Source organism: Papaver somniferum, chromosome 3 (genome assembly GCF_003573695.1).
Source record: "Papaver somniferum cultivar HN1 chromosome 3, ASM357369v1, whole genome shotgun sequence".
Lineage (NCBI taxonomy): Eukaryota > Viridiplantae > Streptophyta > Magnoliopsida > Ranunculales > Papaveraceae > Papaver > Papaver somniferum.
Genome location: NC_039360.1, coordinates 175562388 through 175628993, shown reverse-complemented (window position 1 = coordinate 175628993; position 66606 = coordinate 175562388). Strand labels below are relative to the sequence as shown.

Sequence of the window (66606 nt, the reverse complement as noted above, 5' to 3'; positions counted from 1 at the left end):
AAAAAAAACCAAAATCCCTTGTTAGTCCAACACCCATTCAAAACCAAATCTTCGTAACCCTTGTGGGCCAAATTGTTTCCGATTGCTCTGTCTGACCAACATGTTAGTTGAGGTACCTACAAGGACATGATTGTGACCTATAGAGACCAAACAAACAGACTTGTTAGAATTAATCAAGAAGAACCTATCGAAATTCTGAGTTCTGAGGTAGACAGCCCAGATCAAACCGAAACAATGGGAGAACCCCGTACCCTCAAGGATTATATGTACCCAACTAGAGACAGTCAACCTTCTTGTATTGTGCTACCTGAGGATAATGGCCATTATGAGCTGAAATCGAGCACAATACAGATGCTTCCTATTTTTAGAGGTGTTGAGAATGAAAACCCGTACCACCACGTGAGAGAATTCGAGGAAATTTGTGGAACTCTGCGTTTCACTCAAATGTCCGACGAAACCCTAAAGTTAAGGCTCTTTCCTTTCTCCATGAAAGATAAGGCAAAGGCCTGGCTTTATGCTTTACAACCTCAATCCATCATGACATGAGATGACCTCATAAAGGAGTTTTTCAAAAAGTTTTTCCCGAATCACAAGACTGCGACAATTCGTCAAAATCTGAATAGCTTTGTGCAATTAGAGGGTGAGACCTTAGCTAGATACTTGGAGAGATTCAATGAATTATTGCTCCAATGTCCCCATCATGGTTTTGAAAAATGGAGACTTGTGCAAATTTTGTATGAAGGTCTAGATGTGTCCACCCGAACAACGGTTGAGTCGATGTGTAATGGTCTATTCGTAGACAAAACTGCTGATGCGTCTTGGGACTTCTTGATTGAAGTATCTGAAAAGACGCAACAGTGGGAATCCATCCGTGAACCCAGAAAGACTACATCCGAAGCGAAGGCTTTTAGGATTGAAGCAGATTTCGAGGGAAAAGCAAACATGGCATCAATAGTTAGGAGATTAGAAGAGTTAGAACTACATAAAAATTCAAAACCTTCCACCACTACTCTCCGAGAATATGTCGCTTCGTCTGTATGTGCCGCTTGTAACGATCCCAACCATCAATTCCAAAATTGTCCCGATTTGCTTGCAGTCCAGGAATCTAGGCTTGAACAGGTACATGCCATGTTTCAAAAATCAGAGCATAACCCTTATTCACTGACCTACAATCCAGGATGGAGGAACCACCCCAAATTTTCATGGTCCAAAGGACCCACTCAGGGAGGACCATCTCAACCCAATCAGAGCTATCAAAACAATCAGGGATCTCAAAACAATCAAGGTTATCAGTATCCTAGGAACCCTCAACAACAATCAAACTCTCAACAACAATCATATCCTCAACACAATACCGACAAGAGATTATCCGCCCTAGAGGAGATGGTCCAGAATCTGGTGCAAGAGCAGAAAAGTCTTAATCAAAAGATGGGTCAACTCTGCGATTCCATGAGCGAGAGAGAAAAGGGTACACTTCCTAGCCAACCCCAACAAAATCCAAAGAGGATATTTCAAGCAGGCACATCATCTTGCAATGAAACCTCACCCGATCAAGTCCATTCCATCACCACTCTTCGAAGTGGTAAGATTGTTGAGAACAATGTAGGCATACCACAATCAAATGAATCTGAGCCAAACATATCATTGCCTACACCACCCCAGAAAACCAATGAGCCTGAGCAAGTTGGAAAATCTGACAATTCTACTGCTGTGAATGTCCCTTTACCAACTCATGCTCCTGTCGCCCCATTTCCTCAGAGGTTAGTTTATCAACAGAAAAGCACCTACTACAATGAGATGTTAGATCTGTTCAAAAGAGTCAATATCAACATTCCTTTTCTTGAGGCAATTAGGCAAATCCCTGCTTATGCCAAATTCCTCAAAGACTTGTGTACTCAAAAGCGCAAGCTCAATGTGCGCAAACGTGCTTTCTTAGCTGAACAGGTGAGTTCCATCATTCTGAACAAAACTCCACCCAAGTTTAGGGATCCAGGATGTCCAACAATTTCTTGCACTATAGGAGAACACACGGTCAATAAAGCGTTATTAGACCTAGGTGCAAGTGTTAACCTTCTGTCATATTCTGTTTATGAGCAGTTAGGTCTTGCGGAGTTGAAGCCAACATCTATCACTGTACAACTGGCAGACCGATCTGTCAAGATTCCTCGTGGAGTGGTCGAAGACGTTTTGATCAAGGTTGACAAATTCTATTTTCCCGTAGACTTCATTGTCTTAGACACTCAACCTGTACAAAACCCAGACTGTCACATTACTGTCATCTTAGGACGTCCTTTCTTGTCTACGTCCAACGCAATCATTAATTGTCGTAATGGAGTGTTGAAACTGTCTTTTGGCAACATGACGGTAGAATTGAATGTGTTCGATATTAGTCAACAACCTGTGAATCTTGATGATGATGATGTGCATGAAGTTAATATGATTGAAGGATTAATACAAGATTCGTTGACTAACATTCTATCCGTCGACCCCTTTCAAGCATGTATGGAGAACTTTAACTCAGATTCCTATGATGATGCATACTGTAGTGACGTCCTATCTCTGCTCGAATCTGTACCTCAAATGGACGTCACTGAAAGAAGATATGAAGTGGAACCACCCTTACTCTCTGATTCCAAGCTTGTTCCATCCATTGTTGAGCCACCCAAGATTGAATTGAAAACATTGCCTAGCACTTTGAAGTACGCATTCCTAGGTTCCTCTGATACTTTACCTGTCATTATTTCATCATGTTTAGACACGGAACAGGAAAGTAAGCTCTTAGAAGTACTTAAGGAACACAAAGAGGCCTTAGGATGGACCATCTCAGACCTCAAAGGAATAAGCCCCACCATTTGCATGCACCACATTAACCTCGAAGAGAATGCCAAACCATCTAGGGAAATGCAAAGGAGACTTAATCCTAACATGAGAGATGTAGTCAAAGGAGAAATCCTGAAACTACTTGATGCGGGTATCATATACCCAATACCTGATAGCAAATGGGTTAGTCCCATTCAAGTTGTGCCTAAGAAGTCAGACATTACTGTAGTTCAGAACGACAAGAATGAATTAGTCCCTACTCGTACAACCACAGGATGGCGAGTATGCATCGACTACAGGAAGTTGAACACAGTAACAAGGAAGGATCACTTCCCGCTCCCTTTCATTGACCAAATGCTAGAACGTGTGTCTGGACACAGTCACTACTGTTTTCTAGATGGCTTTTCCGGTTATAACCAAATTCACATTGCACCAGAAGATTAGGAAAAAACTACGTTCACGTGTCCCTTTGGGACATTTGCTTATAGACGCATGCCCTTTGGGTTGTGTAATGCACCTGCTACTTTTCAGCGATGCATGATGAGCATTTTTTCTGACATGATAGATAGTTTTCTCGAGATCTTCATGGATGATTTCTCCGTGTTCGGTTCTTCGTTTGATAAATGTTTAAGACATCTTACCCTTGTGCTGTCCAGATGTAAGAAAAGGAACCTTGTTCTAAATTGGGAAAAGTGCCATTTTATGGTGAATTCAGGAATAGTTCTAGGACACATCATCTCGGAAAAAGGCATTGAAGTAGATAAAGCTAAAGTAGACCTCATCCGACATTTACCAAAACCCCGCTCTGTGAGGGAAATTCGATCATTTTTAGGTCATGCTGGTTTTTACCGGCGATTCATCAAAGACTTTAGCAAAATCTCAAGACCTCTGTGTAGTCTACTCGCCAAAGATGTTACCTTCAATTTCGATGATGCTTGTGTGAAAGCTTGGGAGGAATTAAAAACTCTTCTCACCGCCGCTCCTATAGTCCGACCACCCAACTGGGAACTACCGTTTGAACTCATGTGTGATGCCTCTGATTATGCTGTTGGTGCTGTTTTAGGACAGCGTGTTGATAGACTACCATACGTGATATACTACGCTAGCAAAACCCTTAATGATACTCAACTCAATTACACAACTACCGATAAGGAATTGCTTGCTGTCGTTTTCGCATTAGATAAGTTTAGATCTTATCTCATAGGATCTAAGATCATCATATACACTGACCATGCGGCTTTGAAGTATCTTCTTTCCAAGAAGGATGCTAAAGCTCGCCTTATTCGATGGATACTCTTATTACAGGAATTCGATCTTGAAATCCGTGATAAGAAAGGTTGTGAGAATGTGGTTTCTGATCATTTGTCTAGATTAACCATTGAGTCTATTGATGAGTCCATGCTAATCAGAGAATCATTTCCTGATGAGCAATTGATGTCTGTATCAGACCTCCCTTGGTTTGCCGACATTGTTAACTACCTCGCTACAGGTAGAATGCCTTCACGTTGGTCGAGACAAGACCGCTATAAGTTCTTGGCTGAAGTTAAACATTTCCTTTGGGATGACCCATATTTGTTTAAGTACTGCCCGGACCAAATCATTAGGAGATGTGTCCCCAACACTGAACAGAAAGATGTGATATCTTTCTTTCATGACCAAGCATGTGGAGGCCATTTCAGTGCCAAGAAATCCGCTGCAAAGATCTTGCAGTGTGGATTCTATTGGCCATCATTGTTCAAGGATTGCCATGATTATTGTGTTGCTTGTGAACGCTATCAAAAGCTAGGAAGCATTTCGAGGAGAAACATGATGCCATTGAACCCCATTTTGATTGTGGAGATTTTTGATGTTTGGGGGATCGACTTCATGGGTCCATTCCCTATTTCTGACGGTAGATTGTACATCCTAGTCGCAGTTGATTACATTTCTAAGTGGGTAGAAGCCATAGCAACCAGAACAAATGACCACAAGGTGGTACTTTCATTTCTAAAAGAGAACATATTTTCACGTTTTGGTACCCCTAGAGCTATAATCAGTGACGGTGGTTCGCATTTCTGCAACAAGTACTTTGAGTCTTTAGTACGGAAGTATGGCATAACCCACAAAGTCGCTACTCCGTACCACCCTCAGACTAGTGGACAAGTGGAAGTTTCTAATAGGGAAATTAAGCACATTCTGGAGAAGACGGTTAACCCGTCTAGGAAAGATTGGTCAATAAGATTGAATGATGCTTTGTGGGCCTATAAAACAGCGTATAAGACACCAATTGGCATGTCCCCCTATCATCTAGTGTATGGAAAGCCGTGTCATCTTCCTGTGGAGTTAGAACATCGAGCTTACTGGGCTATCAAGAAACTTAACTTTTCTCTCGACAAGGCGGGTGCACAACGGAAACTTCAACTCAACGAGTTAGAAGAATTAAGGAATGAGGCTTATGATAGTGCCAAGCTGTACAAGCAGAAGATGAAGCTGTTTCACGACAAGCGTATCCTAAGAAAGTCTTTCACTCCTGGTCAGAAAGTCTTGCTGTATGACTCCCGATTACATCTTTTTCCAGGAAAACTGCGTTCCAGATGGAAGGGTCCGTACCTAGTACGCACAGTTTTTCCTCATGGAGCTGTAGAGCTGGAGGATGTTATGTAATTATTAGGAGTCTTAGTCTAGATATTTAGGCACCCTGATTCTAGCACAATTCACATAGTGATAAGAAATTTGCACGCGCACGATCTACCAATACATGTATAGCCTCGATCTTCAAGGTGTTTGATAGGAAGTCACGATTGCCAATCACTTTAGAATACTGAACGAAACTTGACTAGCTTGTTCTTCGGTTGGTTGGGATAGAAGGTGGAGGTTACATTAAGAAAGACAACCATCGAATTTAACTGGGTGCATCAAAAAGGGCTACCTCTTGCAAAGTGTCATGTAATTTTTTGTTTCTTTTTCCTTATGTATCAAAAGTGTTTCCTTGTCACCAAAAATGTTGACTCAAAAAAAAAAAAAAAAAAAAAAAAAAAACGATGTATATATTCAGAAAAAAATATCAAAAAAAAAAAAATCATCAAGTATTTTTCAATTCCATCCTCTCTTGTTCCAAAAATAAAAGAGAGTAGTCAATGTAAATAAGAGTCATGTAAAGAGTCATCTTTTGTGTTTTATTGTAATAAGCAAGGAAGGGTGCATGCCATTGATGTACAACGCGAGTGATTGTGAAATACCTCCTACTCATTCACAATTCTCGTAAAGTCCGGACAACTAGCTAGATTTCGACCTTGGTTCTTAGCCTGAGAAACTATCTCTTGGTGATTAGTAGTCATAACTTCAGATCTTTCTTTACACATGTGTAGATACACTTTACACTCTTATCACATGTCTTTTTTTGTTATCAGTGCTAGGATTGTGCCTTGATAGCTAGATTGACATCTCCATTTTGCTGTGAGCTTAAACTGACTTGCACATGTCACATTTGATGGAATCTGAGCTTATATTTTGACCTAGAACTTTGTAGGTACGTTCTAAGCGAACCTTCACGAGACTTCAACTCGTCCACTACGTTCTAATCTAAATAAAGTTTGGATGAATTGCGGAGCGAAAAGAGAAGAAAAGTAATGAAAAGTCGGGAGGAATTACACAAGGAAGCCGCGAAGAATGTCGTACACAAGACCAAAAGGCTAGAAGTGGGCTTGAAGAGGAAGAATTGTTCTTAAAGAAGATATGGGCTTGGCATACCCAAGGCCCAAAACCCTTACCCAAACCCATTTTCTATATCCAATCCCGTCTCGGATTTCAGCCGTCAGATCGAAGCATTTCAGCATCCTACGGTCGCTCCATCATCGCACATCAAACTCCGAAGCCCCCGCTTTACATCGAAACGCCCATCTCCATCTTGGGTCGTCCGTTTTGCTACATCCCTTCATCCGACGGTCGCTCCACGCTTACCTCCGTATCGCCGTTGGATCCACCTACCATCTTCCCATCCATCGCTCCATGTCGCAGATCATCAAACCTCGCTGAACCCGCCTAACACCCAAGTATCGAACACCCTATACCCAACCAAACGCACCTTTCTTCCCAAAACCATCGACTCCATCTTCTCCATTCCTCTACAGACGCCATACCACCACCATCTCCACCACCTGCTCCTCCACCTGCTCTCCCAACTGCTCCGCCATCACCACCATAATCACCACAGCGTCAAACAATGATAACCCATCATTGTTCCCCTCTCCCTAGTCCCTCTACTTTACTTATTTCACACATTTTCAACCGAAACCCTAAAGTGTGAAATAGGTAAATTAGGTCGATCTAGAGGCAAATTAACGGTATGGGAAGCAAGAGAAGACTAATTCTAAGCATGGGTCGAAGTTTGATTGGAGTCAGAGATTAGGTAAATTTCTAATTTTAATTTCTAAAACCCTAATTTTTCTGATTTGGGAACTTTTGGGGGGAAATCAATTGTACGTCTAATTGAAGCATGGGTTGGTTGATTGGGTTGTTATCAGTGTGTTAGGTGAGTGAATTTTGGATTTTTGGGTACACCCTAACTTCACTAATTTTTGGGGATTTTTCTTATATGTATAAATAGGGGATGTGTGTGTGTGTGTGTGTGTGTGTGTGGGGGGGGGGGGGGGGGGGGGGGGGGGGGGGAGGGGGTATCAGGGGATGATCTCTGGACTAGCCAGTAGACATTTGAAGAAATTTTAATTACAATTTCAAATTCAGTCCCTTTATCACAGTTGATTATTTTGAATGTTATGTGTGTGTTGTTTGAATTATCCTGTATGATGTTTATTGTTGTTCACAAGTTTAGCATGAGCTAAACTGCATTAGGCTGAGGCTCAGATGAAGCCTAGTGCACTGTCAAATGGTGAATTGCTAGGATAGTTATCCTGATGTATGTTTTGATTGAGCATTGGGAAGAGATTAATGCTCATAGTTCCTGTGATTGATTGTTCTGTCAAAAGACAGTCAATGCTAGGGGCAAACTAGTGAGAAAATTAGTTTTCCTCCCATTCTAGATGTATGCATAGGATTTTCAACTCAACCTAGGATCTCACTGCTTGGCTAGGACACAAAGGTGGATTCTAAGCCCTTAGATTAGCCACAATCCCTTTTACAGTCACTTAATTTCAGTTCTATTTTGTTCCCTGCTAAATTTACCTTCCTTCACTGTTTTTCTTGCATTTTGAAGTTGTTGTGCACTGAAATCAGTGCACAAACTCCCCCTGCCCTTGGCTTACAGCCTTGGTTCCCTGCTATTGTTATTTTATATCCTCTGCCATTTAATCTTTGCTGTGCTGCCATCTTGTGTTAATTGCTTTGCTTTGCTAACTGTTTTAGTGCTATTCACTGCCTTCATCCATCACTGCTCACTGCCATAGTGCCTTGTCTCCATTGCTAGCTTAGGAAAACTTCTTGTATGCTCCCACTCCCTGTGGACTAACCCCTACTCATCCCTATACTATAAAACTTGGCCTTGTATACTTGCAAGTTTTGTGTGCAACCCCATTTCCACACCAAACATCAAAAGGTAAGTGAAGTTTGAACTACCTATGTCTCAAGTTTTCACCTTTCTATATTTGAGACATTGCCACATGACTAAATTAGATAGTACACGCATAATAAAAATTTCGAGTTAAGTTTATCTTGAATATCTTTTCGAGATATGAATATATAAGCTTAAGAACATTTGTTCATACTTGATGAATTTGGCTTAGAACAACTTATTATTTATAACCTAATTATGATTCAAGATTTAACCTTTTGAAAATAGCCTGGAACAGTGATATGTGTCATTGATGTTATACGAGAATGTTTCATATTGATTATTAGAGAGATATAAAACTATATTTAATTTGGATGCAGGACAATATGCATACCAGTTCACATATTGGGAGAACTGTTATAATACCATAGCCGCAGTACATGTACCCAGTACACGTACCGGCATAGCTATAGAATATTTTGGTATGCATACCCGGTATCCATACCATAAAAAGTCTGTTGATCGTGAACCAGGAAAGGTATGCATACCTAGTATGCAAACCGGAAAAGATCTGTTGTTTTCAAAACCAAATTAAGTACGCATACCGTAAAAGATCCGTGAGTTCCTGAACTTGTATATTGTCTTGAGGGTATCCATACTCGGTACACGTACTATAATAAGAACATTCACGAACATGTATAGTACACGTACCCGGTACATGTACTTACACTATCAAATATTTTCATATGCATCAGAATTATTTCTATGAGACAATCGGCATTTAAACAACTCTCTAAAAACACTGTCTAGACACTTTTGATCATATGTGTGATTTAAGAAAAGTCTTAAAGTGTTATATGAAAATGGTTAAGCTTATCGTTCAATTTGGTAGTTTCGGATAACCTACATGAACATGTCATTATACACGGTTCAGTTATGGTTCATCCTAACCAGAGTGTATATTATACTATGTTAATCTCAAAGTCAAGTTTTACATCTAAAAGTGATTATTGATTGCTTGGTTCCAAAGATATCTTATCTTAAACCTAAAGCAACCTTGACCTTGAAAGTCTATAAAAGGAGAACCTCTAACAACTGGGATCTTTGAATCCCTAATACTATACTCGTGTGTCCTAGTTGTAAACTATAGTCGTCCTCTCCTTAAAACCCTTCCATGGTTTAACGACTAAAAAGACTTCACCCGGGGATTCGTGAAGCCAGGTCCAACTATCTTTATCTTGATGGTTCGAGTATCCTGATCTTGTTTTGATTGTTGAGATGCGCTCATTCAAACAAGATAGATAGAAATCACAAAGTATCTTCGTCTCAGTCTTTATGATTCCACAAGTTTCGACTTGTGAGGTGAATAATAATCTAAGCTGCTCTTCGAGAGTCATAAGACCGGATTTTGAGGTTTGTTAGACTTTGTCTATTGCAAATGATTTCCTACCTCACCTTGATCTTTGATCAGAACGGAAATCACATATAAGCTTATCTGTGGGAGGCAATTTGGTTGTCCTGGTAAATGGTACTCTTGGAAATTTCTTCAAACCTTCTAGAAGTCTCAGGAAAAGAGATCCTCTATCTCCCTATTTATTCCTTTTATGTATGGAAGCTCTATCCAGAAGTCTTCTTAATGCTAAAGATCAGGGTCTCATTTATGGTACTAAAATCAGTGCCAATGCTCCATCCATTAGCCACTTGTTATTTGCTGATGATTGTATGATCTTCTGCCAAGCCAACATGGAGGAATGTAAAAATTTATTCAAAATTTTTCAAGACTTCAGCCTCGCCTCTGGTCAGATGATTAACTTCTTTAAATCCGATATTTTCTTCAACAATAATATTGACCTAGATATTGCAGACAACATCAACAACTTTATGAAGGTTCAAAAGATTGATGTGAAGGATGAATATTTGGGTTCCCCTCTGTTCACAAAGAAAAGCAAAGTGCAAGCTTTTAAACCTTGCATTGATAAGTTAAATTTATGCTAGCTGGATGGAAATCAACAATGTCTACTGCTGGAAAAGTAACCATGATACACATTTTTACTTCTAGCATATACCAAATGATCTGCTTCAAGCTTATAAAAACTACCTGCAAGGAGATAAACTCTATCCAAAGTACAAGTTCAACCGTTCAAGGAAAAAGGAGCAATGATTGGTTCACTTGAGGGAGAAATTAGACTCAATGAAGGCCTCAGAGGTATGCTTTGATCCATACAAGGAAAACCGAGCTAGTGGACATATAACGGGTCGTTCCAAGTTGTGCCTTTATTTTGGACCGTTGTGGCACCCCACAGGTTATGTGATGTACAATGGCTCAAGGCTGATGCGACAACACGGTTATGTACAAGGAGTACCATGGCATCACATACACGACAAATTCAAGTTGGACGTGGAGCATTCCCAGTCTAATACTGACACCATCAAGGTAGTTTACTCTAGTTCACCATTTGATATTTACCATTGGGATGAGAGGATGAATTACTTGGTCAACCCTGGGAGACCTTTCACCCGAGGTGATGAAAATGTTTCAGGCTATATGGAGTGGTACCAGGAGCATTCACATCTTCGTGTAATCCGCGAACTTAAAGCAAAGACAACCTCGGCGGCAGTCATTTATAAATGTATCATCAAAGATAAACCAAGTGGTTATGATAGACCGGTGCGTATTGTTATGTATTTTCCCTTTTAATATTATGACTCAATTTTTTAGGTAAACTCCATTTGATGTTATGTCAATTAAAAAAGCAGATGAATAGGTTCAAGTCTTTGTCCAAATGGTGCGCTGATTGCATAACGACTGGACAACTTGTGCCAATTGAGAAGATAAAAAAGCACAGGGAGATGATTGATAATGTTGATAATGAATAGTATGCAGCTGAGTTTGGGGAGAAAGTCACGAAGAACCAACCCAAGAAAAGAACAACAAAGATGAAAAAAAGATCTCAGGCTTCATCAAGCTCTCTTGCTGAAGACAATGTTGAGGAAAATCCAGAGGAAGCTGAAGTTGATGATGGTGATAATGCTGGACGCGCTGGTCGTGTTAAGCGTTCTAAAATTTTAGCTAAGAATGCTCGGAAAAAAAGTAGATCTTAATGTGTTGTTCGATGTGTTGGATTATGTTGTTTTAAAAGTTTCTTTCGGATTATGTTGTTTTAAATACTTGTTTTGGATTATAAGCTCTTAAGTTTATGGGTTATGAATGTTTTCTGAGTTATGTTTATTACTTGATTATCAAACGACTAAATCTTCGCAAATGAATTGCTGAATTTTCCACAATAATCGGAGGATAAAATATTATGAATATCTACCGATTCTGTTTAATTGGGAGTCAAGTTACATACATATCTTACGATTAAGGTCATTGGGATTTTATAGTTTTCCTGTAACAACAAAACCCAATAATCGGAAACAAAATTATCTCGTTTATTACCGATTCATAATAATCGAAAGTTTGGTGAACTTCATAAACTGCCGATTACTCTGAGCCAAACTCCAAATTAATTTTGTCCAACTTGATAATCGTTAGTTTGGTTAACATAATAACCTACCGATTATTGTAGTGCCAAATTTCAAAAAATTAGAGATTTTAGCAAAATCAAAATTTGGGGCAACTTCATAATCGGAAGTTAGTTGAACATACTAACATACCGATTATTGTAGTTCCAAAATTCGAAAAATTAGAGATTTTGGCAAACTCAAAATTTGGGGCAACTTCATAACCGGAAGTTAGTTGAACATACTAACTTACCGATTATTGTAGTGCAAAAATTCGAAAAATTAGAGATTTTGGCAAACTCAAAATTTGGAGAAACTTCATAATCGGAAGTTAGTTGAACATACTAACCTACCGATTAATGTAGTGCAAAAATTCGAAAAATTAGAGATTTGGCAAAATCAAAATTTGGGGCAACTTCATAATCGGATGATAGGTTAATTCCAGTAACTACCGATTGCATAAAGTCGGAAGATGTCTACATCCGATTATAACCATTGCATAAAATTCAACAAACCTTAACATTGAAAACATGATTAAAAGCACCTAAATCCATACTATCACAATCACTTAAAAGTCTTAAAACAGATCATAACTTCCTGTGACCATAGAAATTGTCTCTCTTGATTTTGTAACATCCTTCATGTTCAAATCGTTTCTCGTAGAGGGACACATACCGGTGATCAACAAGGTTTCTCTGAAATTACAAATGAGTAATAAGTTAGTACTTAGTACTAACTAATGTTTATTTGAGTCAGAGGTACTAAGATACCTACTCATCTTTCATACGTCCACCAAGGAAAAGCGTTCCTAACAAATCGTTTCTCATCTTCAAGTTTGTCAATCTCCTTATCGATCGTCTTCTTTCTTCTCTTAATGTCATCGGACGATCTTCCAATTCGATTACCATCTAACGCCTCAAATACCATTAAAATACGGTTCCATAACTGTTCTTCGGATTCTGATTTGTGAAGCGAGTGCTAACGATCATGAGTTGTTACCACAACCCATGCTCTATAAACATCACAGTCTTCTTCTTGGGAAAAATAAATAATCATGTTTTTCTTCAAATGAGGAATGTTTTAAAATTTGAATTGAGTAGAGGTGGAGAGTTTGGTGCAAATGGGTTGTTAGAGATGAGTTTCCTTATTTAGATTTGAACTCAAACGGCTAATTTTTTTCAAAAAAAATAATTAGTCGTGCCTCGAAAAACACACACAATCGATAAATAATAAGAAATATTTACTACCGATTATGTGTGTTAAAGGAAACTCTGATTACGCAAACGCAAATAATCGAAAGTCTAACAAAATAACCTCCAACCAATTGTACAATCGGTAGATAGACGTGAAAAAATTTCTACCGATTGTAGTTCATTTCAAAGTAACAAAACTTTAAACCTACATATGTACACATTAACTACCGATTATACTAATTTCTACCGATTACATAAGTAAACTACCAATTATCCTATATATGTACCGATTATGGAAGGGCATATTAGCTGTTTTGGAAAAATGAAGATAAAGGGTGGCTACATTTTACGTTTGGGAGACCTTTTTTTGTCTTATTAGTTGCCCCTAATTCTTTTGGGGTCGTCCCTAAAAATACCAGGAAAAAAATATTATTTTTTTAATGGAAAAAAAGGACTAGTTTATATGGATGAATTTTGGTACCTTTCCCGATGAACTAGTGCCCCGTTAGCAGCACATGAACGAATAACCCAAATATTGTCTACAAATTCCTCCCCCATTTCTACGAGGCCATAACCTTCTTCTTTTACACTTCTCTCACAGAAACACCCAAAAATTTAGAAGGCTGTTATTGGGGCGTCACACTCCTTTAGAAGGGCGTCACTTGGATATCTGGTGACCAAAAATCTGGTTAAGGGATACTTTTGATTCAATAGCAATTTGTCCAAAATGACCCTTCAATTAAAACTAATAAAAACAGATGAGGAAGAAACAAACTGATCCTAGTGATGGCAATCAACATCTCAATCAACCTCAACTTCATCCTCAACTCATTCCACCGATTCAATCAATTGAAGAATGAATTTTTTAAACTCCTCAACAACAACCCATGGTGTATGTAAGGTAATGATCGAACAAACCAATCTTTTTTGTACTCGTTTTTGTGCTTAAATCAAATGAAATCAAAGTAAAATTAGGATTTTATTTACTTTCTGCTAGTGTTACGCCTGAGTACGGTACTAGATTTTTCAATCGTAATTTAGTTTTTGAAGAACTTACGCCTAGGTTTAGTTCAATTCAAGCGTAAACTTTGATTTGCATGTCGTTCACGCCTAGGTTTAGTTGATTTCCAGGCGTAATTCCAATTTTACGCCTAGGTTTAGTTGATTTCCAGGCGTAATTCCAATTTTACGCCTAGGTTTAGTTGATTTCCAGGCGTAATTCCAATTTTACGCCTAGGTTTAGTGGATTTCCAGGCATAATTCCAATTTTACGCCTAGGTTTGCTATATGTCCAACCTAGGCGTAATTAATTAAACTAAATTAAAATTAGCCAAACAAGGGTTGTCTGGTCATCACAAAATTATATAAGATAAGGGGTTTTTGATATTACTTATGGGTGACCCGTTTTTGTCTTATTAGGTGACGCCCCTCTAAAGGAATGTGACACCCCAATAACAACCTTCAAAATTTAGGGTTTAGAATTTGAAATAATTTTTTTATTGAAACTTATAAAATGTCATTAGTTTCAAATTTATAGAATACAATGGTCTTATTTTGGCTCGCAACTAGACTATTATGTAAACTTATGGCATTGAGCTCCATTTTAATGGGGACAGCAGTGCCAGGCCATAATGTTCTGTGACCAAGAGGTTTTGAAAGAGGGCGCTAGTTTCAGGAGCTCAATCAATGCCGTACTTGGTTGACCCCTTCGTTTCCAAAAGGTAAGCAACTCTTTCTTGATTAAATTAATTGGTTTCGTGTGCTGCATATGTCACTTTTATTCTTCCATATTGATGGAATTTGAGTTGCTACTGTCAGGGAGTGAAGCATGCATGGAACGAATGGATGTTTCCTGTGAAGAAGCTTGATGTCGAAAATATGATCTTGGGAATGGAATACTTAAAGTCTTTGAGGCTCAACTGCTGCATATCTATTCTGATCAAAACTCTTAAAGGTGATATCAAGTTTTAATTCTCTAAACAATCACTGTTATTCAATTTCCTTAAACCTGAGAGTGCAAAATCATCTTTGACATCACTGTTGTTGATTGGATCATTGACTGAATTGTGGCATAAATTTACTTTTAGATTCTGAAAATCTCAATATAGTATGTTTGTGGGCTGGACAACTCATGCTTAGGAGGATGTTTTGGGATATTTAGAATCCAACTACAAATAATCGTAGTTTTAATTCCGCAAACTGTGAAAATTAACAGAAATGAAGGCTGATGATATGAGGGGCGGACATTTTTGTTTTGTTTTCTTCAAATTGATCAACCCATACTGACTGAGTCAGTGGGGGTATATGCACCGAAAGATCATTCTCTTGGTTTGCTATCCACAACCAAAAGAAAGGAATGTGTAAGCCAACAAACAAAATAGGCAACAGACAACCCACATTTATACTGGATAAACAAATAGAAAGTTCTGATCCTAAACTGGAAGTCTTTCTCAGTTTCAGTGCCCACTGAGTCACTAACTGAAATAAATGAATCTCTCTTTTAATGTTATCTTCATTAGTGTCTCTGATGATGAAGGGAAAGAAAGAAATCTTAAAAATAACAAAACATTATGGGAGACGATCCATTAGCTGAGCAACAACAAAAGCAACAACTCTTGAAGAAGATTCAAGAGCTTGACGCAGGACAATTATATCTGAAACAAGAGATCTACAAATTAAGCCTTTCATCTTCTTACATACCTAGTAAATCAGGTTTCATTCCAAGATCCTGCTGTGCACGAAAAGACAGTGTTGCTGGTGATAATGATGAGGGGAATAGTTGTAACTCTGGCAATTGGAAAATGGGTTCTGCTTCTTTTGGATTTTCACCCCCTTTGCAGAGTCGGAGCAGGGGGACAAGAAGTAGTGCTGAGCTTTCATACCCTAATATAGAGAGTGGAACTTCTGCTCCGAGTTTTACCGATAAACAGTTTTTGAATATCTTGCAGTTCATGGGTCAGTCTATTCATGTTTTTGATACTTCTGGTTGCTTAATTTACTGGTAATTAACTCGAAATACTTCTTTTTGTTGCTGTTGATTTTAATTGTTTGTTAAAAACTGTTTCTGATAACGATAGTGGCATTCTGTTTTTAGTGACTTTTCCCACCCGGTTAATAGGAATGGGTTGTTCTCAGATTAAACTTAACTTTATGTTATAGCGAGCAAGTTTTGATTAATTTTGGATTTTGGGTTATGGGCTTCCCTGAATATTTAGAGTTAGAACTTATAAGATTAAGCTTTATTATACTTTTTGAGCCATACGTAGGAACAAATTCAGTGTTTCTACTAGCAGCATTGATGAATTTGCAAAGTGGACAATAATTCATTGTTTATTAGGATTTTTAGACTGATATAAATTTGCCTGTTCAGGTGATAGTTGGAATAAATTCGTTGTGAAATAAACAGTTTAAATTAACGTTGTAGTGTTTAGTATAATCCTTTTGCTTCATCTATAGTTCAGATTCATAAAACTCTTAGTTTATTCCATTTTTTGGTATTTTAATTTTACAGGAATCGCATGGCAGAGCTCCTTTTTGGGTACCCCGCATCAGAAGCTCTTGGACAGGATGTCTGTAAGCTACTCGTACATTCTCAAGACGCTGATGAAGCAAATGAAATAGTTGAAAGAATTATCGCGGGAGAAGATTGGACAGGACAGTTCCCAGTAAGGAATAAAGCAGGGAAAGCTTTTTGTATCATTGCGACCAGTACCGCATTATATGATGATAATGGTAGTTTGGTCGGGATTATTAGTATAACAGGTGATGCAGATCTCTTTAGAGATGTTTTCGTTCCAACTTCTGGAAGAATTTTTTCTAAGGATTGTTCAAGCACTAGATGGCTTAGAAGTTGCATACCAACAAGTAAACCTGATGTTGATTCTCAACAGCCTCTGCAACATATGGTTGCCACGAAGATATCGAATCTGGTAAGTTTAAACTTTTATGAAAGTTAACTAGTTTATTTTAGATGGACTTAAAAACAACGGAAACTAGAATCACTAAATATTTCGTCGAAATTTGAATAAGTTCATTTCTTTAATGATCTTGTTTCGATGAGCCACTCTGGATTAATAGAACCATGCAACAGGCATCTAGAGTGACTAACAAAGTTCGGTCGAAAATGAGAACTAATGAAAGCACTTTGGGGCGGGAAATCCAGTCTGGAGATGGACATTATTTTGTTCTTACGGAGGATCCAACTTCAAGTAGAACTAGCACGCCTAGGGGAGGCATACTCCCGTTTCTCTTTGGTGTTCCTATCAAACATACCCTAGAGAAAAGATCCCTGGAACGACCTGTCAGCGATTCTGGTGATGATGTGGAGATAGGGGCGTACAAGAGAATAACCTCCAAGGCAGAGGCTTGGATTAGCAAAAAGGGGATATCATGGCCATGGAAAGTGAGTGAGCAGGATGTGTTGGTAGCGCGGACTACCCATGACGTCGTTCCACTCCTGAATCACGATGGTGAAAATTACTTTGATGAACAGAAGAATTCTGATATTAATGAAAGCCCGGGGTTCCAGGTTGTTGGTAATAACCAGTTAGAATGGGAAGCACGGGGTTCTTTGCCTTCTTCTGATGTCGAACGCACAAGCAGTGTTTGCACAAGTGTTAGTAAAGGAAGCAGTGGTATTCAGGAAGATTACAGGGAAACATGTTCGTTGGATTATGATATCTCGTGGGCAGACTTGACAATTGGGGAAAAAATCGGGCAAGGTGTTATATATTTTTCACAATTTCCAATTTACCAGATTCTTTCAAAATGGTGTTGGATTAACTTCAACATAGAAGTCACTAACAAGCTGGTTAGGACAAGATTAGGAAATTGATGTAATCCTAAGGGAATTAGAAGTCATCAGTTCTAAGAAAAGGAAAGACATGTAATAAGGTAATAGGACTAGGAAAAGGAATTCATAGTTCTATATATATATATGATCACCAAAGTTGTGGTTGATCATATGAGCAAGATTAGAGCTTGTGTTTAGTTTTGAGAGATTTTCTAAACATCAATAAAGAGAGTTGTCTTTATATAAGCTAAGTTTCATCTTGCAGTAGCCATTAATTGGTATCAGAGCTTGTTTCTGAGCCATGGAAAACGAAACCACCATTGTGGGTGCAAAACAGTTCACGCCACCATCAATACAAGTTCCAATCCTCAACGCCACAAACTACACAGTATGGGCCATGAGAATGAAGGTACTGATGAAAATCTACAAAGTTTGGGAAACAATTGATCCTGGTACATTGGACCCAGACAAAAACAATGTTGCCATTGGATTACTCTTTCAAGCAATACCAGAATGTCTTGTTCTACAAGTTGGTGAACAGGAAACTTCAAAGAAAATTTGGGATGCAATAAAGGCACGTAATCTCGGAGATGATCGAGTTAAAGAAGCCCGTCTGCAAACCTTAATGTCTGAATTTGAAAGAATGAAGATGAAAGACACTGATACTATTGATAGCTTTGCAGGAAAGCTATCAGAGATAGCCTCAAAAGCTGCGTCACTTGGACAATCCATTGATGAAGATAAACTGGTAAAGAAGTTTTTCAATAGTTTACCAAGATCCAAGTATATTCATATCATAGCTTCTCTCGAACAAGTCTTAGATTTAAAGAAGACTAGCTATGAAGATATAATTGGAAGATTGAAAGCATATGAAGAGAGAATCCTTGATGAAGAAAACAATGGAGAAACTCAAGGAAAACTCTTGTACACAAACTCTTACCAACAAAACTCTGCGACAAGAGGAAGAGGTCGTGGAAGAGGTGGTAGAGTAAACAGAGGCCGAGGAAGGGGAGGAAGGTTTAACTCACAAGATAGAATAACAAGTCAGAATGATCAAAACCAAGGGAAAGAAAAGAAGGATAGATCAAACATTATTTGTTACAGATGTGATAAACCAGGACACTTCTCCTCTGTATGCCCTGAAAGAATACAAAAGATGGAAGAAGCAAACAAGAATGAAACAAGGGAAGCAGATACAACTCTTTTCATGCACGAAGTTGTATTCTTAAACGAAGGGAAACTAATACCAAAGAACTACGAATCAAAGGATGGAGAAGAAGGAATCTGGTATTTAGATAATGGAGCCAGCAATCACATGACTGGTAAGAGACACTACTTTTCTGAACTCAATGAGAAAATCAAAGGAAAAGTGAAGTCTGGGGATGGATCTTCTGTAGAAATTGAAGGGAAATGATCAATTTTATTTCAGAGCAAGACCGGAGAACAGAAGCTTGTCACAAACATCTACTTCATCCCAAACTTACAAAGCAACATTCTAAGTTTAGGACAAGCTACAGAAGTTGGATGTGATGTTAGAATGCGACAAGATTATCTAACAGTTCATGACCCAAGTGGAAGACTCTTAGTTAGAGTCTCACGCTCACAGAATAGACTCTACAAGATAAGTCTCATGATTGGAAGGCCATTGTGTCTGAATATGAGACTGGAAGATCAGACATGGAAGTGGCACGCAAGGTTAGGACACATAAGTTTCAGAACCTTAAAAACTATGTCTCAGAACAAGATGGTTCGAGGGCTACCACAAAAAAACAGAGTGGTGGAGAGGAGAAACAGGACTCTAATGGAGATGACAAGAAGTTCTTTAAAGGCTATGCAGGTACCTAATTATCTATGGGGAGAAGCTATACGACACTCCATGTACCTGATAAACAGGATACCTACGAAAGCTCTGAAAGACATGACTCCATATGAAAGTTTGCGAAAGAGAAAACTAAACATAGATCATTTAAGAGTGTTTGGTTGCAAAGCATACGCAAAAGTTGATTCTGCAACTCTTAAGAAACTGGATGATCGATCTCAGACTCTTGTGAATCTAGGAATCGAGCCTGGATCCAAAGCTTACAGATTATTCAATCCAACAACAAAAAGAGTAATAGTGAGTCGAGATGTGGTATTCGATGAAAAAGCAAACTGGAACTGGAAAGAAACTAATGATGGACCAAGTAGGGATCCAGGAATGTTTCACATGAGATGGGGTCAAGTAATTGATGAAGGCGAAGGACCCATAATCATCAATACCAATGGAAACAATATGTTAATCAAGAAGAAGAAGAGAATAATGAAAACACTGAGAATAACGAAGAAGTAGAAGAAGAAGAAGAAGAGATCGATGAAATAACTCAACCCATTCCACTGCGAAAATCAACAAGACAGATACAAAAGCCACAGTACCTGGAGGATTATGTTCTTCAAGCTGCAGAAGAATGTGAGATTACGCTACTTTCTGTTAATGATGAACCAAGGAATTTTCAGGAAGCAAAGGTCTCGACTAAATGAACACAAGCATGTAGAGAAGAAATTATTTCAATCAACAGAAACAAGACTTGGTTTCTAGTTGATAAGCCAGGTGGGGTAAAAGTGATTGGTCTTAAGTGGATCTTCAAGGTTAAAAGAAATGTTGATGGAACTATTAACAAATATAAGGCAAGACTTGTAGCTAAGGGATACGTTCAAGAATCAGGCATAGACTTTGATGAAGTTTTCGCACCAGTTGCTAGACTAGAGACAATTCGTTTCTTAATAGCAGAAGCTGCATCAAACTCATGGGAAATTCACCACTTAGACGTTAAGACAACATTCTTACATGGTGAATTGCGAGAAGATGTGTATGTTGAACAACCAGAAGGTTTTGAAATAAAAGGACAAGAGAATAAGGTTTATAAGTTATCAAAATCTCTAAGACAAGCTCCTCGAGCCTGGAATACAAAGTTAGATCAAATCTTAAGAGAAATCAGATTTGTTAAGTGCTCTAACGAAACATCAGTATACAGAAGAGAAGAAAAGGGAACGATTCTTGTGATTGCATTCTATGTAGATGATCTATTTTTGACTGGCAACTCCCTTAAGGTGATCAATGAGTTCAAGAGAGAAATGTCATCAAAGTTTGAGATGTCAGACCTCGGAAAACTCACTTATTACCTTGGCATAGAAGTCCATCAAGGAGTAGATGGGATTCAGATTAAACAAGAAGCTTATGCAAGGAGAATTCTGAAAGAAGCAGGACTTGAAACTTGTAATCCAACTAAGATACCAATGGAGTTTGGACTTAAAGTTTCAAAGGCACAAAAAGAAGCTGAGATTGATCCAACGAGTTATAGAAGAAATGTTGGATGCCTTAGATACTTGTTACACACAAGACCAGACTTGGCTTTCTCCTTGGGAGTAGCAAGCCGTTATATGCAGAGTCCACGCAAGTCTCATGGTGATGTAATAAATCAGATATTGAGATATCTAAGAGGAACAATCAGCTGTGGATTGAAGTATGGTCGAGGAGGATCAAAAGGAATTTTTGGGTATAGTGACAGCAGTCATAATATTGACCAAGATGATGGAAAAGGTACAACTGGTCATATATTTTATCTAGGTGAAGCACCTATTACATGGTGTTCACAGAAGCAAGACACTGTAGCCCTCTCATCCTGTGAAGATGAGTTTATGGCCGCAACAGAAGCAGCTAAACAATCAATATGGCTTCAAGAATTATTGGGTGAAATCAAAGGAAGAGAACCTGAAAAAGTTCTCATCAAGATTGATAATAAGTCTGCAATTGCACTCACTAAAAATCCAGTGTTTCATGGGAAGACGAAACACATTCACAAAAGGTATCATTTCATACGAGAATGCATCGAGAAGGAGGTCATTAACGTAGAACACATGCCTGGAACTGAGCAGAAAGCAGATATATTGACAAAGGCATTAGCTCGGATCAAGTTTGAATAAATGAGACAACTGATTGGAGTACAAGATATGTCACGGGTAAGGTTGAAGCTTAACGGGGAGAATGTTGGATTAACTTCAACATAGAAGTCACTAACAAGCTGGTTAGGACAAGATTAGGAAATTGTTGTAATCCTAAGGGAATTATAAGTCATCTAGTTCTAAGAAAAGGAAAGACATGTAATAAGGTAATAGGACTAGGAAAAGGAATTCATAGTTCTATATATATATGATCACAAAAGTTGTGGTTGATCATATGAACAAGATTAGAGCTTTGTGTTTAGTTTTGAGAGATTTTCTGAACATCAATAAAGAGAGTTGTCTTTATATAAGTTAAGTTTCATCTTACAGTTGTCATTAAATGGCCATGCATTTTTTTTTGTTTTTTTGTTTTTTTGAGAGTGTGCTAGTTACTTATGTTATTCTGAATTTATGCATCTGGTTTTGAAAATAAGAAGACAATTCAACCTTGCATTGATGACGTGCTATTTTTTTTTTTAAATTATTTTTATCATGCATGCTCTTTAACAGTGACGTGCTTTGTGATACTTAAATTCTAATTGATTGTCTCAGGTTCATGTGGAACTGTATATCGTGGTCTATGGTGTGGTTCGGTATGTTTTCATTTCCCCTGAAAAATCAATTCTAGGGATCAGGGAATGCCTAATATGTGTCTCCAAGGGACTCTTTTTATAGTTATGCTGGTATGTTAGGTTTTGTTTCATCAGCCCTCAACATAGCATGGTAATGAACAGAATAGAAAAGTTATGCAAAGGGGAGAGAATGTTGTACATTTGTCATTGTGTTAACAAGCACCCCCTTTCACTTTCTTGCAGGATGTTGCACTAAAGCTGTTCTCCAAACTTGATTACTCAGATGACTTGCTGCATTCCTTCAGACAAGAGGTAGTTTATGAACTTGACCGAATCTTTATAAAAAATTGCACCTGAAGCAGTCAATAAACGGCATTTCCTCTCCTGACAAACTAAAAATTCTGAGCAGACGTACGATTTATGTCAAAATATAAGCGGGATGCTCTTTTTATTTTTTTCCTGTATAAATCCATTTTTGGAGAAATTATATCTTTCATGCATTGGTCTAAACTCCAAAAGTTATTTTCTTCATAGGTCTTACTTATAAAGAGGCTCAGACATCCAAATGTACTACTATTTATGGGGGCAGTAGCATCACCTGAGCATCTCTGCATTGTTACAGAATTCCTGCCGCGGTGCATTCTTCATTTTTCTTCTGAAAACTTCCAAGTTTGATTAGCACTACTATGTTTCATTCATGTTAGTTGTGCTTCGCGTGTGTAATATTATCTACTGTACTCAAGATGTTTTTCACTGATCCTTCTTTTTTCTTTTTTGCTTACTGAGTTTTCAATCTTTTAATATGCAGTGGAAGTTTGTATCAGTTGCTTCAACGGGGATCTCAGAAATTGGATTGGAGGCGACGAGTTCTCATGGCTTTGGACATTGTGAGTACTGCTGTGTACAGTTTCTTAGAAACAGTAGTTCTCATGTCCATTCGATATCAATATTTGGTACACTCTTTTCTATCAAGTGTAACATCGTATTTTCTGTTGCAAATTGACCTGCTATTATCTCTAATAACGACTCAAGGATCTGGTTTTTAGTCTTAATTGCGAGTGACGGATTTTAGTGAATATCTTGAACTTCATAACTATTTAAAGAAGGCCTGTCTACTGTAGAAACTCGAGATATGCTTATATTTCCTTGCATTTTATTTATTCATTGTCTAGCCTACCAACATGTTTGGGACTAAAGGCTCAATTGTTGTTGTTGTTGTTCCAGTATCATGTTACTTCCATACTCCTTTTGGTGTTCGACTGTCCTACAAAAGTAATAGCTCATTTTTGTGTGATAGGCTCGGGGTATGAATTATCTCCATCTTTGCAACCCACCTATCGTCCATCGTGACTTGAAGTCATCAAATCTGTTGGTTGATAAGAACTGGACTGTGAAGGTTCGTTTTTGGTTATCATCTTAATCTTTCTACCCGAAACTCTACGCAGAGAAGCATCACGTAATCATCTTCTATTCATTTTAAACAGGTTGGTGACTTTGGACTTTCAAAATTCAAGCATCAGACGTTTCTGTCAACATTGACCGGAAGAGGAACGGTATATATTACTCCCTCCGTTCTTTTTTAATAGGCCAGTTTTGTTTTTAGCGAAATTTAAGGAAATTAAGAGAACTAATCATTGAAAGTGGTCCTCATGACACTTGTCAATAAAAGAAGTGAAGTGAAATGGTCCCCATGACACTTGTTAGCAAAAGAAGTAAAGTGAAGTGGTCCACATGACACTTGTCATCAAAAGAAGTTAAGAGAAAAGTGGTCCCAAAAAATTAAAATAACATTTGACTTTCCCAATTAGGAAACTGGCCTATTTTTTTGAAACTTTTATTTATAGAAACTGGCCTATTAAAAAAGAACGGAGGGAGTATAACATTATCCTGAAAGACTACTTCGTTCATTTTCTTTTTACCACGAGTTGTTTGACTCTACTATTGTTCTCTTTTATTTTTAATTTTCAGCGGCAGTGGATGTCTCCAGAGGTTCTCCGTAATGATCGGTCAGATGAGAAGTAAGTTTAATTGCTTCTGTTTCCTGTTGCTTATGAATCTTTGACTATGGGATCTGATTGTTTTGACTTGTCTCATGTCTCGAGCTCACTAGCTAATTAATTTTTGTGTGGTCTTATAATCTTTAGGTCTGACGTTTATAGTTATGGAGTAATATTGTGGGAGATTGCCACACAAAAGATTCCTTGGGATAACTATAACTCAACGCAGGTATTTCCTTGTTTGTTACTTCATCATTCCAGTCCTTTTGTGGAACATTTTCCTGTAATTTCCTGTCACTGTTTGTGCCAGATATCGAAGGAATTGTCTTTTTAGTGATTTTCTTCCTCTGTCTATTCAATTCTATCAGAAAAATAGAGCAGTAGAACGCGGGTTGTACTACAGTTGCAGAGATGTTATTTGATGTTCTAACATACATCTAGTCTATTATTGAATGATTTCTCAAGTAAACAGTATATATTATAACTTGATCATACAGTCCTTTGTGGAACATTGTCATGTAATTTCCTGTTACCGCTTGAACCAATCTTCGTCTTGGTATTTTAACCTTTTTTTTAATCTACTATGAATGATTTCTCAAGGGAACAATATATGTTATGTAGCATAGGGATCATAGGATACGTGACATGAAAAATGTGGTGATTTATGCAGGTGATTGGGGCTGTAGGATTCATGGACCAGCGACTTGACATTCCAAAAGAAATGGATCCTGGATGGGTCTCTATAATCGAGAGCTGCTGGCAAAGGTGCATATTTTTAACATGTTTCTTGTTTACAGTATGAATTTTCCACTCCCTGACCCATGTAGCTAACTGATGATTTAGTAAATCCTATGATCCAATTACTTAAGTTGTCTCATGTTTTATTTTTCTGCCTGGAAACTTGTATGCAGTGACCCAAAACAGAGACCAACATTTCGGGAACTGCTTGAGAAATTAAAGCGTCTACAGAGACTTCAAGCCCAAGCATCCCGCTTAACACAAGGCAATCAAACGACAACATCGGTACCAGATATTTGACTTCATTGCGATCTGTATACACAATTACATCAGCACCAGAAACCCCAGGTGGATGGTTGAATTCATGGTTACCATATATTTTGAGGTTGTGTTTCAATCTCTAGGGCTCGGAATGGAGCATAAAATTTGAACTTGGCATGAAAATTATGCTGTAAAAGGATCTTGTTTTTTGTTGTTGTAAAACTAGGTATCACCGGGGCTTACGCCCTGGCTCAACCTCTGATTATTTTCACGTGACATGTAGTCTTTGCTACATAGTTTTTAACATGACATATTTCATGAAAACATTTTAAAATACCATCAATATACCTCTGTTATCCAAGTATCGACATGGTTAAGTTTCTGTCGTCCAAGACTAATAATGTATAACCTAAAAAAATCATTTTGTGTCCATTTTATTCATTAATTCTAGAAAAACTTAATGGATGTTATTAATTAAATGTGAACATCACTCATTCATTGGCAGTCAAAGTAAAAAGTGACTTACGTGGATCATGTTGCGCGTTTTTATTTAACAATTCAACATGAAAGGAACTTAGAAGAAGTGCAATCTTCCAATGCCCAAGTTAATATTTATTTGGTGAAATATCTTCTAAGTAACTCAGAACGATATTGGATTCCAAAATAATAACTATGTCCCATCTTGACACTGGTACATTTTGTTTTTTATAATTGGTTCTCTGGATAACTCTTGACACTTGGCATATCATAAGTATCAAGATCTCCTCATTCATATTTTTATATTAAACATCGTGTAAATCTTGCATTGATACATCATAAGTATAATTTGATCCATTATTTGATACAACTTTGTGCAAATAAATTTCTTCCTTGTTTTATTTCATAAAACGATCTATATTCAACTTGAAAACACGGGTTAATAGATTCGGACGATCTGAAGCATATTCATATCATTTTTCGGCCTATTCAGGTTCACAATCATCATCTGAAATATATAGATGACTGATGATTAAAACATGTAATTGCCATTGTATGTTGATAGATCTATAAAGTATGCCTACCATAAAAGTTTTAAAAGTTTTCTTACTCTAAGAATAGGAAAATACTCATTTGAGCTTCCAAAAAAAAATGAAAACCATACAAAACAGTTAGGTGAAGCAAAAAGTTGCATGATCTAAGTTAATTAACTTTTGGTAAATTGTCTTGCATATATTATCATCAACAATACAATTACTTGTCAGATGATCTCATTCTTGAAACTTCGTACAACTTGTTATTGATAATTGGTTTCTGGACAACTCTTGACACTTGGCATATCATAAACATCAAGATCCCCTAATCCATGTATTTGTTTTAAACATCGTACAATTCTTGCATTAATATTTGACACATCGTAAGTATAATTGGATGTGTAACAATCATCAACATGTGATAATAATAATAGGAACAATATTCACGTTAGATGTTGTAATTAAATATTAATTCCAGACTGGGTTGGAAGGAACAACATTTTTGTGCGATCTGTCTTAAGTCGCTAAATCTTGGTAGATCTCGAACATATGCTCGGGAACACCAATGAAAATCGAGGGGTAAGCGTAAGGCTTATCTCCGTCTTTGGGATTCAACCCATAAGTTTTAAAGAAATTTATATTATTGTAACGATATTCTTGCAGCATATCTTGATTTTTTGTGAGATAACGTAGGCGGTTTTTTATTGTTGATGCCCAAGCATCCACCAAATATTTGAAAAAGTTTTTGAGGATAAGATAATACTTATCTAACATTTAAAAACGCGTAAACTATTAAATAATTTTAGAATTATAATATTTTTTCATGTGTCTGGATCAGGTTGTTTCATATCAAGTTTCCACCTTAACTCGCCGTCCGGAATGAGAAAAACATAATGCAAGGGTGACACCCTGAGATACGGGAAAATTCTTAATCTGTCTTCAATTAAAATATACTATCCAGAATGCTAGGTGTATCAGAACCATCCCTGGGAAGTATAAATAAAACTTCTTTGGCTTTTAGCAAATTGTAGCGCCTTTTATTCGTAGATTCTTCATAGTGCATGATGACTTTCACAATTTTCTCGATGGGAATGATATTACTCAGGTCGTGCGTGCGTATAAAATGCATTATTATGTTATAAGAGAGTGATCTTGATTGTTCCAATAACATCTTTATCCAGTTGTGGATTTCGTTTCGCATGAACACCTAGAGCTTGATTAGGATCATGTATAAATGCATCTTTTCCGTCGTCGGGCTCTAATGCTAAAATCATGTGTCGAAGTTCTTCACATATTGAAATTCACTTAGGAATCTTGTCGTATCTGCAACCAAGGTTGGTAAACACATTCGAGGCATTGTACTCTCGGGTTTGGTCATTCATCCCTATCATATAGATCTCCCCGGTCCTGGGAGGTTCGAGCAATAGAAGAAGTATTACTTTCCTTTGCGGCAACATCTTCCAAATGTTGGTTTCTTTTTGGATTTATTGGACAACCTATTATCCATTATCAAGTTGTTTTTTAGAATAAATAAATTATATTCATAAAAAATCATTCACTAATACTCCATCCGTTTCAAAATTATAGGCATGAAGTTACACATAAACTCTCATATTATTATGAAACAGAGGTTGTAATACAAATAAAAACGCAGGAAGAAACAACGCAGGAGGAAATTAAAATATTCAGACATGCTCCAATGATTTTTTCCCGACATCCTCCAAGGATAGCGGGAAATGTTTCCCCAAAATCTCTGCACATAGTACCTATAACTTCACTGATGTTCTTTTATGATCGCGACAACCATGAATTTTTCGATAAACTACTTGAATACAAAGTCTATAACGCATCGAAATTTTGTCCTATATAATTTGCTTCACTTGCCTCAGAAGTTTAGCATATGCTTCCTATTTCTCAAATCCCAAACACTGGTTTCAACTATTTGTTTTTTGGGAATCTTGAATGTAGAATGCACGGAACAACCACCCACCAAAAATAGGATACAGGAATATCGATGTTGTATACAAAAGTTAAAAAAAAAATCTTTCGCTTGAAATTATAGAAGAAACAGCACTAAGAAATATGTATTATGCGCGACAAATTGCGAATCATATGTTGCATACAAAAGTTTAGCCACCTCTTGCACTTCCTTTTAGAGAAGAAAAAATTACTATTATGTGCTTGTAAGAAACTAATTACTGCATTATACGCTAAAAACTGAGCAAAGTTCAACATCCTAATATCTTCATTGATTTCAGAATCTCATACCGGTAATTGTAGCAACTGATACTCCAAAATTTACCTATAGTCAAAGACATCACTCCAATTTGATATTGGTTTAGTATGAATTTTTAGGATTTGAATAGCATTCCAAGAATTGGATTACCTCATAATTGAATTCTTAGGTTTTAATTCAAATCATAATTGGATTCCTAGGAACAAAAATTCAAAAAGTTCATTTGCACCGTTCGGTTCAAGAAATTGGACGCATTCCCTAGGAATTGGATTCTCCAGAATCCAATTCCTTGAAACGAACATGTTGTAATAGTACACCATCAATATTAACTTATAGTCTTTTGAAACTTAGCTAACTTTCTCCATTGACTTATGACATCGTATGCAATTCTTTGTTTTCCATTGAAGATGGATGGTCAAAATAACAAAGTTATGCTCTTCTTGGTGTGGCGAATGACCTTCCAAAAGCCACGGAACCTGTGGTGGTACAGTATATCTTGCATCAATATATTATTGTGCCTCGTCATATTTACTGAATTCTAATGTTACACGCACCGAGAATTTTCTAACCTTTGTAGATATACTTGTGTGTATTTGGCGACCCTTATTACCCCACCTATTTCAATATTAATGTAGCCATTAAATTTCTAGACAAATATGGGTGGTACGGAACAATATTTGTATTTCTTGCTATGTATGTATTATGAACACAAACCTCCTGCCATCATCATGTTGATAATATATTGGATACCCACTTACATTTTTTATTTTTCATGTAGATAAAGTCTTTATTACATGGAACATGCATTTCCTAACATTTTGGAAAAAACTTGGTCAGTCATTTTAAATGGAAATTGGCACAAACAAAAAGTTTAACCTTCTCCACTATTCGATATTTCTCACAATCATCAAAAAAATGAAAAAGCGTGCATATGAGGCCACCTGCATTTTGAAATTACATTGTACAACGTGTGCAACCACTTTAAAACACTTTTTTGGTTTGATTTCCGCCATTGAATGGTCTCTCTTTAACTTGAAGACACGGGCAATCAAATTAGGACGATCAAGCATATTGATGTTGCAGAAGCTCGTCTATAACCTCCAGCCAACTGGGATTTACAGTTAGTGTCCGACAGATATTTGGGTGGTAATCAAAACGTATGATAAGCATTAATCTTGATATATTCCAATCATATATCTGGGACCACCAATGGACGACGATGGCATGACAGGGCTTACCTCCTTTTTTGGGTTTCATCACATCGCCTGCCATTTTTGTTGTACTAACATAACAATCCGTTGGCAGCCTATTCATGAGTATAGATTATTCTGCTCAATTTATGCCTAAGCATTTGCTAATAACTCTTGAAATAGTTTTTTTGGTCTTATGATAGTAGGATACTCTTGCCTATCCGTTGAAAAAAGTGGAAATTGTAAAACTATTTGAGTCAATGGAGATTTAGTATGCTCTCCTATATCAATATCCAGTTGTTTCATATCGGATTTCCAACTCAGTCTACCTTATGGAAATAACATGACGTAGAGCAGGAGAAGGTATGCACTCCTCTTGAAAAGCGATTTCCATTGCTCATTCTTACAATGCATTCCGAAACTGATTTCACGTATAAATCTCTTCCTGTCTTTCCATTACATGACAGCTTATCAAAATTGTAGTAAAAGCTACAATGTTATCCTAACCCCAATGCTGCAAACGTAACATTTTTGACTCAACTTCAGTGAATAGAAAGCTTATTATTATACAACTCGATGCATGTTTCAGAATGTGTAATGCAGCATTTCATGTTTCACACTGACAAAACGACCGGTTCTTATGCAAGTGTGTAACAATGACAATGCATCAATAAAACTTGACTGCTCAACATAATAACCCCAAATTCCTCCATTTTCCGCAGAGAAGTCATTACAATTCATCAAATCCAACTTTTTCCTTTTATCGCCGACTTTCTCACACCTTTCAACATCATCTAATATTCTAATGCATGGGTCAGTTCTGCTATTAATTCTGATCTTGTGTCTAAATTACTCACATATTTTCAATTTTGGTGCAATAAAAAAAACTACTATATAAGAAAGTGAAGTACTTGATGGATATACAGTTAAAAGTAACAGAATCCCCGTTATCACGCCTCCTTAACATCCATGGCCCCATTACCATTATGTCACAAAACATTTCGCACTTCAAGCATCTTATCTGACAAATTCAGAAATGTGATTAAATAATCCCCAAAATAAGTCTGCCATTGCATTAGATTGTTGTACAACTGAGAAAATGGGTAAAAAAAGAATCAACTTATAATACTGTAACGATTAATGTTGTATAAGGGAAACTTCAAGTGTGACGCAGGGGCAATCAACTTTCAGCATATTCTCCTCCAGAGAAAACAATATTGGTATATGTTCGATAGAAAAAAATGTGTAGAGATAAAAGGTTTTCTACATCAACACCTATGTCCACTATACACTGGTATCTAAAGCATGTAAGGTTCTAGTTTACTCGAATAACTATGCTATCTGTGGGAGTCGAACCCACAACTACATGGTTGAAACCATGCGCTCTGCCATTTGAGCTAAGACAGCAAGAAGAGAATGTACCTGACACCCTTTTTATATACACACACATTTAACCATAACATTATGATCTTATAAGTATATACTTACCCTTTCGGAACCTCCATCATCCTCTCCAGCCATCTTCAAGCTCCTTAATGAAACCCATAGTATGCACTGATTCATACACAACAACCCCTTCAGCTGCTAGACTGGTCTTAACAAAACCGTAACCTTCATGTACATCAGAATTGTTTGTAAGATTTCTTAGACAGATGCAACTAACCTAATGTCTTCTGCTGACAGTCTTCAACATGTTTTGAGAATCAGGTCAGTGCCCGAGTTTCGTAATAAGCAAATATGCCAAATATAGAAATTCTTCTACAGATATTTATGGTGGAACATAACTCGTTCACTATGACAAAGATTTCATAATCTTTGATGCTAAAGAAATTATGATTATAAACCATGGAAAAAAAAGAATATGCCACCCCCATAAAGTCGAAATAGATCGAACAAAAGCAGATTCACAAAACTAAATTAAAAAAGTCGGTGCAAATATCTATGAATAATTTATCTTACTTTAACTGCATCAACCCTTGTAGTATTGGATATATGCAACTGGGATACTAATTATATCATTTGTCTAAGATGACCACCTCCCGCTATCTGTCTGCTATGTGACATCAGGTTAGTATATCTCCACAAATTTAAGCAGTCAATATACCCTGTTTTGTTTTATATGTCGACAAAATATGCATTGAAAACTTACATTGATAGTAAAATATCTCCAACAACCTGAAGAAGAACAAACAGTAAAAGAATCGACACCTTCTGGAATATTATCCAGAAGCTCTTGCAAGTATGTCGCAGTTTTTCACTATTTTCGTTCGTTTCACTATGTTCTCTTCATGCTTCATAAACATAATTTCATATACTTGATCAATATACCCTAAGTAGGATTATCAACAGTTGTTAGGATAACAATTCAATGCTTTTTCTCTTCCCTAAGTGCAACAGTTGTTTAATTTTCTCTTCTTCATCTAAACAGAAAATAAGCCAAACGAAGAAGAAAAAAGGAAGCTAAGATCAGCAAAAGTATGATATATGATAACAATGCACACCTCCAATTCCTTCAGTTCAATATCTGATTGCATGATAGGGCAATCAGAAGATAACCGGACAGTTTTGCTCATTTGACTTCCGAAAAGACAAAGCTTCAATGATATTTCCCTATATTACTTTATCTATCAATCATACATGATTCCAATATCATTTGTCATTTGATATGGCTTTATGCTTATGATTACATTAAAGAAGGTTAAAGAAGATAAGATGCATTGTAGCCTAACCTAAAACAAAGGCTTAGTAATTCCAAAGGTAAATAAATGACACAACATCAATGCTATAAATATGCCCAGAATAAATATAACATTGAACTCAAAAAAGTAATAAGAAAGAACTCCGGAATTTTGAGAATACAAACCCGACCATGTCTACATCTGGTGTCTTATATTATCGCAAGGAGTTTTTAGAAACAAAATAACCAAGGATACTACTTATAATCATGGCCACAGGAAGTGTAAAAACCCACTATTCATCATATGATGATATGGCTCTATGCTTATGCTCATGCTTAAATTAAAGTATGCTCCGATCTTATAATCTATATATATCCATTCATATCTCATTTCATTGCTGTCATTACTACTCTTTTTTTTCTCTTTATGTAAACTACTACGTCATTAGTAATAATCAATTAGTATCATTAAACGGCTCAATGGCCCCACTTAACGATAAAAACATATTGGTCTGGATTGGAAAATCCAGCCATACATTTATCAAACAAAACTATCGAAATTAATCTCTTCTTTCAGTGGAAGCGTCTCTAAGTTCTGATCTTAAGCGGTCTTGCCATTTTATACCCTCTCTAGACTCAAATTTCCAGTGATGTCACTAACTTAATATCAATCTGTTGTCCATGAACATCATACAATGGTATTGAACACGGTGGTCATTGATTTTAGTTATTAATGAAAGGAACACAGATCATTGATATGTAAGAAGCGTCTCTAAGCCCTAATAAGCATGTGAAGAACATCATATCAACGTCGGTATCTAAGTGCTTGTGCTTAAGTATTTAGCACCATTAGCACGTGAATATGAAAAACAATTACCTGGTTTGGTAGACCCCAGCAATTATTACTGATGAAGTACACCATCTAATAACCAAGAGAGTATCGTCCTACAGGTACAAAGAAAGATATTAGCATGAACCTACCACAAATATATTCTCACAAATATGTATAATATTTACAGGTGAATGTATATCACCTGCCAATCTAGGTGAAATATTAAGAACTTGAGTGTTGGGTTCTTGTATGTCCACCGGACCTCACCCCATAGCCCTTGCAGTTAAAGAGAAATTGTGCAAATTGAGATCCCCAGATAACATTGAGCAATGTCCATGCCTAAGCTGCACAATCAAACGATCAATAAATATAAGTAACCGATGCACACATAATATCAAAGTATATTTTAGATGACAAACTCGGAACGATTAAGAAGAGAACAAACTACGCTTCTAAGATGATTCAGGAGTTGAGACCTATTTTCTAACAGTATAAAGAACGCTTTCCAAGTTATTTTTAACTCTACAGTGCAGAGCCAATCACTTCATAATAATATGTTGCATCAAATAATACAAAATTCAGAAGATTGATACAGAACAAACTAAGAATAACCTAATACAATGGTCAGTGCTATAGTTTGCTTCGAAAATGAAACCGATAATAAAAACAATTTTGTTAGTGTGCGAGAATCAATTTTCACCACTATCCGAACTTGGTTAGTGTGTGAGAATCAATTACAATGAAACCGATATGTAACTTACATGTCTATCACCAAATCACCAATGGGAATCCTGACATAGAGGAAACCGAAGGAGATAGGGGAAAACCGGAGGTGCTTCTGGTGTTATGCTCCCTCTACCTGCAACCCTGGAGACTTTGAATTGAGAGGTGTCCTTATTGACAGCAAAGCAACAAAAACTCTTGTATCCAAAGCAAATGGGAATTAAAAATATGAACCTCAAAATCCAAAAGAAGACATAATTAAATCACAGGAAGCAAAACGAAGTTGCAATACCGTGTCCAAGCCCAAAGAAGCTTATTGAGATGCCCTTCTTGATAGGAATAAGAGTTTCGCCAATAACCGATACCACTCTTTCATAATTGTTGAGTTTGTTTGGGTTCTGAAAGTCAATGTTACATACGTCATTCTCCGTCAATAAAATCACAAAAACAAATAAAAACTTAATATAAAGAAAATAAACCATGTACTATAGAAAAACCAAAATCTATAAGGTTTTAGTTTGTTTATCTGGGTTATTGGTACTAAAACCAAAAATCAAAGTTTAATTGACAATCTAATACCTTTGGCTCTAGACATTGACTTTCTTTGCATCTTGGATTGTTATTTCCCTCTTTGCCAATTCTTATAGCATAAATAACTGAAAGTTAATGCAATCCTTACTAAAATAGAATGCGGTGTCATCCACTTTGCTCAATGTACTTTCTAAGTCTATGAAGTCGAACTTGTGTTTTGGAAATCGTGGGCTATCGTTGTCTAACCGCTGTACTTTAGTGAATTTGTTGAACGTGAATAATTCTATAGTTTCTCTCCGGATCTGATAGCGTAAACCTTTCAACGGATTATGTCTCCTTCGACTAACTGGCTCTTGAATATTCCTATGAGATCCTTTGGTAGCTTTGCAAGCATCTGAGTTTTCAATGACATGTAGTACACTTAATTTCAGCACAGTAACAACATATAGACTGTAATCCAACAAATCCTAAGTTGTGGAGGATTTTTTTCTTACTTTCTCATCCTTCAGGTGCATATCCATGTCATACACTTCAATGGATTACGGTTGCCAGACTTCCAGGTCTTTAGAATCCTTGTCTTGGTCATCTTTTGCCGAGCCTGTCGAGGATCAAGGTAATCAAACAGGGGATAGTCCATCTTTGCTGGTGTATTTCCTATGCATTAGAGAACAAAAATGAGAGTAATATCATTATACGCCAACGCACGCTGAACCAACAATGTCTACACATGCAAGTGCTTATACATAGAATACAATCATCACAAACCTTGGCGAGTAATATGGATAGTCATCTGAGACATAATTAGTGGCATAAGTATTTGTCTGGCATGTTTACCATTGAATCAAAACATAGCTCAGAAACCAAATCTTACAGGTAAATATAAAGTGGAGAGAAGAATATCTCAAGACTGTATTAAAACTCACATGAGATTTCTTGTAAATTCCTTCTTAATTGCAAGAGCATTGTTGCTTACGCATTATGCAAAGCATAATTTATGTGTTATAAGATATTATAGAAGCAGAGAGTCCAGGGAAAATAATCTACCGTCAGTTTTTCCTCTTAAATCAGTTGGTCGTACTCTATGAGACATCGGGTGCACTAGTGGATAATTAGTTTTTTACCACTTCCTGGGCTTTTCAAAAACAATTGTTATTGGGCTGAAGTACTTACCCATGCTGTCATTCACAGTTGTTTTATAAAAATAAATAAAAAGAAATTAAACTAGTTTCAATATCAGTTGTTTTATAGAGGCGAATTTTTGGTGGTCTCTAGGTAGCTTTTGTCTGAGTTGTAAAACGACTGTGAGCAGAAGAAGATTCTATGATGCATGTTTTTGGCGGGATTTTTCGCGCCAGAAGCAATGGTTAGATGATGAGCCTAAATGGATCAACGGTGACAGATGAGAATCCTCGTTTCTATCTACTGTATATATTTCTTCTCTCTCACCTTTATCTTTTACGTTTCTCTCACTTGTTCTTACACAGGAAAGAAAATTCACAGACAAAAAGAAAAATCAAAGAGAGAAAAATGATTTCAGATTGAAAAAAACCCTGACTAACAAGTGATTCAAAACCCTATTTCTCTTCTATATCCGTAAACCCCTGTTCTCAAAACCCTATTTTTGTTTGGTGTCTATAAACCCCTTTTCTCAAACCCTAGTTCTCTTCGTATCTTCAAAATCCCTTTTCTTCATAACCCTATTTTCGATTTCAGTTCTCATCAGGTAAAGTTATGGTTTTATAAAGTCAATTTTTTTGTTTTGTTTTCAATTTCTTTGATGTTAGGGTTTGAATCTAATTTTTGTGTTTTTTTTTTGAATGTAGAAGTCCTTCAGGTGCAGATTAATCTTCAGGTATAACAACTCCTTCACTTTGATTCTATTTGATTTGAATTTGGTAGAGGTTAATTTCGTGATAGATTGTCCAGTTCTTCTCTTCAATTTCTCTGTTAGGGTTTTAATTGAAGTTCCTTTGTTTTTAATATTGTGTAGAAGAGGTGTAGTAATTTCTCAAAGATCTCCAGGTATAACATCTCGATCAAATATTTGTTTTAATTTTTCTATGGTTTCAGAATCTTGAATAACTTTTCATACTTTACTTTGATTCGTGTTTAGTGTGTTATCATGATGTTCTTATAGTTGAATTAGGATCTTTTTCATGTTCTTACAGTTAGCTTTTGATTTTGTGACGAAACCTCATGTTCTACTTTGAGGTAGTTGTGTTCAAGTTCTGAAATTGTGTTTGTATAGCATGGATTGATTTATATTGATGTTCTTCTTCATTCTATCATGATTTGTTACGATTTAGTTGCATAGATAGAAAGATTATTTGCAGATGTGTAAGAAGTGATTGTTTGTAGTTTAGTTTTGTACTTAATATGCTTTTGATAAGTTGCTTTGAACCACTGTTGCATTGTTTAAATGTATATGGTTAGATATCAATCTCTTACATGTAGGTTTTGTGTCATGATATTGTGTACCACTGCTGCAGTTTTTGTATTGTTGCTTATTATGGGTTTTTTGATCAGATAATATGGCTAGGGGACCTAGAAGTAGAAGCATATCTCGTCGGTCTGGAACTCCTACCACAAATCAACCTACGTGGACTCCTTTGGTTGATACACGAAGGTCTCCATCTACTAATGTTTCAGACAGTCATGGAAGAAGATCGAATTCAAGTGGAGGGTCTGGGTCTCATCCATCATCTCAGGGTGAACATTCTCCTAGTGGAGGTTCAGAGCCGTGGCATGAGGCTCTATGTCATACAAATAGTGATAGTCAACCTGAAATTAGTGAAGAAAGCATGATTAGTAATGTAGCTGTTTTATCTTACTTCCCTAAATATGTTACTTATTTCAAGTTTTCTTAGAAATTTTAATGATTTTGTATTGTTCTGTATAGGTGATGATCAGCGTCTGCCAATTGATTTTAATGACATAGGACAACTTATAGGACCTACCAAAAATACGTATGCCACCAAGCTGGGGAAAATAACCAGAAATCTCGTCCCACCATCTATTAAAAGTTGGAAGCAAGTTCCTCTGCCATTGAAGGAAGAAATCTGGAGGAGTCTCTCCAATGCATACATGGTTCCTGAATATCTCAAGGCCAAAGCTTTGAAAATGGCAAATCTATTATGGAAGAATGCCAAGACTAAACTAAGGGCGATGTGTGATGACTGTTCCAGTGTTGCTGAAATGAGAAAAAGGATACCCAAAATTTTGAAAAAAGAGGACTGGGATGCCTTCGTTGATATTGTGAGTAAAGGCGAAGATAAGGAGGTTAGGGAAAGAATGAAGAGAGCAAGGTCAAAGCTAAAAGCTGCACACAGTACCGGTAGGCGTGGTATTGCACAACGCCGACATGAAATGGAACAAGCAAGTCCTACTGGTAAGGTATTAAGGGTTGACCTGTACCTGGATACACATGTGTACCAAGAAATGTCTGAAGAGGACCGTCTACACTTCGATCCCCTATCTTATGAAGTAACATCAAGAGATTATGTTGTAAGTTCTATGTTCAATGAATAAATTAGATTCACTAGTTTCGCTATTTTTTATCGTCTTATGCATAATGTTGGATATATTGTGCAGCAAAAGGTGAGGGAGTTGAATGAAACAGATGAGTTTAGAGGTGAGACTGATCTATATAAGGATGCAGTTGCGAAGGTGGGTTGAGCTGATTATGTATTGCTGTTTTAGAGATGAATTTATATTGCTGTATCGTATAATAAAATTGTTACTAACTAATTTTATATATCTGATGATAGGTACTTGGCCGTGATGGAAGGGGTGTTGTTCGAGGCTTTGGAGGTGGGGTCTCAAAGACTGAGTTACATGCATCTGCAGTTAGTAGAGAGCTGTTGCGTAAGAAGAAATTGAAGACTGCTGCTGTAGAAAATCGTGTCTGTAATCTTGAGGAGACTGTTGAGGATCTAAGAGCCTTAAGTGTCAGCCCTGGCACCAACAATGCTAATAATACTCAGGTCATATATTCATAGCACCTTTAGTTAGCACTAGAAAACAATGAATGAACATCGGTCTGAATTAAACTAAAATGATTAACTTAGAACAATTAGTTTGGATTGTTTCTTATTATTGGATGTTTTTCTGTTTATAACCAATGAATGTGGATGGTCAAAGAGTCCAGTATGTTTTATTAAGGAATATGCGCAAGGGTGCAGTTGCATTCGGACGTATTGATAGGAGTGCTGATGGAAATGATGATTTTTATTTTCTCGTCCTCATTGATGAAGTAGTGATACTCACTGAGCCGCTCTGCGTTGGATAAGGAACTCTTTCTAGTGTGAAACATGGTGACAAGATTTTGTGTCCCAAGCACTCTGTTGGACCTTCGCCAGTAGTACTTGATGCATATTTTTGAAGTTGAAGGTTTCTGGTAGTTTAAGTGAATATTTTGGAGCTTTTTGGGACTTTTTGGGGTGTACAAAGGGATGTTGTGAAGTATATGGGGAACATGTAACTATCTTGAAGAAATATATGGATATGGTGTAAGTATTTTGGGACAGTTGATATGGTGCGAGTATTTTGGGATCTAACTTGTGGTTTTGAGTCTCTTTTCTTCTTTTATAGTCTCTTCTCTTCTTTTGTAAAGAAGAAATTCAAAACTCAATCTTAATTATCGGATAATTTACAAGTTTAATGGTTTATTATGTAGCTTCAGCAGGTTTTATAGCCCTGTAAAGAAAAACTAGACCTTATCTCGTCTTTCTCTCTCATTCTCATCTGAGAAACATTTTCTTCTCATTCTCTCTTAGATTTTGAAGATAATCAACGGCACCTACTTGAGAGAAATTTATTAGGGTTGCGTATTTACTAGTCAGGTTCTGATTTCAGAGGATTTATGAAGGCTCAACAACTCAGAGCACAGTATCAGATCTCAAATCTCCTGCTCTTACATTAGAGTATATACTTGAGTTCAAGATTATTAGGGCATATACTTAGTTCAACTTTATAATTAGTTATAGCTTAATTGATTTCTATTTCAGTTGGAAACCCTTGTTAAATTCTGAGTTAATTAGGTATTTGAACTGATTTTATGTTTCTTAAATTTGGGGGTTCTGTCAAATTAAAATTGTACTTTTACTTTTACTTCTCTTCTCTTTGCCAGTTTATGGCTAGGATAATATGAGCGGAATTCTTAGGATGATTTAGATCCTGCTTCTATGTATCCTGTTTTTGGATTAAAACTAATCCACTAGGTGAAAATAGATTTCTAATTATTAATTGATTTCAGTTGGAAACCCTAGCTAAATTCTGAGTTAATTAGGCTTCTGAACTGATTTTATATGTTTCTTAAATATGGGGGTTCTTTCAAATTAAATAATCTGACTAGAATTTGTATTTGTATATATCACTAGGTTCTGTTTTATGTCCTTTTCTTACTATCTTGATCAATTACAGTAATAGAACTGATTGCTTTTGTCATTTATTTGTAGATGTCAGGACGTCGTATAAATCCTCCTTGTAAAGAATGGTTCACTGCACGTAAGGGTTCACCGAGGTTTATTGAAGGTGTTAAATCTTTCATTCAATTTACAGCTGACAGTCTTGGGGAAGATATAAATCAATTTCATTGTCCTTGCATGAAATGTCAGAATTATAATAGTCGTCCAAAAACTCTTGATGAAATATATGGGGATATTCTTGATCATGGGTTCGATGTGACATACCGAACGTGGATCCATCAAGGTGAGAAACCTCGTGAGAATAATTCCACTGTTAGAGCTTCCGCGTTACCCACTAATAATGTTGTGAGTGAATCCGAGAATGGTTGACTTGTTCTTAGACACACTAGGTCGCACTGAGCTTGGTAACCATGAAAATGGTGCTATTGATGAAGATGGTTCAAATGCTAATGTTGAAGATGGTTCTGGTGCTAATATAGAAGGTGGTGCTGGTGCTAGTGTTGAAGATGGTGTCGATGCCTATTTCAAAAAGAGGATGTTGGATGCATTACAACCCCTGTATCCAGATTGTGGTGGTGAACATACAAAACTGTCGACGGTGATTGAGCTGCTTAGTTTGAAAGCAAGGTATCAGTGTTCCAATGTTTTTTTTACAGAATTATTAAAATTTTTGAAAACTATTTTACCGGAAGGGAACACGTTACCATGTACATGTGCTAAAGCTAAGGGTATGCTCAATCCATTTAACTTGCCGGTCGAGATTATCCATGCTTGCTCTAATGATTGCATACTTTATCGAAAGGAGTATGCTGATTATGAAGAGTGTCCTAAATGTCATGCAAGTAGATGACAAGTACCTCTTGAAGGAAGTTATCCAAATGCTAGAAAAGTGCCAGTGAAGAAACTAAGGTTTTTCCCAATTACTGAAAGGTTACAGCGTTGGTATGGTACTCCATGGATTGCTGAGCAGATGTACTATCACTCTAATGTTGAAGAAAGTATTACACACATGGGACATCCTGTGGATTATTCTTCTTGGAAGTCAATTAATAGGAAGTGGCCTGAGTTTGCTGCTGAGAAACGTAATGTGCGTCTAGGACTAGCCACTGATGGTTTTAATACTTTTGGAATGATGACTACACACAGTACTTGTCCCGTCATGGTTTTTCCTTTTAACCTTCCCCCATCAATATGCACGTCAAAATATTTTACACTGTTAGCACTACTTATTCCTGGTCCAAGTGGTCCCAATGGAAACATTGATGTTTATTTGCAGCCCTTAATTGATGAGTTAATTGAGTTATGGTTAAAAGGAAAGCTAACGTACGATTCACACACAAAGACTTCCTTTACAATGAAAGCAATTTTAATGTGGTGTATACATGACTATCCGGCTTATGTGTATATGTCTAGTCTGCAAACATCTGGAAAATTTGGTTGTCCGGCATGTGGTGAAGATACTGAGGCTCTGAGGCTGAAATGGGGTAATAAGTTTGCATACATGGGTCATAGAAGATTTTTAAGAGATCGGTCTCACCCTTACAAACGTGAAACGGACAAGTTCAATTGATTTAAGGAAGATAGGGGTGCACCAATTCGTTTGAGTGGCGTTGAATTGTTTGATAGGACAGCAACAACAAACAAGGAATTCGGGAAGATGGTAAAGCGGTCACTAGTTGATTCTCCGTATTCGAAGAGATCAATTCTATACAATCTGCCATATTGGAAGGTAAGTGAATATGTGGTTATCTTCCGGCATTTGCTAACTTTAATCATTATGTTCTTGTTATTTATAAGTTTTGCTAACTTAGTTAATCTTAACTTTAGTTTCTGCAACTTCGTCATAATGTGGATGTGATGCATGTAGAAAAGAACTTTGCAGAGAACATGTTTGGGACTTTCATGAACCACAAGGATAAGTCTAAGGATGGGGATACAGCGCGCAAGGATTTGGAACTGCTGAACTTAAAACTTGGCTTGTGGTTGACGGAAAAAAATGGTAAAGTAGAACGCCCCCAGCTCCTTATTGCTTGCCTAAGAATGAAAGAGAACTAGTCTGTAAAACTTTTAGCAAACTGAAAGTTCCTATTGGTATAGTGGAAACTGGAAAAAGAAAGTGGATATGAAAGAGTTACAATTTAAGTGTTTGAAGTCCCACGACTACCACATGCTTATGCAGGGTTTGATGCCAATTTTTCTAATGTATTGTTTCAAAGATCATAAGCTTTTGCGTGAGGCAATACGTCAATTGTCATTGTTTTTCAAAGTTCTTTGTTCTAAGGTTATTGATCGTGAAGCGCTTCGTCTAATGCACGAACGTGTTGTGGAGTCTTTATGTGTGTTTGAGATGTACTTCCCACCGGCTTTTTTTGTTACGATGACTCATCTTGTCGTACATTTGGCCGAAGAGGCACTAACATTGGGACCAGTTCAATTTAGGTGGATGTACCCTTTTGAGAGGTATACTTCTTTAATTGTTGATACTTTCAGTTTCTTTATTAGTTTATGAACTTATGTATACCTTACATATATATAATTGTGTTACTAATTGCATGTGCAGGATGATGAGAACCTACAAGGTTTATGGTCGGAACAAAAACTATATTGAAGGGTCAATAACTGCACAATATGAGGTCGATGAAGGAGCGCGCCATTGGATGGAGTTCATTTCTGAGGGTAAGCAAAAGTATTATAAGTGTCATGGAAAGATAGCATTGCACGGTGAGGTTTACGAAGGTCCAGAACCGCCTAATTCACAAGGAAAACCATACCAATTAACTTCCTTACAGCATCAACAAGTTCGTCTTTGGGTATTGAGACATTTAGAAGAAAATACTGAATGGGAAGAGTAAGTAGAATCCTTAACTTTGTCTCTGAACAATTTCTTTACACCATTTTGACCATATAATTTGTATAGTGTGAAGTAACTCTGTCATGTATAATTGTCTTTATTGTTTCACAGGAAATACAAGGCATACAGTAATACTTTTAACCGAAGATCAAGGAGCAAGCGTCAGGATTACATTCCCTGGTTAAGAGCTCAACTTCTAGGCACTCCCATGACAGATTTTCATAGGCTCGTACTTGGCCCTTCCTTCAAGACAGTTTCCTATAGAGAGTATTCGGTGAATGGTTATCTGTTTTATACAGCAGAGGCAGAGCAATATATGACTACACAAAACAGTGGAGTGACCATGGATGCCTTCACCAGCTTCAGAGCAAGCGCCAAAGATACCAACTTGGTGTGCGATGATACTTCTTACCTTGGCATTGTGAAAAAGATACTTGAACTCGATTATGAAGATTTCACAGAAGTTGTTTTTCTCTGTGATTGGGTCCGGGTTGAATACAAAACAACTGGATCATATGTGGATGCAGAGACAAACTCGAGGTTCGTCAACTTCGAAAATTTTAAGAGAATCTCTAAAGAAGTTGACGAACCCTTCATCCATGCTTCTCAAGCTGCCCAAGTATTTTATTGCGCTGATGAGACTAGAAAGCATTGGCATCTTGTATTAGAATCTCCCAAGAGATCCGGCCTAAAGGTGAATGATTATGAAGATCCGTATGTGTTTGCTGCATCCATGAATCAACCTTCTTTCTTCAACATCTTTAGATGACGACGAGTATTGGATGGAGATTAGGTAATATCTCTCGACTGAATGCTTGAATGCTTGCAACACTTATACTTGTTTATATGATTTCAACCTGCTACCTTGATTAAAGTTATTTTTTGAGTCTGTGTATACTTGTTCCAACAAAGAAAAGAAAGATGTCCATGTAGTTTCTTACTTTCTGGTCCTTTAACTGGTAATTAACATTTTCATTCATTTATTTCATTATTTGTGAAAGCTTTACATCTTCTATTACTTTTGTCAGTGACCTTCAGATCTGTTGTTGTATAACTTAGTTGCACTTTTTTTTGCAGAGTGAAGGTGGTGCAGATGTCTGGGTTCCTGCACCAGGGAGAGAGATTTCTGGAATACGGGTTGGTTCTTTCTATAACCTGCCTCAGGGACAACACATAGCATTTGCTCCATCTCAAACTGGGCATCCAGCCTTTGCTGGGATATATCACCCAACACGGATAATGGGAGGAGCACCTGTTCACCCTCTGCTTCAGCAGTCTCAAACCATGGATGGAGCTGTTGAAATGGTAGGACCTCCTGCAGGTGTTTATCAGCAGCAGCCTCAATGCACACAGGTGAATTGGACCAATACTTACTGAAATAGAAAGAAGTTTCGTTATATTTTTTGGAGTTCAGAATGCTCAAGTATAATTATAACTTAGAATGGTGTGAATTCAGTACCCATGTAAAACTTTTCGTGGTTTTTGACCTAATTATCAACTCGATTAATATAAATCGAGTTACTGTTTTAAACATATTTTGAATTTGGATTGAATGGTGAATGTTTCAAATGAGCATCTATTAAAGTTCAGTTTAGTGAATTTCAAATTTTATGCCAGTCAGAAATGTGAATCAGATTTTATAAATTGTAATAAATTTCAAATTTCAGGCCAGTCAGATGAAAGCCTAGTCAGACTGGGATTCAGACGAATCAGACTTTTAAAAAGTATTCAACCCATATAAACTACTGATGGAAACAGACGATTAACTTTTATATTTTCTAATTTAAAACTTTAGAAACCACTGTTAATGTCAGTGTTATCAATTGACTGTCAGCTAAAGTAGTATTTTTAAAGATATCAACTTCTGTGAGACACAGTCGTTTTGGAAAAAACCACTAATATATTACAACTAATGATCACAGTCGTTTTTGATGATATTACCTCTTCTATTTCCAGTGGTTTAACTTCCATTTTACACTAGTGGTGCATTATAGAACAACATCTATTATATTTGAAAAAAGAAATGGAACCGTATGCATCTTGCAATACAAATTTTAAAACTTCACCAACAGATTTTAATCGGTCAGGGTGCAAAATGCATTACGCATGAACACTACTAAGCACCACAAAATCAACCTCCATATAATGAGAAATGAACTCCAAGTTCAACAGGTTTGCTTTTCTTCCCAGAAAACAATCCCCAAATAACGACATCATATAAGATTCTACACAATCACTTTATGGTTCCATGAAATATAAATAAAACCTCTTTATTCCCTAGGAATTATGCTGATGGATTACCTTTTGGTTGCTCTTGCAGCATCTTTTCGATTACATCTTCTCAATCTGCATCCTACCTCTTCGTTTTTCTCAGCCTTAATTAACAGAACAAAAAACATAATAAACCCATGTTTGGATACTAAAATATAAGCTATTAGTGATAAGTTTAATCCAATAACTAATCTCAAGAAGAAAACTGACCTTGAATGGGAAAGAAGCCTCTCCTTTAGAGATGGTTTCAGTACTCCGTTCCTTCAAGTTTCAACAGTGCAACATGCTTAGAATTCCTCAAGTTTCAGTAATCGACATACTAAAATCAGAAGATATTCTTATTATGACTATTAGTGGCTGAGAATGAGCAGTAGAAAACCCCAGAATTTGATAATCCAAGAAAACCCTAACTCTGCCCAAACCTAAGACCCTAAATTGTAACAATTTTACAAATCTTATTAGAACCTATAGAAAGGAGTAACTAAATAATTCGAAATAAAAACGAATCCAAGGCCAGGATATCACGAAAGAAATTGATAATTTGGGGGTTATTGCAGTAGATTTCGAGATCCAAACCTTTTAAAAGCACTACAATATCTTCCTCTTGAAGCGAGAAACAGTAATAAAAATATCAATAAGCAAACCAAACAAAATTGAACTGGAAAAATTAAACAAAACAGACTTTAGAGAAATCTGTATTGTAAGGTGTCCGATGTGTTTTCAGAGAGGAGAGAGAAGAATAGGAAAAGACATGATAAATAAAATGCATCGGCCCAGATGATCTATCTATTGAATCAATCTGTTGATACAGAGAACAACTAAACTCAATCGGATAATATCTAATGATCCATCTATTGAATCAACAATATTATAACATGCAATTTTTTCCCCACCTTGGGGCATGCTGGACATGCTGCAGTAACCCAAAAACAACAAAATCATCAAGATCAACGACATAATAAGAGAACCCCATTGGTAAACTTGCATAACTTCAACATTGAAATGTATGGTGAGCCTGATATTATGTAACACAATAAACTAAATGGAAATAGCAAATCAGATTACAGCCGAAGTTAAATCCATGCATCTTACAACAACTAATCAAGCCACTTTATTTCCAAATTGCAAGTAAAAGTTAACTAATCAAGTAAGAAATCTCACCGTTGTAAGAATCCTTTAGAGCAGTTTCTGTTTTTGAGAATCACAGTCAAAACTTATGAAATTGACAATCTTAATACCTGGCTATAATCCACATAACAAAATAATCTCAAATTAGATCAAATAAAGAACCTAGATATTCTACTCTATGGTTAAAAATTATCAGAGGGAAATGTATTAACACAGAAACAACCACACATCTATCAACGTACTTCTGATCTTGTGCATTCCCCTATTAAGAATGTGAAGAATATCATATAAATGTTGTATTTGAGTGTTTGTGCTTAATTCTTTAGCACTTTCTAAACATGAATACAACAAAGAACTACATGCACGATGGATCTACTAAATTCTTTTTCTCCATCCCCTTTCTCAAAATTATAAGCTAGGACAGCCAAAGCATCACCATAGGGTGCAATTCTTGAAATGGCCACATTCCTTTAGGTAGCATTGGTGCCTATTTAAGCAGTCCACTACTCCACTTTATTGTAGCAGTTTTGACTAATGTACCCCACCAAGAGAGTGTATTAAGAAGACTGTTAGCATGAACTTAACAGGAAAATATACTAATATATGTGTACTATTTACGGACCTGTGAATCTAAGTGAGATAGAAAGAGTTCAAGGTGTGGGGTTCCCGTCTGCCTCTCAATAAATGAGATGCGCTGATCATTTATTGTGTCATATACTTTCACCCAGGCAATCAATACAAAGCCTTCAATTCTTCTTATTTATTCTCAAGTGGACGGATGAACACAAAAAGAAGATAACATAAAGATGTTACAGTAGCGGTAAGCTGGACCGATTAGTTCTGTAGAACAACAAAAAAAAAGTATTAATTATACACATCTCATAATAATGGAAGGAGCGAGGATACGTTGATTTGTAGACAAAACATTTGTATGTTCAATTCTCTCTACAAACGGATTAAGGGAAGTGTCATGTTGCAACTGGGTGGTGAATACAGACACAAAATACACAGGTGAATTGAGCAATAAGGGCTTTGAGGAAGGTCTCCACTGTTATTTACAATGTCGCAGTACCCCCGGCACAACCCACTTCACTATTAACTTTAATATTATGTTCCATTAGCCTATATGGAAGGTCTCCACTGTTACTTACAATGTCGCAGTACCCCCCAGATCAATCCACTTCATGGATCACTACTAACTTTAATATTATGTTCCACTAGACTCTACATAGATCAAAGCATTCAACTACTACCCACAAACTCCATTTGAAAGTTAAGTACACAAAATATGAAATAAATTCATTGAAGTAACTCTGGATAAAAAAAATCCCGTAAAACCAACAATATACAAAGAAATATAATTTATTTCCAATTTTACCTAATAAAGAAGAAACAAAACCCAATATATTTCGTAGACGTGGATCAACAGTGGATTAACAAAATAAAGAATACAAAAAAAAGTGAATGGGGGTGGGGGTACCTCATACCTCATATTAAGGGGTAATTTTCATTGTCACTGTCGAAGTATGCTCTGTTTTCTCTGCTCTTTAATAAATCTGCAATCAAATACCTCTATCAGAATCCATGTACTCGAGACAGACCAATATGATTCAACATCAATTCCTGCGATAAATAAGATAAGTGGGTAAAGGAGAAATCAAGCAAAAAAAAATACTTATATCATAGGAAAAGAGAGTTAATTAGGGATGGAATTCCTAGCAAACTTTCAACGGCCAGAAGCCTAGAGAAAACAGTGCAAAGATAAACAAATTGCAAAAAGATTTGACAGAGAATGAAGTATAAAATAAACAGATTTAAAGGGGGGGAATTGGAGTTATAATTTTAAAATCTCACATGATTTATTTCTGCTTTTCTTCGTACAGTGAGTGAGTCCAGCCCGTTTTTATCTGCGTTTGTAGAAAATAGGTGAGTAGAAAAATCAAAAGAAGAAGAAAAGGTTAAAAAGTTGGTTTTATGTGTGCCGACTTTAGTGCTCTTGATCCCAATACAATTCCATCCAACACTTGTGTTCTCTCATGTACATCCAAAAATTGTCTTCCATTAATTAACTTGTCAAGCTCATGGATATACTACAGACTAAAGCCAATTTTCGAACCACATAAGACTCACTGTTGCTACTTCATTTCTAATTGTTCACCAAAATTCATAATACCACCACTTTCCAATATAAAAAAATCCACTATATATTCTAATCAAACCATGGATGGTGTTAGTGTTAGTGTTGTTGCAGATGTTAAGATGATGTTGGTAGAAAAGGCATTTCTTCGGTAGTAATTCAACCACTGGACCCATGGCTAGCATCTAGACAATCTTGGTTCAAGAACTGGTCGCTCAGGCTTTTAAGCAAACACCTTGTGTTTGTGTGTGAATCTAGTAATGGAGAAGTAGTTATGTTGTTGACATACCTAGACTATTATAGACATTCCAATACAAAACTCCATTATGTATACCTAGATATCGAGGACATGAAACTCCGTATGTAACCCAATTACCCGAATCGGAAGAAAATATATCAATCTAAAATACATGTGCAGTTCCAAATTTGGGTATACAAACAACCTTATAATTCGGAGAAATGATTAGAAGTGACGAACACTCATTGCATATGAAGCCAGACACAAAAGATACACATTTCTTTAGTGGCGGTGGAAGTGATACCTCCTTTTCCTGGTTAGTGGATTACAAACATTATAAGTTACCTGATTATACATTTTCCACCTATGACTGCTCTGTCTGAAAACATATCCCAACTCAATATCAGATGGTAACCTCTCTCTCCAAGATTTCAGTTGGTAATGGATTGACCATATCATTTTGGCTTGATAAATGGGATTCTAAAGCTTGTTTAAAGAAAATGTATCCTACCCTTTTCAAAATTGCTGGTCTCAAGCAGGGTTCTATTAGAGAGCACATCTCATCAAATGGCATCAGCTGGTCCTTTCACTTTAAGAGACATGATGCTAGCCCGCATAAACATCACCAAACAAAAGCACAAAAATAAGGTTCATGAAATTCACATCTATATCAAATGATAGCTTAATTCAGTTTGGTGATGCTTACATATTGACTAACACTTCTATGAAAAATCTGTCCCTTAAGCACTGTTGGTTGTGGCTTCCATATACTAAGCTTTGTCAAATTTGACCCTGTAGCGCCGTATGTATAAACGAAACCCTAGATCGAATGAATAAAAAAAAAATAGAGAATGAATAATCATGAATCGCAGTATAAACAATTTAAAAACAATGTGTTAATTTGATAAATTAACACATAAAAAAATAACAAAATTGAACACTAAATTCGATAGATGCATTCTTTAATAGAGAGATATTACTTTGGAAGGAATCATATGGAAGAACAGTCGATTTTATAATTACAGTTGCATCTATAACAACCGTTAATGGCTGAGACGGAGGAGTGAAAACCCTAGAATTCAGAAAACCCTCAATTTGGGAAAAACAACAAACCTAAATTTGCTAAACCTATCCGTAAAACCAAACAATCTTCGGAAATCAAATATAGCAATCAGGCCAAGTGTTTTGAGGAAAAAAGAGGGGAAGCGAGAGTGTTCTCATCTGTAGTGTGTTTGAAGCTTGAATCGTAAAATAAGATTTCGTTCTGTATTGTATCTGCTAACCCACACCCCGTCCCGAAACACTACCAAATCATTCCTGGACGTCCAAGTCATAGCTTGATCAAGATGATGCCGACCGCCGGATCAGGATCCCCGTCAAATCTTGTCCATCTAATGACTCTCAAATCTCAAAGTCAAAGACCACCTTTTTTTATTACAGTGATTAGGTAGTTTCCCCCCTTCCGTTGGCCGTTACCCAATGAACTTGTTTTTGCTGGACTCGCCCAATTCCATTGTATAGTTAAGACGAAACCATAGAAATTTCGGACTTCAATTTAGATAATTAAAGACGACAGGGTTCAATGTTTAAATATCGAAAATAAGTTCATATGAGCACAGCTGCACAGTACTGAACTCTGAAAGTAAATATGACTGATGATGTATCAGGATAAAATTTGAAAGGGAAGCAACATTTGATAACAACTTATGTTTGGTATGTACTTTTATGTGGTCCAAAAAGAAATGCGCTTCTTGCCCTTGTTCTTAATAAATTCCATTTATTCGACGGTCTCAGTATCTGGCATCGGGCACAAGTCCTCGACATTCATATGGGTCATGACAACAAAAGATTGCGACTCCTAACCGAAAAGAATGATACCTGCCGATAGAAATTAAGATACTTGTGGACTTCGAGTTCATATCGTGGTTATCAACTTCCAACGGCTGTACCATACAGCTGCGAATGCCTAGCCTATTCATTTTCTCACAGAAGTGGATACTACAAATTGTAAAGTGAATGCGTGCCTGTTCAGATTCTCAACTCCGGGCACGGTGTATATTTCACCTTTTTAACTAGGCTTCATTCATGTAAACGGTTCCTATACCCTCTCTTTTCTCACAATCATAACACTCCATCTACATTACTCTTTGAGTAAAAAGTAAATTGGTAAATTTGTTCTTTACCAATTTTACAGTGTTCACCACCGACATTTAATGGTACAAACTTAGATTGCATTTAGTGCAATACGCGGTTTTGCACCTCATTTTTTAGGTGCTAGCTAGCTGTGGAAAAGACTGATCACCAGCTTAGTGGTCATTTTCGGATCGGTAATCAAATTAAAAACCAAATGTGAACTCTAAAACTGGTATATAAGTAGATTTCAAAATATTTTAGTTGAGAGTTGGGGGTTTGGAGTAAAGGCATTGAACTAATATTATTCCAGTGTCTTAAATTTTGGTGCCAAATTTGTCAAACTTTAGTAGGAATTCTGTTTCTGACGCACATGAAAATGTATAGAGCGCGTAGAAGTGATAACATACATATACATGCTTAGTCAGCCACGTTCAACAAATTAGTACTAGTACCAGAAGGAAAAAGAGGTACAAAATTTATAGCTACTACTGGCCTGGCCACTGTACAGAAAGTCTTGGCAAATCTCATAAACTCTCAACTGCATGTATTAATGACTTGTGCCTACTGTTGTTGTGTATATATAGGGGATGTACTTGGCTTTATCAATTCATCCTCAACACCAGTAGTTAAAGAACTAGACATCTGAGAGCATATATTTCATTCATTGCTCATTTTTACTAGTTTTTGCTTTCAGATTTGTGGTTCTCGTCCTGTGAAAATGGGGAAGTTTAAGAATGCTAGTGTGTTTGGTTTAATGTTGATTGTTGTTGTGGTGTTGTGCGCTGGTAACACACAAGGGAGAAAGCTTGAGAAGGAAACGTTTGGAGGTGGAGGAACTGGTGGAGGTGGAGGTGCCGGTGGAGGTGGAGGACTTGGTGGTGGTTCAGGAGGTGGTCTTGGCGGAGGATTTGGTAAAGGTGGTGGAGTAGGAATTGGTTCAGGTGGTGGTGCTGGAGGAGGCTTTGGCGGTGGAGCTGGAGGTGGTTCTGGTGGGGGTCTAGGTGGCGGTTCGGGAGGTGGTCTTGGTGGAGGTGCTGGAGGTGGTTCAGGAGGTGGTCTTGGTGGAGGATATGGTGGAGGTGCTGGTGGAGGCGGTGGTGCTGGAGGTGGTTCAGGAGGTGGTCTTGGTGGAGGATATGGGGGTGGTGCTGGAGGTGGTGCCGGAGGTGGTTCAGGAGGAGGTCTTGGTGGAGGATACGGAGGTGGTGCCGGAGGAGGTTCAGGAGGTGGTCTTGGTGGAGGATATGGAGGCGGTGCTGGAGGCGGTGCCGGAGGTGGTTCAGGAGGTGGTCTTGGTGGAGGATACGGAGGCGGTGCTGGAGGTGGTGCCGGCGGTGGTTCAGGAGGTGGTCTTGGTGGAGGATATGGGGGTGGTGCTGGTGGAGGCGGTGGTGCCGGGGGAGGACTTGGAGGAGGCGCTGGTAGCGGTGGAGGATTTGGAGGAGGTGCTGGTGGTGGTGGATTTTAGACTTCAAAGGGAAGATTCATCTTACAGAGAGCGCGCATCTTATTAAACTTGCTGCCAATATGAAGCATAGGCATACTACTATATTGTACTCTCTAAACTACAGAGAACAGCATGCATTTATCAAAACTATCATGTATGTTGTTTTTCATATCCAAATAAAATTATAGATTTATATAAGTTTTACTAGATAATCTCCCTCGTGTTTGCTTCTTCTCTCAATTTGTCTCCAGCATGACTCTCGTGTTTACTTGATAAAACTCAATCCATGCATTTTACAACCTCTGTGAGCAACTCTGATTCGTGCATTCTACTGTCGAAAGTTCGCATCAGATTCTCTAGAGGGATGACTTGCATCTGAATTGCCAAAAATAGTGATAGCAAAGCATCTCTGTACGTAGTTTGTACAGAGGTGTATCTTCTCTCAAAGCACTTGCCTTGGGAGTACAAGTTACGGCAGAAGCCAGATGACCATGCATGAGGGATTCAGGCAACTCTTTGTTGTTTCATGTGCAGAAACTTCATTGGTCTGACATGTTCTATATAACCACGCTACCAACCAAAATGAGAAAGCCTCATATATTTGCGGTGATGCCGTTACCTTTAGAGGAATACGTACAGTTTGATCGTGGAAGTTTTCCAGCCAAACATTAAACATATATGACCGGTGAATCTGCAATGGCCTGCTCGTGCCATTGTTGAGGTTGTTCTTATTTGTCCAACCTTAATTCTATTTGTTTGTGTTTCTTAAAAATGGATTTTGATGAGATTGAGAGAGTTATTCAGTGATTTTTATCAAGCAATGAGATTGAATTACTGACCCCCTTGTTCTAATGCTGAGCAGGTTATAGGTTCTATTCCAACCACACTCCGATGCGGATGCTTTAGCGATTTCCCTTCCGCTTAACGAAACACAAGGTCTTCAGATTCGTAAAGATGGAGAATGGTTTCAGTAAAACCCATTCATAACGCTTTTGTAGTCAACATATGTGACATTATGGAGGTAACTTTGGAGGTAACTAGATGTTAATACCTTACTTTATTTCAGAATTTTTTTGGACCAGTAGACCTTTTGTTTGCAACAATTCATTTGACTAGAAATTTGGCATATCCATTGGTTTGGCAGATTGTGAGCAATGGTGTCTATGGCAGTACCGAGCAGAGGGACCATGGAGAGCTACGCCCTGCACATATATATCTTGATAAATTATAATTCCTCCACATAGAGACCATCGGGAGACATACTTGAAGCAATTCCTTTTGATGGGAAGTCTTAATTACCTAGATTCTACTGAGAATTGACAATGAACAAGCGGATCAGTCCAGTTGATTGTTGTCAGTGTTCATGGTATTAGTACAGCATATATGCATTTGTCTTCTATTACTAAATGAGGGCACAGACAGTGAACGAAAGATGCATTTTATTAACAACATAATTCAGCTACATAGCATATAACTCGACACCTCACACAACATAGACTTCGACAGTAAGAACACACACCACGCGATATGACCCCTAAGCATAACCACACTAGCAGCATAACGAAAAATAGTACCAACAAGACAAACAACATAGGCATTTCATATTTCCGATCATGATGAGCATCTTTAAGCAGCGCCAATCTGGCCTTGTGGAACTTGAGGCGACTCGGATGAACCGGAAATCTCAATGGACTTGACTTCAGGTTTCTTCTGCTCAGCTTTAGGAACACATATGGTAAGAACCCCGTTCTCCATAGTAGCTTTAACTTGATCCATTTTAGTATTCTCAGGCAATCTAAATCTCCTCAAAAACTTGCCGCTGCTACGTTCAACTCTATGCCACTTATCGTTTTTCTCTTCACTTTCTCTGCTTCTTTCGCCGCTTATCTGTTGAATTCTTCCTTCTTCTACTTCAACTTTCACTTCTTCCTTTTTAACACCAGGAAGATCAGCTCTAAAGACATGAGCTTCTGGGGTTTCTTTCCAATCGATCCTGGTGTTTGCTAATTGTGATGTCTCTCTCGCAGCATCAGAGCCACCTTGCTGCCCGGTAAGAGCACCAGTAGAGAAAGGAAGGCCTTGGAAAGGATCCCAAATGTCAAGGGAAAATGGATCAAAAACGTTAGTCCTTTGGTTGCCGAAGAAACTTGGGATGATCGACATTCTGCTTTTCTCGCAAAGATTGATTGTTGAAAAGGGATCGCTCAAAATGGTATTTGTAGTCGGAAAGTAACTTGCTTTGCTTGTATATAATCGTTGAGATGAATGGCTTTGGATGAAATATTGAATTTATAGAGGAAGTTTTGCCAAGGATGAGTTCAATTCTGGGTAGTTCTTGATTTTTCGGGAAGGAACTAAAAGAAACTTTTAGAAATTGATTTTATCAATTGACGATAAATCCCAATAAAGTTTCTTTATTTTATATCTTTTCTTTTTTAAAATGGTCTGCGAGTTATCACCCCAGAGGTGTCACCATCCTTCCACAAAAAACTCATCAAAACAAAACTAACACAAAAACCCCATCAAAACAAAATTAACACAAAAACTCCGGTGAAACCAAAATAAAATTTGATGAAACCAACATTTAAATTTGTGGTTTTTGTATCAATTTTTAAAAATTTGGGGTTTTTGTATCAATTTTGTTTACGATGGAATTTTAATGGATCTCAATATTTGAGTGGGGTTTTCGTACCACAAGTTTGGTCACCTTGGATTTTTATGACTAGTTTTGTTTTTAAAATTAGAAAACGATTGTTTGTTCGACTGGTTTCTACAGACTTCTCGATTTCTCGCTTTTGACGTATTATCACCTAGGTTGTAAATCGGGCAAGGCCATGCCGCCCGGCCCGGCCCTAGTTAGTGGTCAACACTGTAAATCCCAGATACATGATTAACTGAACGGTAAATAAGTAAATGATAAATTAGATTTTTCTTTTTCTCAAGGATATTTCTTTTTTTACCCATTATGATTTGCTCCGCCATTTATGCTATTATCTCAAGTTTTTTATATATTTAAACTAAATTTATCGGAATCCAATTTGATGCATTTTTATCTTATTTGGCGAGGACTTTTAGACTTAAGCCTTGTTTCTTTATTTCCAACGAAAGCACTTTGTAACCAATTTGTAACAAATTTTTTAGGAAAATAATGTTTGGTAAATTTGTGCACCCCTAAAAACCGAGGTGCACGTTACGGCTCACCTCATTGATGTAAATCTTTGTGATTGGTTTCAAAAACCATGAATTTTTTTTTTATTCTAAAATATATTAGAAAGAAATTAAGGATAGTCGGTAGTACTTTAAATCTCCATTAACACTATCGAAGAAAGACTACTCAATCTAGTATTTTCTTTTACATCTTAGACACCGTCAATGAAAATTATCAATTAATCTCTCCATCTTTCAACACATCATCACATGGAGTTTCAAAATTTTGATGGTGATGTTAATTGAAATTACTAATTGATTATTGTGTGTGATCTATTTCAATATGTACCAAAAGAATAACAAAGCACAAATCATAAAAGTGTATGAAAATCACCCAATTTAGAATTTTTGGATTGACTTTTAACATGTTAAAAACCTCTCAATCCCGATAGAGATTTCAGTTCATGACCGAGTATGGACTCTTAATACCTCGTATTTAACAAGAAATCCGGTTTCTTTTCTGCCACTAGAGGCTTGGAGCTTGAAGAGCTGCTACTACTAAAAGGAAAAAAAAGAAGAAAAGAATCAATTATCAAAAACATATACAGGGGTTAGTCGTGGGAGAGTTTGAGAGATTTTAATGTAATTAAATATCTAGGGATTTAGAGGGAGTGTGAGAGAGTCTAGGCAATTTGGGTGGTTTAACCCAAACTCCCTAGAAATCTCTTGTTTTTTGAGAGATTTTGTCCAAGCACAAAAACATCATGAAACTCCCTCAAACTCCCCCAAATCATAAACTCCCTATAACTCTAGTGTTTTACGACTAACATGGAGTTTAAAAGATTCTAATCAAATCTCTCACCACTAATAGGGAGTTTAAGGGATTTTGAGGTAGTTTTAGAAACTCTCCCTATAAATCTCTCACCACTAACAGAGATTTTAAAAGATTTTGACAAACTCTCTCACGACTAACAGGGAATTTGCTAACTCCATTAAAATCTCTCAAACTCTCCCACGACTAACCTCCTGATAGAGAAGTGGTGTATAATTTAAAATATTATCTTTTTTTTTTCTTTTTGTTAGGAATCATGAGTTTTGCAGATGTTAACGGAGGAATAAGAAATAGAAGCGGTTGGAGGTTTAGAATATTATGCCTTGTTTTTAGTTTTTTATATTTTCGGTGTAATTTTAAATTGAAAAAAATAAGACAACAAAAAGCAAACATGGTGTTTCAAACCCCGTCGTAGATATTTAGATCAATAGGGTCAGTCGTAACGTGCATCCCGATGTTTAGAGGTGCACAAATTTGGACTCCAGGGAACAAATGATCGTCAGCATCAGCAGGGTCTTTTCCCCATCGTCACCGCCGTACGGGGGAACAACTGATGCAGAGCCAGAAGTAGGTACCGCATTGGCTGGACGAGCACCACCAGATGGAAAGATATTTGGTGCGGAGCTGGAAGCATAAGTATTGTATCGTCTATAGGCTCAAGACTTGAAAACCAACTTCTGGAATAGGATCAGCACCACGAGAGCTAGACGAACTCGAGCCTGGGACAACAGTAAGACCCATAGAACGAGGAGCTCTAACATCTTCATACCTATAAGGTAAAAAGTGCACGTTCCTTTTAAGCTTATTAGTTGTGTAAATCATCCCATGAAGACCTTCAATGTCGGTTTTACAAAATCCTTTATAATAGGTGAATATTAATTGAAAAATGTCATCTGAAATATTATACCTCCCTGAAAAAGGGAAAAGGGGTTAAAAATAATATGATTTTTTTTTTTGAATTGCTGGATCGAAAGAAGTATAGCACCACCAGATGGTATGCCATCTGGTGCAGAGCCACGAGTTAGAAGCATAGCTGAACGGTTACCACCAGGTGTCCTAGATGACTTGAGAATAAGTGTTTTATCGTCTATAGGCTCAAGACTTCAAAAACCAACTTCAGGGATAATATCGACACCACAAGAGATAGACGAACTCGATCCTGGTACAACAGTAAGACCCAGAGAAAGAGGAGCTCTAACGTCATCGTACCTATAAGGACAAAAGTGCTCGTCCCCTTTTGTTAGAGCATTACTCGGCCGAACTCACAAGTGTTGCTATCTCAAGCTTGTTTTCAAATTTAGTTGATCAAAACTATATCTTGATTTCTAGTCTACATTTAGTCAAGTCATGGATTAGGATATAAGTGTCTAATTGAGAATCGGATATCACTGTGTTCTACCGTTTGAAGGCGAAGATCAACAGGAGCTCTGGAGAACTTCTTCAACAAAAGGTAAGTAAAAACTGAACCACCTATTTCTCAAGTTTTCACCTTTCTATCTATGAGACATTATCGCATGACTAAATTAGACAGTTTATGCATAGTAGAAATTTCGAGTTATGTTTATCTTGAATATCGTTCTCGAAATATGACTAATTAAACTTAAGAACATTTGTTCATACTTGATGAATTTGGTTAATAACAATTTATTGTTTATGACCTAAATTTTGATTCTAGATTTAATCATTTTAAAATAACTTGGAACGGTAATATGTGCCATCACGGCCGACCCTGAGGCAAGATTGACGAAGTCTATCTTCGGGGCAGCACAACAATGGGGGCATCAAATTTGGGATATTTATAAGGACCGTGACGTTTAACAAAATAAAAACTGGTATAAACTATGATTATAAATAAAAATTAAGATAAATTCTAAGAAAATGAAGGGGCACAATATAAATAAAATGTTTGCTTAGTGGTCCCAATATAAATAAATAATAGAAAACTTAAAATTCAGAATAAAAGTTCTAAAAACCTTTTTTTTTCCCATATTGACTGCCGTCGATGGACGTTAATTGAACGGTGAGTTCAACTATTCTTAATATAAGATTATTCATTATATAGATACGAGAACCATGATACAGATTCAATTTAATTTTCTTGAGTTTTCTTAATAAAAAATCTTCGATGAAATATGTTAGCAGAAACTTAAAATGTTGAATTCAATCAAATTTAAGTTTTCCTTTTGTTTTTTGTTCACTGATTCTGTATTTGTTCAAAAACTACTTCAAAGGTCCAATTTTATCAAAAGCATCCTGGGAAAGCACATGAATTGTTTGCTCCAGCGCTTAGTAAGTGGGGAGGATTATTTCTTCTATTGCAGATGGAGTATACACATTTAAGGGAAGCTTGTATGGACAGTTTTGCAATCCAAAAGGAATAGTTTGCATACGTTTTACTCTGCTCATCTTTGTTACACCCAACTGGTAATTTCTACAAAATTAATTCCACCCAATATCCTAAGTTGTGTTACGTTCATAAGTGGCGTTTGGCATATCTTATATCTAACAGATAAGAATGATTGCTTTCTGGATTATGTGGTGAAAGAGATATAGACATTCATATTGCAGCTATTAAATCTAACTTCCCAATAACATTGTAGTTTTCGGTTTCATTGAAGTGGAAATTTATGCCGCTCATCTCAAGTATATACGGGTAAGAATTCCTGGACAGGTTGAACAAACTTGATAGTCATCCATTATAACATCACCTGCACTCATTTTTTGGTAGGACTTTCAAAGGGTATCAAGATTGATGGGGCAATTTTTTTACCATCACTTCGGGGCAGCCAAATTTCAGGGCCGGGCCTGTGTGTCATTGATGTTATTCGGGAATGTTTCGATTTGATTATTAGAGAGATATATAACTATTGGTACTCTAAATACAGGATATTATGCATACCAGTTCACATACTGGGAGAACTGTTATAAGTCCGGAGCCGCAGTACATGTACCGACATAGCTATAGTTCGGCAACGAATTTTTGGTACGCATATCCGGTATCCATACCACGAAAATTCTGTTGACTCGTGAACCAGGAAAGGTATGCATACCTAGTATGCAAACATGAAAAAATCTGTTGGTTTCAAAACTGAAAAGGTACGCATACCCAGTATGCAAACCATGAAAGATCTGTGAGTTCTTGAACCCGTTTTTTATTAAAGGTACACATACCCGGTACACGTACTATGAAAAAAATATTCACGAACATGTACAATACACGTACACTTACTTACCCTGTTGAATAGTTTCAGATGCATCAGAATTATTTCTATGAGATGATCAACATTTGAACAACTCTCTAAAAACACTATCTAGACATTTTTGATCACATGTGTGACTCAAGATTAAAGTCTTAAAGTGTTATACGAAAATGGTTAAGTTTATAGTTCGATTGGCTAGTTTCGGCTAACCTTTCACGAACAAGTCATCGTACACGGTTCAATTATGGTCCATCCTAACCAGAGTGTATATTCTGTTATGTTAATCTCAAAGTCAAGTTTCTTATCTAGCGATGATTATTGATTGCTTGATTCCAAAGCTACCTTAGCTTAAATCCCAAGCAACCTTGACCTTGAAAATCTATATAAGGAGAAACTCAAACAACTGGGATTTTTGAATCCCTGACACTATTCTTGTGTCCTAATTGTAAACTAGAGTCGTCCTCTTCTTCAAACCCTTCTAGGGTTTAGCGACTAAAATACTTCACCTAGGGATTCGTGAAGCTAGGTCTTATTATCTTGATGATCTAGATCTTATTTGATCTGAACTGATACAAAGGAGTTTATAAATTTAAACGGAAGAACGTTTATATAACTCAACAAATATCTCTGATTTAGTTCTTAATATTTAGAGCGGTTACCGAATATAGATTAGTTCTTTACTGTTTCAATACGATCCAAAGAAGTTGAGTTGCAGAAGTCTTCACAACAGCTGAAAGCAAATTAAAATAGTGGACTTTATCTTAAGATTCACGTGTGTGGACCATATTGGTAGTAGGCGCAGGTATACTGAAGGAACTAGGTAACTTGAAGTTAGTTTACTTAATCTCAACTATACGAAGTTGATAGTAGTCTTTGTATAGTGGCTTAATTCTGAGAGTATTCAAAATAGGAGTAGGTCCCAGGGTTTTTCTGCATTTGCAGTTTCCTCGTTATCAAAATCTTATTGTGTGCTTTTACTTTACTTTCCGCATTATTATTATTTCTTTAGTTATAATAAACTAATCATACTTTACGTCAATAAAACACTTGGTTTGATCCCATAGTTGGTTCGGTTATACTATATACCAAGTGGACATCTTGTGGTTATTATCTTCTTGACAGTCTCTGTATGTATTAGATCACGCAAGGTGTATCTCATATAGGTTGATATCGAAAATATTATTATGTATTTGGCACCCTCGCCATTTCACAATTTTCCACCTACTTCGGTTCCAAAGCTATCAAGTTTCAGTTCTGATAAACCTGACTGCTATTAAGTTTGCACAAAAACGGTCCATATTACTAATGAATGCAACAATAAACTACATTCTTTTCAAGGAAGACAACCTCCACAAAACTTATATGATATGCTTGTTGCAAAAAAATATTTGTGGAGAGGATCATTGGTTAATTTCTAGGCTCTGAGTACTCAGTATATTACTTCTACTACTTTAAATCTTGATAATATTAGTTCTTACTCTGGTGGCGATCACATAAGCACAACAAATAACAAGGTACGCATATCTCTAACATTGGTCATACTTATAAATATTTACATGGTAATAAAGTTGTCTTACCAAATCTTCTTCACGCACCTCATTCTTCTCAGAATTTCCTTTTTGGTCACCAATTTGCAAGGGTTAATAATTGTAACATTACATTTACCTCTGATGATTTCCTTGTGAAGGATTTAACATCAGGGAACACAATTTTCCAAGGGCCAGCTAAACATGATTTCACCCAATTCAATAAGCTTCTTCTCCAACTTCTCATGCACTGTCTTGCATCAACATTATTTCTACTTAGCTTCACTAGAGATTAAGCCATCATTTTTTACAATCCTTATACAAATTTTTTTCATTCCTGTGGTATTCCATTATCAATAAAATCCTTATTTTGTAATAAATGTAGTCTTGATAGATCTCATTAACTACCCTTTTCTGCTTTTATTTCTCACTGTAATGCTCCATTACAATTGTTTCACATGGATTTATAGGGATCTCGTCATATTAATTATGTTAGTGGGTATGACTATTATTATAACATCATTGATGATTGTACCAAATATTGTTGGATTTATCCAATGAATAAAAATTCTGAATTTAGAACAGTCTTCCATTCTTTCAAATTACAAGTTGAAAATTATTGTGTTTGTACTATAAAAGTGTATTAGGTCAGATGGAGGTGGTGAATATATTCACAATGAAATTTAATCTTTTCTTATTACCGTTGGTATCTCACTCATAGTTCAATTGTCCTCGAACTCCTAAATAGAATGAATTTGCTACGTCAAAATTATATATGCACTTAGTGGATCTTGATAAAACTATTTTACTTCAGTCAAGTCTATGTAATTATTTTGGGGTTGAAGTTTTTCAGACATATAATTTTCTGATCGTTGGGTTGTTATTGCTTTTCTTTCATTTTCACTCCTTTTGAACTTCTATTTCACTCAAAACCTGATTACTCATTTCTCAGAGTTTTTGGGTGTGCTTATTTCCCTTGGCTCACGCCTTACATCTCTACTAAACTATAAATGAGAAAAATGTGTATTTTTTATTTGTTAGGGTACAGATATCTTGACCCTATTTATGTAAACTGTCAGTTTGGAATTCTGGTTTGTCCTATAAACTGTCAGTTTGGAATTCTTCACCCTCTACTCTAGATTTTGATTTTCTTCATCCACCTTCTGCTGCCACATACTCATATTTTCCCTCTTATACTAACACAATGCCCACATACTCCACTCCCGACACTTCAAAAATCATTGTATCTGATAGTATTCCCATTACTTCTGCTAAATCTATTTATAATTCCATAAATGCCCCATCATGCCAATACTACTACTTATACTCATAGTATGACCACTAGAGCCAAAAATTATATATATAAGCCTAAAACTCAGCTTTATACCATATATCCTTGTACTATTGATGTTGATGGTGGATTTTGACAAAGGCTAAAATCATAAAATCATAAACTTGCATATTCCTGATCCAGTAATCATACGAATATTGAGACTCATGTCTCTCAATTAAGCATGAAATCTCATGCCACGGTGATCTCTGACTGAGTGTATTGCCTCTCAGATCATCCATAAGAACCTCTGACTGAGTGTATTACCTCTCAGAGCATACATGAATATGCAGTCTATCAACTGATACCACGACATATTTCATCAATACTGAACAATTTCAGTAATCACTTTTATATAGAATCGAAAACGATTGGAAGGCTCCTAGACAGCTTGCCTGCCAGTATAGAGCGATAACGTCTTTAGGATGTAACAATATTTTCCCTGACTATATAAAAGACATATGTATAGAATCTTAATGATTGGACGGCTCCTAGACAGCTTGCCTGTTAGTATAGAGTGATAACGTCTTTAGGATGTAACAATGTTTTCCCTGACTATACACAATAAATATGACGCTTCAAGTAGCTCATATCGCTCAATTCTCGAATAATCATAATGCTCCCAGACAACTTGCCTGCTAGTATAGATCCATCAATTAATCAATTAATTATTTCTAGTCCCAAGATTCATCAATTGAATTCCTAGAAAAAATTATACGTTAATCATAATATTTCATTACTTCAATTCATGGCTTTTCCCAGTAGAATTCCATGGGTTAGTAATAAATATTCAACGTAGGGCATCTGGGCCACCACCGAGTAAGCCCTGAGAAGATGGTACGAGTGTACTTAGCAATAATGCACGAACGAGCACCCGAGAGCACGAACGAGCACTCAAAAATATGGACAAACGAGGAAACCTATGCAAAATAGGGAAGAAAAATAATATAATAAAATAATAAAGAGGAGCCTAAAGGGACCGGGCCCACCGGCCGGCCGGTCCCACGCCTCTCCCTTTTATTTTATCTTATTTTATTATTTTTTCTAATCTCTTGAAAACTCCTTCATTCGAGCAAACTTCCTCGTTCGAGCGAAACTCCTACTTTCTCCATATTTCCTCACACGATGAAAAATAAAAATAAAATAGGAAAAAGTGTCACGGGACCGGGGCTGCTAGCCGGCCGACCATGCCCTAGTCGTGGCCGGTCCCACACTTCTATAATTCCTTATTTTGTTATTATTTCTTCCTTCATCTCATGAAAATCCTTCCTTTGAGCAAAAACCTAATCTTTCCATATTTCTCAAATATTGCTCAAACTATCTATTAGAGCATAGCTCGGTTGAACCCACCAAGCGTTGGTATGTCAAGTTTGGTTGTCATATTTTAATGAATCAAAACTCATTTAAAGAGTCTCTTGATTATGTACTAGAGTCAACTTTGTATAGGTTAGCTTGAAAGTATTAGGATATGAGACATTACAAGTATTGCGAAGACTTGAAGAATTGAAGAAGTAAGAAGCTACAACGACAACATCATCCTTCCACTTGAGGTTAGTGATATTTGACTTGAACTGTTTCATTCCCTAACGTATCTTTCAAGTTGTGCATATTGAAAACAAAACTGTGAAGCACGAACACTCTAGTTAGACATAGTATTAAGGAATACAATACGAGATTTATTGCTTAACCATTAAACTTTATAGATAAGACATCGACATATCGTTTAAATGCTATTGTGATTATGTATGGGTATGAGGTGAGGATTTCATCTTAGGAAACAATGTTTTACATGTGTTTTAAGGAAGTAAATTCATGAACTTGTTTTGTGAATCGAAAAGGAAATCGCTAGGCGTTATTGGTATTGTTAATCATTGCATATCTTTTGAACAACCAATATGTGTGATTAGTATAACCGCTCATGACTTTTTTATGTTCTTGGTAAAACTATTCATAAAGGCCCGACTTTTGTATTGGTATGACTTTTATTAGTGAAACCGATCTTAAATAATCACCTGAGATGGTATGATCGAGTTTGTGATTCTGTGTATGACCGACTCTGGGTAAAGGAGAAGCGATCCTAGTAAGAGGTGCAACACATCACAAAGGGGAATCGATCCTTGTATGAGGTGCAACAAGTTTTTAGCAGAAAGGGGAACCGATCCTATGGACATGTGCAACAAATACAAGTTAGATACCATAAATATGTGGGAACCGATCCTATGGACATGTGCAACAAGGGGGAACCGATCCTATGAACATGTGCAATCGTTCACAAGAAATCTCAACCCAATCCGAGCACGTTTTGTGTTTTTAACACAATAAATTATGCAAAAATATCTTTTCGAATTTTCTATTATTCTAGAAATATTAGAGATACTGAAAATATATTTGGTTAATGTGGAAACGTAAAAAGATGTCGACATACTTTGAACATGTGCAGTAACGCTTATCTTTAATTGTTCAAAGTTATTCCTTAATAGCTAAAGGAAGAAAATCCCAGACCGAATAAAATAAATTGAGAATCTTTTATTTAAGGTTTTTAATTTTATTTTAGGAAAATGAAAATTAGTAATGTGCATTTACTAGTTGGAGATTTTCCAAGAGATTTTGAATTATTATTTTGGACAGAACATTTCCAGGAATTATGGGAACCGAATTTGGAATATATTGCATATCTTGAGAATATTTTCGGTTTTGGAAATTCCTTGGTGTCCAAACTTCGTTGTCTATAAATATGAAAGTTTGCATTTCGAGCAAAATAATCCTTCGTGACAGTAAACTTCCTCGGTTTGTTACTGGTGAAGCCGCCTATTCGGAGAGGAGAGTAACCTAATTAGGCGAAATCTCTTACGGCGCTCAGTTTAAAGTCTTCTTTGGGATTGAGAAGCTCTATTAGTACCGTTGGTGGGAAACTAGATAATTACGGTTTATCTTGTGTTTTCGATTGATTTGATTGACTAACAGTGGTTGAACTTTGATTGCACCTAGTTTGTTTATGCTTGAGAATCTTCTCTTCTGATATAAGATTCACTCAAACTAGATCGAAGTTTCGACATGGATTCTTAGACTGTTTGTAGATCTAAAGACGTCTTGTGATAATCCATAGTTAACAGACTCCGTTCTGTGCATGATTGATCACAAGAGATTCAAGTTGTTGTGTGCATGTGTTTATTGAAGATCTAAGAATATTTGAAGACAAAGAAGATATTGAAGATTTCTGATTTGGGGTTCATAATCTTTGGTGTGCACAATACTTGTTTGCGTATAGAGGATCCAACTATAATCGGTTTATCCTTGTGGTAGATTAGATTGATTAGTTGTGTAGATCGGCATCAATACAATTCTTTGTGATTAAAAGTATTGATTGCAAAATCTTAATAATTACTTCGGTAGTTGATAATAAGATAGATCTAAGAACCTGACGAATGAGTTTATTGAGATAAACAGAAGAGCCTTTGTCGAACTCACATCACTTGGTTGAAAATAGTTGCTACCAAACAGATTTGTTGTTCCTTTACTGTTTGGAATATGCACCAAAGGAATTGTTCCAAGTACGTGACTTATTCATAAGTTGGAGGCGTGGGAATACGAACGGAACTAGGTGAACTATAGGTTTAGTTGTTTGGTCTCAACTATACGAAGTTGGTTTGTATAGCGGCTTAATCCTGAGAGTATTCAATTCTGGACAAGGTCCCGGGGTTTTTCTGCATTTGCGGTTTCCTCTTTAACAAAATCTTGCTGTGTCATTTACTTTTATTTTCCGCAATTATAATGGTTTGTTATTATAATTTAAAGTAAATTACACAAACGTTAATTCCTATTTACTTGATAAGTAATCCTATTGTGTTTGGTTAAGTCTGAACATTTTTATCAAGTAAACATACTTCGTTGTTGTATTATCTCGATCTCGTATCCATAGACGATCACACGAAGTGTGAACTGAAAAAGTGGGGGTACAACAACCACACCCAATATTTCGCTTAGCAATCTGTATGGAAAAACTCCAATATACTTTCTAGAGAATCAACTAGACAGTCAGACTCAATCTAGATAAAAAGTATATCAAAGAGTTTATATCTCAATCTCTCGATTTGATATATACTCAAGCAAATAGAAATCTGCGACTCTTTATCAAATACTATAGAGATAACTTGGATGGTACCAAATACCAATATCCAAGTGTCAATCAATTTAAATCAACAACCAAAAGGTTGGATATTCTAATTGATTGAACAACGCACAACCTGTGATATTTCAATTATATAACAAAATATAATGCAGAAAAGAAATAACACAGACACCAGAATTTTGTTAACGAGGAAACCGCAAATGCAGAAAAACCCCGGGACCTAGTCCAGATTGAACACACATTGTATTAAGCCGCTACAAACACTAGCCTAC

General features: G+C 36.7%; 5 protein-coding genes across 6 annotated transcripts; 4 read left to right on the top strand and 1 right to left on the bottom strand.

Annotated features, from left to right (window-relative positions):
* Window positions 1–2289: 2289 nt before the first annotated feature.
* LOC113362265 (uncharacterized protein K02A2.6-like) lies at window positions 2290–4941 on the top strand (the record flags this gene model as incomplete). The annotated part of the gene is made up of 2 exons (XM_026605191.1): window positions 2290–2477; window positions 4308–4941. Coding segments are annotated over 2 exons (822 nt in total), but the record flags the coding sequence as incomplete, so codon positions are not given.
* A 10982-nt stretch (window positions 4942–15923) lies between these two features.
* Window positions 15924–24366, top strand: LOC113361919 (protein kinase byr2-like). The gene is made up of 10 exons (XM_026605001.1): window positions 15924–16003; window positions 16514–16931; window positions 17093–17723; window positions 22325–22365; window positions 22588–22656; window positions 22879–22979; window positions 23153–23231; window positions 23642–23740; window positions 23829–23897; window positions 24313–24366. Exons 1-10 carry the CDS (start codon window positions 15954–15956, stop codon window positions 24364–24366), a joined length of 1611 nt encoding a protein of 536 aa, XP_026460786.1. The 5' UTR covers window positions 15924–15953.
* A 13148-nt stretch (window positions 24367–37514) lies between these two features.
* Window positions 37515–38371, top strand: LOC113361918. Its single transcript, XM_026605000.1, has 3 exons — window positions 37515–38043; window positions 38131–38170; window positions 38307–38371. The coding sequence occupies exons 1-3, from the start codon at window positions 37624–37626 to the stop codon at window positions 38318–38320; spliced, it is 474 nt and encodes a 157-aa protein (XP_026460785.1). The 5' UTR covers window positions 37515–37623; the 3' UTR covers window positions 38321–38371.
* A 12933-nt stretch (window positions 38372–51304) lies between these two features.
* LOC113358096 (glycine-rich cell wall structural protein-like) lies at window positions 51305–52382 on the top strand. Of its 2 annotated transcripts, none has more exons than XM_026601606.1 (2): window positions 51305–51892; window positions 51941–52382. In XM_026601606.1, exons 1-2 carry the CDS (start codon window positions 51442–51444, stop codon window positions 52189–52191), a joined length of 702 nt encoding a protein of 233 aa, XP_026457391.1. In that variant the 5' UTR covers window positions 51305–51441; the 3' UTR covers window positions 52192–52382. The 2 variants fall into 2 exon arrangements, with proteins under 2 accessions (XP_026457391.1, XP_026457392.1); XM_026601607.1 differs by having other exon boundaries at window positions 51308–51763; window positions 51830–52382.
* Window positions 52383–53592: 1210 nt separating this feature from the next.
* On the bottom strand, window positions 53593–54540 carry LOC113361917 (17.8 kDa class I heat shock protein-like). Its single transcript, XM_026604999.1, has one exon. It carries the CDS (start codon window positions 54331–54333, stop codon window positions 53797–53799), a length of 537 nt encoding a protein of 178 aa, XP_026460784.1. The 5' UTR covers window positions 54334–54540; the 3' UTR covers window positions 53593–53796.
* Between the last annotated feature and the right edge of the window lie 12066 nt (window positions 54541–66606).

Bases quoted from the DNA above. Each gene is read 5' to 3' on its own strand.
- LOC113361919 (XM_026605001.1), top strand. From the start codon at position 15,954: ATGGGTCAGTCTATTCATGTTTTTGATACTTCTGGTTGCTTAATTTAC. The intron at 16,932-17,092 runs GTAAGTTTAAAC...ACCATGCAACAG, and splicing joins CCACGAAGATATCGAATCTG to GCATCTAGAGTGACTAACAA. The intron at 23,741-23,828 runs GTTCGTTTTTGG...CATTTTAAACAG, and splicing joins ATAAGAACTGGACTGTGAAG to GTTGGTGACTTTGGACTTTC.
- LOC113361918 (XM_026605000.1), top strand. From the start codon at position 37,624: ATGGTTCCTGAATATCTCAAGGCCAAAGCTTTGAAAATGGCAAATCTA. The intron at 38,044-38,130 runs GTAAGTTCTATG...TATATTGTGCAG, and splicing joins TAACATCAAGAGATTATGTT to CAAAAGGTGAGGGAGTTGAA.
- LOC113358096 (XM_026601606.1), top strand. From the start codon at position 51,442: ATGGGGAAGTTTAAGAATGCTAGTGTGTTTGGTTTAATGTTGATTGTT. The intron at 51,893-51,940 runs GTTCAGGAGGAG...GTGCCGGAGGAG, and splicing joins TGGAGGTGGTGCCGGAGGTG to GTTCAGGAGGTGGTCTTGGT.
- LOC113361917 (XM_026604999.1), bottom strand. From the start codon at position 54,333: ATGTCGATCATCCCAAGTTTCTTCGGCAACCAAAGGACTAACGTTTTT.